We start from the raw sequence: 72,089 nt of genomic DNA on the forward strand, positions 1-72,089 counted from the left end.
GGTGGGTAGGGGATTGGGGCGGGGGAAGGTTTGGGGGACTTTTGGGATAGCATTGGAAATGTAATTGAGGAAAATACGTAATAATATATATCTATAACTTCTCTTAAAGAATAGCCAGGGGATAACCACACACACACACACACACACACACACACACACACACACACACACAAAAGGAAATATCTCGGTTCTGCACTGGACTGCCCTGTCTTATCACATGGTTGAACGTTCTTGACACAGGAATGCAGACATCTATGCACACATGATTGAATATTCATGACAGGAATATAGACCATTGATCACCAGTGAGCCTATAGCATCCACAGATGAAGTTTTAGATTACCTAATCCTTCTAGAGAGTTTCCCCAGTTCCCCATAAAAAGGCCTGCCTGCCTTTGGCTGTGATGCCACTTTGGAGAACGGTTGACCCATGCATGCTGGATGTTTCTACAGAATAAATACTCTGCTTTGGCATACTATCTGAGTCTGGGGGCTTCCTTAAATGATTTTCAGACCCTTATAGGCTGTGATTGGCTACTTTTCAGCTCAATCCTCTACCACCCCAAAGAAACTGCATCACATATCATATTGGAGATATGCTTTGTGGTGGGCATGGGTCACAGCTGGGTTTTACACAGACCTGCTTGCAGTATTTAAAAAAAAGGCACAGAGATTTCTATATAGTTTAAAGCTATAGGCATTTTTCTCAGTCAAACTCTCCACTATCTCATTTAAGCTTGTCTCAACTTGTCAATCACCCCATTTCCCCTTGTGGTTCTCACTCTCTGCTTAGAGCTCCATTCCTTATTTTCTGCTTTTTCAGTATCCTTTAGATTCTCATGCATCTGCTTTTGTCTCTCATGTCTCTCTCCTGCCCAGGAGGTCAACCCCAGTACTTTCTGCCTTAGCTATTGACTGTCAGTTCTTTATTATTACCAATCAACTGTGAGACAGTGCCTGAACATTTCTTAGGTTGCCTGACCTTCATGTTTGGGGCAAGTGGGAAAGGAAAAGCATTTATCAATCTGAAATGCAGTAATGGGCCATAAAAATGACAGAACCAATATTGGTATCTTTTCATCACTTAGCTCTTTGACAGTACAGAATTAATTTAAAATGGAGAAAAACATGTCAAAGAAAGTTAGAAATTTCATGCCAATAATGGGTATATGTGTACACATGTAGAAGTGGAACGTTGCCAAAGAACAATGTTCGATATTGCTTTTCAGGCAACTTCCACTTAACAGTTGTGAGCCAAATGATGAGGTGATAAGGTACTGGACACTGGACTCAGGTCCTATCTGAGAGCAATACATGCTCTTAATCAGGGAAGCATCTCTCTAGCCCTCCTGGAAGATATTTAAAGGTTTTTTTTGTATGTTTGTTTTTGTTTGCTTGTTTGTTATGGGATAGACAAGATATGACATGTGGCAGTCACAGAACAATTTTGTGGAGTGGCTTCTCTGCTTTATGTCTGCTTTATGTCATATTTGAGGATGAAATTCAGGCTGCCAAACAAAATGAAATTACAATATAGTCACACAAAATACACTGACAGAGGAAAGTGAGCCCAAGAGAAGACAGGGAATCTGAGAAATGCCTTTATCCACGTTCAAGAGTCCCATAAAAATACTTATCTAAAAGTTATATGTTTGCAAAGGACCTGGTGCAGACATTTGCACCCCTGTGCTTGCTGCTTCAGTCTCTGTGAGTTCGTAGACGCTTTGTGCATTGCATTTAAAGGATTTGGTCTCCTTGTGTCCACTTGCTCTTCTGGCAGTTACACTTTCTCATTCATGGTTCTCTGACCTCTGGGGATAGATTTTGATTGAGCTAGCCCAATTACAGCATTTGTTTCAGTCTCTCTCTGTCTCTCCCTCTACCCACCCTCTTTCTCTCTCTGCCTGCATAAGTATGGACTGTCTTCTCCCATCTGTTGCATAAGAGTAACATGACTGGCAAATTGAATCAGGCTATTTGAGGAGTGGGAAGAAAGAAAGAGAGGGAAGATGGTAACCAGGAGCAGCACTCAAAAGGGCGAGAGGCCAAAAAGTCAAAAAGCCACTTGATCAAAATGACTGGGTTATATAGCAAGGAGCAACTGGGGGAAGGGAAGGCCAGCACAGGCCCTGGGATGGAGAGTTCAGAAGTGGATTCCTCCAGCTAGGATGGCTCTATAATAAGGAGGTACTGAGGGGTGCTGGGAGAACAAGTGTCCATTTGACAATGGTAAAAGATATCTGAGACCTTCCTCTCAGGTTGGAGACCTAACATTTAGCGGTAGTAGAGGTTTTCTGGTAGAGTCTTTAGGATCTTTTATGTATAGTCATATCCTTTGGAGTTTTATCATAAGGAGATAGAAATGTTAGCTTTTTTTCATCAAAAGCTTTTTGAATATACAATGAGATAGCAGGTGGTTTAGGTACTGGAATCTACTGATATATCTGCAATGAATAGTTTTTTGTAAGACATGACAGCACCATTTCAGGCATGAAGTCACAATAACTGTGTTTATATGCACAAGAACTGCAGGAAGTCAAGAAAGCCAAAATCCCAGCAGACATGAAGGAGGGGTCATAAAGTTTGTCCCTTGCTGAGGAGCTACTGGGATTGATAGCTGCTGACAAAGAGATAGTTAATATTCTTCAGAGACGTTGCCCCATGATCCAGTGAACATGTTCATGTACATACAAATGGTAAGACTCATTTGTTAATTTAAAAAACCCAAACAAACATGTGAATAGGGGAGTGAATTTAAGGAATGAATTGAAGAGGAAGGACTATGAGATTGAATTGTATTAATACACATTATATGAATTTTACTTTTAAATACTTCCTTTAAAAAGTTTGGATGTGCTGTCTCAAGCCCATGAGTCTAATACTTAGGAAAATTAGGCAGGCTAATTGATAAGAGGGAAGGGTTGGCTATATAGTGAGCTTCAGCAAGACTGTTGTCTGTGGGGTAGAGTAAGACTCTATCTGGCAACAACACAGGAGAATAATTCAAAGTTCTTATGACTCTAAGTTTGGGGTGAAACATAGAGTTTACTATGTAAAACAGACACATTATTTGCTAATACGCTAGTCCTGAGCATTCACCATAAAGAGACCATGCAAACTTCTGAGTCTACCTTTTATTGTAAAGTTGCAGCCACTGTGAAAATAGAAATGTCAAGTAAATGAGAACTTCCAGATTTACCCCTTGTTAGAACAGCTTATTAGAGTCCATTCCAACTTCTTGTAAACCTGAAGACAAAGACCAAGTCTCAGCTTGAGACCCAGAGAGAGTCAAGATCAGTAGGGAGCCTGAAAGCTAGAGAGAGAGATAAGAAAGGGTTAATTCTGAGCAATAGAGATTCATAAAGATAAGGAGTAATTCTAGAGTCAGAGATTGTTACCAGTAGCTTTGTCCGTGTAATGTGTCCATTAAAATGCCAGGGTAATTTAAGCCAAAAGGTTGTGTGTTTGTTTTGAGACAGAGTTTCATGTGGCCCCAGGAATTACTAGGAGTGTTGGTGTGAGGTATCATTCCTGTTTTTTACAGGACAGGGAATAGAGCCAATAGTTTCATGTACCTGGTTAAGTACTATGCCAATTGATGTATGTATATCATTATCTTCAAGCCATTATGATCTGCGGTAGTTTATATTAGTTAAGCCTAATGCCAAGATAGGTTACTTATAGACATGTCTATAGTTTGCTGATCTAAGAAACAAGGACTGTAAAGAAAAGAAGCTGAAAGAAAAGAGTATACATGTATACATTCATTGAAAGTCACTATCACTTTTCACAAGTGAAGGCAACATTGAAACCCCTCTGAAATTAAGAATGTGGTGACCCCTGTTTTTCAACTCATTCCTGTTGAAATAGGCTCTGATAAATTCTTCCCTTTCAAGAAGATTTAGAAACTGCTATCAATCGTGATATAAAAATGAAAATTCTAAGTGCACATTTGTTTTAAAAGTAATAGTAAACTATGAGAATTTAATTTTTAATTTTAAGTGAAAGAAATCTTTTCCAAATAACCAATGTGTTAGCTTTTCTTTCAGATCATCTGTACAACACACAAACTGAATGATGAATAGAAATAACCTGTTGAGAATAACCCAACACAGGTAATATGTGAGAAGGTAAAAAGTAAGATACAGGTAACAAAAAAAAAAAAAAAAAAAAAAAAAAAAAAAAAAAAAAAAAGAACAAAAGCTATGAACCAGCTGGGAGTCTCAGAAAGCTTATGAGGAGGGGATGTATCTTTATGGAGATCTTTCAAAGCTTACAATATTTTTACTGTAAAATTGAAAAATAAATAACTGTATACTTGGTTGCCATCTCTTGCCATAATTTGTTTGGCAAACTGCAGTACTGAAATGGAGCTCAATCTAGGTATGGGGTTTAGTGGAAGGGATACATTTATAACTGTCAAGAATTAACTGTAAAATGCCAAGTTTTGCATTGGTTGTATATTATGTTCACTGCTTTATAGTGTGAAGATCTTATTTGTGATTCTAGCCAATGGAAAGTACCTTCTCTAGTTATGGCCATAAAATTATTTTAATTAGTGTTTCATGGTTCATGTAGAACCAAGTGAAATTTTAAAGATATTTTTGTATGTTATTGGTGTAAAAATAGTTTTGTTGTTTTAGGGATAAAAATTTATAATATTGTCTTGCTATATTTTGCATACAAAATATTTTTGGGTACCTAAGGCTTTTTCTCAATTTCAGGTGTGGTGACAATAGGTAAAAAATATAGATTAGAAAGTCTAACACAAATATCCATATTGCATAAAGTAATATAAACCCGTAAGCAGGTGATACTCTGTGGTATTTTACCAAAAGTACACATTCCAAATTAGAAATAGTACATCTCATTTTCTTTTATTAGCGGAAAAGTTCTGGTGTAGAACCTGACATTTATCTTTGAGTAGTCAATAGATTTCAAGCTACAGTAAGTTTTGAAATAGAGTACTTGTTTTAAACAGTTGAAAGTGCAAAGTAATTGTAAGCTTTTACTCCACTTCTAAGAGTATTGAGCATTTCATTAACTTTTTACTGTATAGTATTGTATAAAATTCAATTTTATAGAAGTTGGTAAAATATTCTAAAGACATAGCTTTCCTTTTTAAAGTGAAGACTGAAAATAGATCATTGTGGTTTAGTATTGAAAAAGGGACTTTCATCATATCATGCAAGGAATGAAGGAAACATAGGCATTACTTATAAAAAAGTACTTTTAGCACTTAGAAGCATTACAGATATAGCCAAACTTAAATTTTCTTAAAAATTAAGAAAAGGTTTAGTGGTGATATTTGACAAATAGCTCACAGCTCTTACTGTCTATCCTGTGTGAGTGAACTATAGCCCTTTCTCCCTATTTTGATCACTTATAATGCTATCTTGGTCCACACATCTCCCCTAAAATATTCATTATCATACAGGCATAAAAAATCTGCTTCTGTCTTCTAAAAGTGCTCTGCATGGTCCTTTCACGATGAGAGAGCATCATATGCACAGATGCCTGACATGCTCTGACCATTGCTCCTCACTCCTGATTTGACAAATGAGAATGGCAGATCATGATAGAAAGTTACTAGCATTTCATTCTTTCAGCCTATTCAGAATTGAAAAATAATATGAGTACATCCCACTAGAGCTTCATACACTTTCAAAAGCATCTTCGTTCTCTTTTGTCTGTTCATGCATTCAATTCCGCACTTCTGAGTTGCATGAAAATAAAACTCTTGATAGATTAGCAAGGTCAACCAGTTGATGTGATTCTTTCACTGAAACACTGAAGGAAGGACTCAGATGCCAGGAATTGTCAAATGTTTCCTTGTGAGACTAACCTGATACCTGTATATGAAAAAAAAAAATCTGCTCCTATTCTGCGAATACTCAATTGAATGAACTTGCTAAAGAAAGTTATCAGGAGTATTTGCTAAAGTAAGTGACTTACAAGCTCAAATATAAAAAGGTTTCCCGAATTTATCTGAGAAATTAAAGCAGACCCTTTTATTAGCCAGAAAGGACACATTGGAGGAAACTATAGATGTAAATACATGTTTATTGAGACACAGCTGCCCCTTTTTAATCCTCTCATCCTGAAAATGTTTAGTTGAGAGAGGATATATATATATATATATATATATATATATATATATGTGTGTGTGTGTGTGTGTGTGTGTGTGTGTGTGTGTGTGTGTGTGTGTGAATATATATATGCACATATATATGTGATATCTATATATAGAGAGATGAAGAGCATGGATACAGGGAAAATAATAATCTGTAATCTAATGTTAATCATATGGAGACTATGTTTATAGGATTCATGATAAAAATTAAATATTTTGTTAATTTTCATTATTCGATGTAGGCTTAGATTTTATTAAAAACATTTTCTAACAGGTTCTCAAATGTTTTGTCCACCTCTTCTAGCACACTGTCCAAAGGTAGGGAAAAATATGGTAAATAGGACAAGAGGATATGGATTTGTTTACAAGTAGTTCCAATTTCTGTTTGTCAGGATATCTGCAGTCCAATTCACTAAGTGCAGCTGTGGCATGATCCAGCAGAAACCAGCAAGCCTCCTCCAAATCCACATAAATCAATCGAAGTGACCAGGACCACCTAGGAAACCAGGATAATTTCTTTCCTGTGCCTCTCTCAATGAAACACAGATCAGCAAAAGTGAAGACAAAGACTCTAGACCAACAAAGCATTGAAAGTCTAGCTATGTAACTGCTCAGTCAATGTCCATTGAGTCTTATTTATACTCTCTTCAAACTTCAAGTACCCTCCCAAGGGTCTTACCTCAACAAAACAACATGTTAGTCAGTCACAGCAAAACACCACATCAGTCTACATCATCTAACACATTCAGAAAACTCTCTCTTTAATTCAATTAATGGAAAATGTACTGACTTCACCAAAATTTTACTCTACTAATATGTATGTACAGAAAAAGTATCTTGGGCTGGAGAGATGGCTCAGTGGTTACGAGCACTGATTGCTCTTCCAGAGGTCCTGAGTTCAATTCCACATGGTGGCTCACAACCATCTGTAATGGAATCTGATGCCCTCTTCTGGTGTGTCTGAAGACAGCTACAATGTAGTCATATAAATAAATAAATAAATAAATAAATACTTTTTTTATAAAATTTTTTTAAAAAAAATATCTTTAGTCATCTCCTTTCACATTGCCCTTGTGTTAGTTAAAAATCTTAATCCACTTAGAGGCACTTTAAGTAAACAAAACAGGGTAGTAAGACTTCATACAGGGTCTATAAATAGAGGTTGTATTAGAGACAATATTGTTATGATAAGCCACTTGGCTGAGAAGTTATTACAAAATTGAGTAATGCCTAATGCCCTAGTGATAAGAGACTCAAAATACTAATTTAAAACTAATAATTTCTTTAAAAATAATAAACAAAAAATCCTTTTATTCCTTAATTGGTCCAAACTCAGCAATCACATGTATGCCATAACTAATAATAATAAAAAATGCACTTGTTTTTAAATTAAGAAACTGTTATAAACAACTGGCCAAAACACATGGCAATCATTCTCATGACATTGATGTTCAGGAATAAGCTTGCCTGTGGGTCTACAGTGGCTCAATGATGCTAATAGAGACAATAAAAACATATACCCTGTGGAAACCCATCTGAAGATGCTTTCTTCAGCTTCAGTCTCCATGGGCCAGGATCCTTTAAACCAGCAACAATTCCTGGAGTGTAGCATCATGGGAATTTATGCAAACAGCTGTTCCCAAACTACTCATGTTTTCCTCTGTAATAGAAATGTCACAATATTCTGCTATAACTATACTGAGATTACCATCTTCTTTCAGCACTCACAGGTGTGGTATGAATATAAAATGATGACTACAGGTCCTTGTATTTGCAAATGTATTACCAAGATTGATGCAGTTTATTACAACTTGTGGACTTTTGAAAAATGGAATATAGAACTGGACCTTGAGATTATAGTGAAGCCACTATAATCTTGTTTCTGTGCCTGTGTCCTGACCCACCAACGTGCAATAAGCTCTAGTCTTGGGTTCTAACATTTTGAATGAATACACACCACCATGCCTTCTACTTCATGTTGAAGCAACTCCTTAAGGATCATTGCCCATGTATTTCTGTGATTTCAATTCATTCTCCTGGCCTGTGTGATTAATAGTTAATACAATCACTCTACATTGTCTTCCTTAAGAATTTCTCCACGTATTTTTATCACTCCAGCTTCTAGAGGCTTTAGTTATCATTGCCTTTGTTTTCTTATCCTCGTGAGCATCTCTTTTTTGCAGATGACATGACCAAGCATCCATTGAAGGAATCCTGAGAAATAATGTAAAATACATTGGTTAAAATATGAACCAGTGATGTTGAAAATATTAATGACCAAAGATTGTTAGGTTCTGTAGTTCTGATATTGAAGGTGCAATATGAGATTCTCTTCTATTGGTTTTGCTATTAGGTAATTAATTTCTTGAGTTTTCTTGGGCATAGTTTCTCTCCTTGTGTTGGAATTTTCCTTCTAGTAGTCTCTGTACAGCTAATATCCAAAACACATAACGAAGTCAAGAAGATAAACTCCAAAAGCATCAACAACAAAAAAGCAAACAAATAATCCAATTTTAAAAGGGTTATGGAGCAAAACAGAGGACTCCTGAATGTCTAAGAAGTTCTTAAAGAATCTTCAACCTCATTAGCTATCAGGCAAATACAAATCAGAAAACCCTGACATCCGATGTTACACCAATCAGAAAGTCTGAGATAAAAACTCAATACCCAAAAGGACATGAAATCTATACTCACTGATACGGGAGGTGTTATGATATTGTGTGTGAGAGATTCTCTTAGTTTGGCTATGCTATAAAATGAATAATTTCTTGAGTTTTCTTGGGTAGAGTTGCCTTCCTTTTGTTGAAGTTTTCTTCCACAAGGAAGTAGGGCTAATATCCAAAATATATAAAGACCTCAAGAAGTTAGATTTCAAACAACAAACAAATGAACAAACAAACAATCAACCCAATTTTAAAATGGAGTAGAGAGCTAAACAGAGAGTTCTCAACCTAGGACTCTTGAAGGGCCAAGAAGTTCTTTTAAAAATGTTCATTGTGGTTAGTGATCAGGGAAATTGAAATTAAAAAAAAAAAAAAACAATTAACAAAACAAAACAAACAAACAAACAAAAAAACCCAAAACTCAATACCCAAAAGGACATGCGGTGTACATACTCACTGATAAATGGATATTAGTAATAAAGTACAAAATACACATGCTATACAGACCCAAAGAAGTTAAACAAGAAAGAAGGACAAAATAGGGATGCTTTGAATACCAGGTAGAAGTAAAAACATAGGAGTCAGGGTGAGGGAGGGAACTGGGTGGTAATGGTCAGGGCACAGGGAGGAATAACAGAATGGGAGGGCAGAATCATGTACAGGGAGGGACATAAGAGAGGCCCTGAGAGTCAGGAGAATTAATGGAAATCAGCTGCTGTCAAATTGTGTTGGGGGTGGGAGGGCTCTCCAGGATTCCCTAGAAACCTGGGATGGGGAGGCTCCCAGAAATTAATGTGGGTGATCTTACCCAAGATTCCTTACAGTGGGAATACGGAGCCTGAAGAGGCCACCTCCTGTAGCAAGGCAGGAATTAGAGTGCAGGGATAATGACACCAACCTACCCAAAAAACTTTTGACCCAAAATTTGTCCTGTCTAAAAGAAACTCAAGGACGAAGATAGAGCAGAGACTGGAGAGAGTGCCAAAAAAATAACCAGCCCAACTTGAGCCCCATGTCCCATGGGCAAGCACCAATCCTTGACACTATTAATGATACTGTGTTATGCATGCAGACAAGAGCCTAGGGTAACTTTCCTCTGATAGTCTCTAACTAGTGGCTGACTGAAATAGATGCAGATACACACAGCCAACTTTGGACATAGGTCAGGGACACTTATGGAAGAGTATAGGGAATTAAAAGCCCTGAAGGAGCTAGTAACTAGTAAGCTAGTAACTCTACAGAAAGACCAAGAGAGTCAACTAACATGGACACCTGACAGCTCTAAAAGATGAAGCCACCAACCAAATAGCATGAAGGACTGAACTGAAGCTCCCAGTATATATGTAACAGATGTGCAGCTCAGTTTTCCTGTAGGTCTCTCAACAAGTGGAGTAGAAGCTCTCCTTAAAGCCATAGCCTGACTCTGGTATTAGTTCCCAAGCTGGGCCACCTTGTCTGGCCTCAGTAGTAGAGGATATGCCTAATATGGCAGAAACTTGATGTACTGGGTTTGGGGGATACCTGAAGAGGACCCTCTTAGAGGAAAGGGGAAGTAGGTATGAAGGGAGGGACTGCCTGAAGGAGGGATCAGGAGTGGGGAGAATATTTGATAAATATATATTAATTTTTAAAAATCAAGTCAGATTTTTGAATAGTTTGCATATAGGTTCAAGAGAGTCAAGACTGGATGCCATAGCACTAAGGATGCTACTTAAATTTCCATTCTGCACATTTCTCATCTGTAAGGAACTCTATCACTGGGAATAGTTTGAGAATTGAATATAAATATTTGAACACCATAACAAGCTTCATACCTCATCTTTCAACTCGGGGAAAACTTGTGCCTGAGTGACCAAGTTCAATCACTGTGTGTAAATAATTGCTTTTCTATGAGTCTTGAATAATACTAACTAAATATTGAGTGTTTCAATTAAATAATTATTTACCACATTAAATGGAATGAGGTGTACTCTAGTTATATAGGGTGATCTAGCTACATACATAATTTTTTAAAAAATCAATAATTTTAAAATCACTGCATCTTTCCTTTTTAGAAATAAAAATCATAATTCTCATTGTTGTGTAACTAGACTAGATCTTTTGCTCCACATACCACAAAAACCCAAGGTTTGTTTAAGTTCCTGAAAACTAGAAAATTCAAAAGGCATCATCTCCCAAAGAGTTGCCCAGACAAATGAACAGTCATTATGTGGGAACCAAAGAGATGGTGGGGTCAACTTTCATGAGAGTCACCCCAACCTAAACTGAGTTCATGATATTACAATATCATGATCATTTCTAACATTTAAAAGAATTCTAGGCATGCAGGAAGGGAACTAAAGGTGTTCTCGCCCTCCACAGTCATCCACATCCCAAGAACAACTTGAGGCATGAATATCATCATGTCTACTTCCTAAGAAAAATAACATGATTTGTGTTCTGTAATAACTTAGTTGGTATGCAAATAGAACATAGTAATATATAAAAGGAAAGTTAGTTAGATTGACCCCCAATCAGCTCATATATTTGAATATTTAGTCATCAAAGAGTGGATAGTCTTGAATCATTTAAAATTAGGAGACATAGAGTTGTTGAAAAGAGTGTGTAACTGGGTGTTTGCTTTGAGATTGCAAAAGCCCGCACCAGGCCCAGTTTCTCTATCTGCTTGTAGATCTGGATGTAATTTTTAATTATTTAATTAATTTACATTCCCCAAACTGCCCTTAAACCTGGTCCTTCCTTCACAGCCCTTCCCTTACCCCCCCATTTCTCCAGGTATTCCCCCCCCCCCCTCCGCCAAGTTAATACATCAAGTTGTTGCCAGATTAGGCACATCCTCTCCCACTGCAGGCAGAACCTACAACTGCTTCTCCGCTATCAAGCCTACCTGTCACCATGCTCCTGACATGATGTTAACAGGCTAAATCTCTAAAAGTATATATCCCCAATTGTCTTGATCTGTGTTCTATTGCTATGAATACACACACAAAAAAAAATGACCATTGAAACTCTTATAAGGGAAAACACTTAATGGAACTTACTTAGAGATTAGAGTTTTAGTCCATTATAGTCATGACAGGAAGCATTGTGGCATACAGGTAGACAAGGTGCTACTCTGTCTTAGGGTTTCTTCTGCCCCGAAAAGGCAGCACTATCACAACAACTCTTATAAAGGAAAACACCTAACTTGGACTGGCTTACCATTTCAGGAGATTAGTCCATTATTAGCATGGTAACAAACATGCCAGCGTGAAGGCAGACACTATCATAGAGAAGGAAAGATTTTTACACATATATCATCAGCAGAAGGAAAAGAAGGAGGCACCAGGCCTGGTTTGAGCATCTGAAACCTCAAGGTACCCCTAGGTAAACAGTTCTTCCAACTAGGCTACACCTTCTAGTAATGCCACTCCACATGAGCCTATGGGGTGCATTTTCATCCAAAATACCACAGAGACCATTTCTAAGCAATGCAATGAAAAAAATCTCTTTATTGTTAATAACTTATTTTAAAGCTGACATTCTTCCATGGACAGACTAAAATGAAACACACAGTAGCATTTCAGTATCAATAAGATAACAAGTTTAAAAGTGCACCATAGACCAGTTTTATACTTGACATAAAGAAGAAGGGTGAATTGATTAGGGCAAAACCATGTGCTGTGCCTGCCTACCCCAGAGCCTGCTGAAGTAAAAAGTAGTCAAAATGCAGGAAACATTATTTACTATTTTTCTCTCTGGCCTTAAACAAAAGGATAAATGAAAGGTAGTAATTACCTTATGCATATCCAGTGTTGTCCATCACCCAGACAAACTCCTACTGACTGCAAGGTTAAGAAAATTAACTGAGGCTAATTCAAGAAGGAGGGGAATTTTTGCCCTTCCAATTCAAAGCTACTGGGAAGGAGGGCACTTGGCTCATGACCCACCTCTATGTTCTAGGTATACTAGTCATGTTCTCAATAGTGCATCAATTTTATTTCAATCAAGTAAAGTCATTTTTGAAATGGTACAATCTCCTCTTTTACATGTGCTTCCTCCCAGCAGCTGTCACCAGAGCTGTTGGGATCAGAACCTGGGCTCTGACTAACCTGACGAAGCAGGCTCAGCCAGTCTTCTTCAGACAACTAAAGAGGCATTGTTATCAGTGAAACACAGGAAAACGTAGATTAATCCACTGAGGCCACACCGTGAAGAGAGACAATGATGTTCTTTGACACCAATCTTTCCATTAGAAGGAACACAGGGCCCTCAATGGAGAAGCTAGAGAAAGTACCCAAGGAGCTGAAGAGGTCTGAAACCCTATAGGTGGAACAACAATATGAACTAATCAGTACCCCCAGAGCTTGTGTCTCTAGCTGCATATGTAGCAGAAGATGGCCTAGTTGGCCATCACTGGGAAGAGAGGCCCCTTGGTATTGCAAACTTTATATGCCCCAGTACAGGGGAACACCAGGGCCAAGAAGTGGGAGTGGGTAGGTAAGGGAGCATGGCGAAGGGAGGGTATAGGGAACTTTTGGGATAGCATTTGAAATGTATATAAAGAAAATATCTAATAGAATTTTTTTTTAAAAGAAGGTTAAGGGAAATCTCAATTTCTTGTTTCCTTTATTCAAACACTCTTGACACTCAAAGCTGGAGAGGCATCTTCTAGGTTAGGGACTTTCATTCTTTTTTTTTTTTTTAATTAGGTATCTTCCTCACTTACATTTCCAATGCTATCCCAAAAGTCCCCCATACCCACCCACCCCCACTCCCCTACCCACCCACTCCCCCTTTTTGCTCCTGGCGTTCCCCTGTACTGGGGCATATAAAGTTTGCAAGTCCAATGGGCCTCTCTTTTCAGTGATGGCCGACTAGGCCATCTTTTGATACATATGCAGTGAAATCAATATACTACCTCTGAATTCCCCATGGATCACTTTTAGCTTTGAGTGTAAGACATTCCCTCGGTGACACCAGGATTGCAGCTGCTTGTAGATGCTTATTTTGAAACTAATTTTAGAGGCATTATTTTAGGGTCTTATACAAATGTTCTTTGATAAAAGGAAATGTACAACTTGCTGAATAATTCACAGTTTATCTTTAAAATGAATAATAATGTATATATTTCCTCATTTATATGAATAAGGGAAATAAGATTATTAATATGCATCTATTAAAGTTAAATAGAAGTACATAACATATTAATTCTGTAAATGCAAATTTTCTAAATTTTAAACTTTATGTACATGTATCATGTAGTTAAGAGTAAGCATGTAACATCTATGTTAACACTTATGCCATCTTTGAAAACAACTAGCAAGAAATTCTTAAGATGTTTTCTGAACATTTGTCTCCCAGACTCAAATTAATAAAACACAACACGTGTGTAATGGAAATAAGTCCAAACCTTTGTCTGTAGTCTTTCTTGATTTGATATATACGATCAACATAATATTGCATCAAAATAGTTCTAATATAAAATTACCTCCCGTCATTTTGCATACATACTGTCACCAAGTCAAAGTTAGATTGCAGTGCATGAAATGAGTTATTTTTAATATTAGATAATACCTGTTCCTCATGTGTTCTGAAACTCAGTAGTACACAATAAACTCCACCCAAAACCTTGCTCAAGATGAGGTTCTAAAGATTGGAATTCTCCCCTAAGTATTTGTAGTACTGAGGTATACTGTTGCTCTGTGAAATGCCAGTGAAATGCTAAAGAATTATTCATTTTAATCAAAATATAACTTGTCATCATATTCCCCAATTAACATTAACATATCTTGTACAAGAAGAATATAAATGATCTTGTAGATTAAATGCTGAAATTTAAGAACTGGGATGATGAGAGATCAAAAATATGATAAAGTGAATATCACAACTTAAATAATAACTTTGAACTTGCTTGGAAAATAGTACAGGATTAGCATTGTCAATCTTCTGATGACATTGGCTTCTCAACCACCCAACATCTTTAAAATCTAAAGTCCATAGTCTACTACAACTCTTCCATGTATCTCACAAAAATATCCATTTCAATTTTTGTATAACATACATATAGCTATATTTTTAAAAATTATTGTAGTTACTGAGGAAAGTATAATTATTTTTAATAAAAACAATTTCCTTGCTAATATAATTCTTCTCATCTCATTAAATGATCCTATAAGCATACTTCTACTACTGAAAATGCTTTTGATTCACTATGATTTAGAAGAGTTTCTGTCTCTCTTTTGTACTTTTCAATTTTCCCACAATGCTTACACAGTCGTATTATATTTACAGGCAGTTACCATTTAGTTACAACTTACTCATGAGTACTACTTAGGGAATGAATGCAAGATGTTTATTGTAGAAGTATCATAGAGTACATCTATGTATGCCTTTATGGTACAACACGTCAAACATTCAATATATGTTTGTATGAGTCTGTGACATATATTCAGTCACCTACTGCACTAATTCTGCATCTAGATCCAGAGAAAATTAAATAGTAGGAAATTAAATGAGACACCAGTGAAAAACACTGATCTATAGACAGGATCAACACATGATTCATAAGGCTGGTGCTCATATGATTGTCACATCATCACGTAATTGTTAAAGTTATCTCTAAACTAAAGAAAGACTATAAACTAGCAATGCAATACATCATATAAGAGTACATGAGTCATTAACTACAGAATACGAGGTCCTTGTGCTTACAGATAGGTACTATAGAAACCAAATATTTTATATTGGCAGTTTTTCTCCTCAAAGGTATACACATGTTTTCTATCCAGCAGGCAGGGAATGGATGCTTTTAATTGTCTGCTGGTGTCAGTAGGTCCACACCAGAATTCCCAAGAGCCATCACTCCAGTTTCCCCAGACTTCCTCCTTTGACATTTGTCTTTAGCTTTATTTCTCAGTCAATAAAACCCATCCTTAGTGGAAATGTCATGTATACTTTATAGTTTATATTTTGGGTGCTGGTTTCTCCAATGAGGAGACGATGCCCAATTATCCTCTAGACCCTTACCCTATAGAATACTTTCCTATTGAAAAGTTTACATTTACTCTGCAAAAAGTTTTGGTGTAGGCATGCCTTAAGTGTTGTTTTGTACATAGGACTGAGACCATTGTAACTAGACAACATTTTTCCAATATTGTACTGTACTTAAATGTTTTAAAATTAAACCACCTGGTATCAATATCTAGATGTTTAAGCCAACACAGTTTACTGAATTGTCTTGAACCAGATTTCCTTCTTGCCTCATTTAGATCATGTCTCTGCTAAACCCTGGTATGTGCAGAAACTGATAAAAGTTAAATTATTGCTTATTCTTTTGTCCAGGGGTATGTTTTATACCTAAGCATGAGTTATAAGATCTGAACCACAAATTTGTGTATGAATCCAACATGATTACAAGCATAAGTAATACATGGATCTTCATCAGTACCACAAAGGCATCAGTCAACTGAAGGAACTTTTCAGTTCCATATTCCTCTAACGAAAGAGATGCACACTATGCTTGACAGAAATCACCATTTTCTTTCTTTTCCTCCTTCCTCCCTTCCCCTTTCCTTGGCTCTCTTCTTCTGTGTCTAAATTTCACACGTATAAAATAAATCTAAGACAGTGTTTTGATAGCTAATTCAATTGAGTGAATGAAAACATTTAGAAATTTACTTACAGGAAGTTCTGATGGAGCTGTGAATCATTGGTGAACATTTGTAAGATCCACCTACTTCCGTCTAACTGGCTATGTATCTGTTTTGTTTTTTAAGATGGAAATAGTGACATTCCAATGTTATTCTGAGACCATGGAGAGTATGAAGGCCTTTCATAGGGCTGTAAGTAGTGTCTGCTGTGTGATGAGTGCTCAGTGAATGATATTACTGAGAAATGGAGAGCCTGAAATCAGATCACAGGAAGCCATGGGGCACACATTGTATTCAGTGCTAATGTAAACATGTGTAGGAGGAGAAAATTCCTTTTACTCTAATTAGATTGTCCTAAATGGCACGATGGAGGATTTTCTTACATAACATCTGTTTAATATATGTATCAGCTCAATATATAGATAGTTAAATTGCTTTTAAATCATAGACCTGCAATATGTACAACCGAAGTATTCCCGTTATGAGAGTTAAATTTGCATGATCTGTATTCAGGAATTCACAGATCAAACATGATATGTGGTTATCTCTCTTTTTTTCATATTTTTTAATTAGATATTTTCTTCATTTACATTTCCAGTGCTATCCCAAAAGTCCCCCATACCCTCCCCCTCACTCCCCTACCCACTTACTCCCACTTCTTGGCCCTGGCGTTCCCCTGTACTGAGGCATATAAAGTTTGCACTACCAATGGGCTTCTCTTTCCACTGATGTCTCACTAGGCCATATTCTGATACATATGCAGCTAGAGACACAAGCTCTGGGGGTTACTGGTTAATTCATATTTTGTTCCACCTATAGGGTTGCAGATCCCTTTAGCTCCTTGGGTACTTTCTCTAGCTCCTCCACTAGGGGCCCTGTGATCCATCCAATAGTTGACTGTGAACATTCACTTCTGTGTTTGCTAGGCCCTGGCATAGTCTCACAAGAGACAGCTATATCTGGGTCCTTTCAGCAAAATCTTACTAGTGTGTGCAATGGTGTCAGCGTTTGGAAGCTGTTTATGGGATAGATCCCCGGATATGGCAGTCTCTAGATGGTCCATCTTTTCGTCTCCTCTCCAAACTTTGTCTCTGTAACTCCTTCCATGGGTGTTTTGTTCCCAATTCTAAGAAGGGGCAAAGTGTCCACACTTTGGTCTTCGTTCTTCTTGAGTTTCATGTGTTTCACAAATTGAATCTTATATTTTGGGTATTCTAAGTTTCTGGGCTAATATCCACTTATCAGTGAGTACATATCATGTGAGTTCTTTTGTGATTGGGTTACCTCACTCAGGATGATGCCCTCCAGGTCCATCCATTTGCCTAGGAATTTCATAAATTCATTCCTTTTAATAGCTGAGTAGTACTCCATTGTGTAAATGTACCACATTTTTGTATCCATTCCTCTGTTGAGGGGCATCTGGGTTCTTTCCAGCTTCTGGCTATTATAAATAAGGCTGCTATGAACATAGTGGAGCATGTGTCCTTCTTACCCGTTGGAACATCTTCTGGATATATGCCCAGGAGAGGTATTGCAAGATCCTCCGGTAGTACTATGTCCTATTTTTTCTGACTCTGTTTCAAGATAGGCTCAGAACTTTCACCCATGGTCTTGGTGAAAGAGGATTCTATGGATTGTGGATAAGAATTGTCGCACTGGGGGGCTGGTAAGATGGCTCAGTGGGTAAGAGCACCCGACTGCTCTTCCGAAGGTCCAGAGTTCAAATCCCAGCAACCACATGGTGGCTCACAACCATCCGTAACAAGATCTGACTCCCTCTTCTGGTGTGTCTGAAGACAGCTACAGTGTACTTACATATAATAATAAATAAATCTTTTAAAAAAAAAAAAAAGAATTGTCGCACTGGTTGAGGTCCTAGATAGAACAAAGTGGAGAAAGGAGGAAGTCACCCTCTGTTTCTTCATCACTTTTGCTTTTACTTGTCAATGATCCCCCTCTTTCCTTTAAACTACAATTTATCTCATTGGTTTCCCCAGTTCATATCCAGGCCAGAATTACATCAGCAGCTATTTTGAATTATTGGTTTTCAGATAGAAAACTGCAGTACAAATATGCAAATGTATGTATGTATGTATGCACTTTTGCTTTAAATCTTGTTAGTTTCCAGCAACTGTCAATGTGGGCTTTACTACACACAGCATTATGATATCCAACCATTTGAAATAAACTTTTTGCATGGACTGACATTGTTCTAATGGACAGGAATAAAGAGAAAAAAATGTAGCTCTAGTGGGAGAAGTATTCCACAGTTTTAAAAAGGTTGTTATACAAGGGGTGGCTTTCTACAGCCTTATATTTCTTATTTAAAGGAATAAGTGAGATTCAAAAGATGCTGTGGAGTTCTGTGTAATGATGTACCTTGAGTAATGACAGAGTACCTTTATAATGGGTGAATGTGTAGTAAATAGTGAAGCATTAAGACTCAAATGGGCACAAACTTAATTTCTATTCAGTATTGAAATACTGAACTTGTTAGGATTCTGACCTTGATCCTGAGAACACTCTTAATTCCTCTCCTATGAAAGGAGTTAAGTGCACCACACACATTGTTCTAAGGAGTGACATTTATCAAACTGAAATAGAATAAGGAGGGAGTTGTGTCCCAATTACTTAACTGATAGCTCTTAAAATAATTAGTTTATATGTAGTGAAATAGTAAAGGATGTCCAATCTAAATATCTGAGACATGCAGTGCATTGTTTGACCCTGAATCTTGTTATTCACTATAGCTATTACAATGAATAACAGACAGGAGTATTATTAAAAGGAATTCTTGTAGAAGGTTGTACTGAGTAGCAGTAATTGGATTCTTTGTCCTGGGTCACAGTTCCAGCTCACTGATGGTCATTCAGGGTTACTGTTTATATTGTGTTCTTTTCAGTTGTTTTATTTCTGTGGCAAAGGTATGACTCGATTTTATGTTCTGCACATCTTGCAAGTATCAGGATTACAAGGACAAGGCTTACTGTCAATTGTACCTGTACTTAGTTTGAAACAAACTTTTTCAATTTTTTAATAGAGGTGCATTTCTTATTTAATACTTTTTATTCTTTGAAGAGTGGCTAAGATGTCAGTAAGGCTGTAGATACCTGGTTAGGGGAACCTGGTGTCCCTGGAAGGGAGTGGGAATTGAGTGGTGAGGCTACCAACATAAGAGTGATGGTTTTATTTTAAAATACACCATTAAAATACACATGTAATCTCAGAAACATTTGATAGGCTGATATACAATGATGGAAAAGGGCCTTTGGCAGTAGCAATGAGCCAGTGTATAAAATCTAAGAGTCTCTGCCATAAATTTGACACTGACCAATACAATTTTCCTTAGGGAGTACTTCCATTCCCTCCTCTGTGCATTGAGACAGTCTTGTTATACTCTACAGTCTATACTAATATCTAACTCATAAAAATTCTCCTGCCTCAGGACCTCACATTCTTCATAAGAGGCATGCACCTTGATGTCCAGCTAATAGTTCACATATCTAATATGGATGTTAGCATGTGAGCAGGACTTGTTTATAAGATCAGTCATAGGTAAAATAATTTTCTTTCTGTTCAGAGTGCTGATCTCATCCCCAGACACTAACTATTATGCCACAATCTAGGATTTTTCTTCATGCAAACATTTTAGAATACAATTCCTATGCTCAGCCAATGCTGAATTCCTTTCATTTAAGAAGTAGTGTAAAATTCAGGTTCTTAATTTAAACATTTTCTCTCACGATATGTTGCTTCTTTTTTTTTTTTTTTTTGGTAGGCTGCAATCAATACTGTTACTTAATGATATATAGAATTTGGTTACAGAAATCACAGTCATTGCATGCTTCACACAATTATGTAGTCAGAATGTAGAGAGGACAGTTTTATAATTTTGTTTCTGTCCTTGTTCCTACTGCTCCATTATCACCTACACAGACATTGTTAGCCCACAGTATTTCACAGGGGCCAAGTGTTACCCTTCACTTGGTATCTTTTCAGAAGTCCCTCAAGGTAAGTCAATATTCATTGATTTGCAAAACACACACACAGCACCTTTTATTTTTAAATCTGAGAAATCTAGCAGAGACAAATCAAGCTATTTAAACTTGACTTGTTAATTACCCAAGTCATGTCTCTAAAACAGAAACTCTCAACATAAGCACAGATACCTTTGGCCAAAGAAAATAAACAGGTGTCTGTTGCCTACATGCAGCATAGAGTGTCTGCTTACTGGCAGCTGAAATTTAAGTGGCAAATGGTTGAATCAGGATGTTCTATGGAAAGCAACCTGAAGGTTGAGACTCTGGGTATGAGAAGAGGCTGTGAACCTGAGGATGCATGTGTGTTGTTGCATTCCACGTGCTGTCTTTGTGCCAGAGTCTCACTCCTCCTGCCCTTTCATTGAATTTTTAGTAACCTTAAAAACAGTGGATTTCTACCAGCATCAGAGAATTTTGACCCAAGCTGACTGTTGGGACTCTCCTCTTATTCCTATTTTGGGAAATTTGATGGTAAGCATCCATGCCATGGGTTTCTTGTGTGTCTCCAGGAAAGGCTACATTTGACTGTGCCCCATGTTCCTCTCCCTATTTGTACTTTAATCTACATTTATTCTCAAAATAAATAAATCATGTTTTACAAACAGTTCAAAATTATCTTCTTTGAAATAACCTTAGGGGAGTTTGAGTTTCTTTTCCTAGTCACATAATGAGGCTGTAACACATGATTTCACATGCATCTGTGGGCACTGGTCTCACCCAGCTGGTTCTGCAGTATTGCCAGTCTTGTTATAAAGACTTATTTCTATATTCAGCAGACACAAACATATCTCTTAGAGCCTCTTTTGATAAAAGGATGCCCTGTGCATTCTTAGGAAAGTATTTATCCTTTGCCCCTTATCTATTTTCTCAATCAGTTGAAATAGAGTGCTATTAATTTTTTAATTTTAAAAGTGTAATGGAAATCAGTCTGGCGGTTCCTCAGAAAAGTGGACATAATACTACCGGAAGATCCAGCAATACCTCTCCTGGGCATATACCCAGAAGATGTTCCAACTTGTAATAAGGAAACAGGCCCCACTATGTTCATAGCAGCCTGATTTATAATAGCCAGAAGCTGGAAAGAACCCAGATGCCTCTCAACAGAGGAATGGATACAGAAAATTTGGTACATTTACACAATGGCGTACTACACAGCTATTAGAAACAATGAATTTATGAAATTCTTAGGAAAATGGATCAATCTGGAGGATATTATCCTGAGTGAGGTAACCCAATCACAAAGAATTCACTTGATATGCACTCAATGAAAATTGGATATTAGCTCAGAAACTTAGACTACCCAAGATACAATTTGCAAAACACATGAAACTCAAGAAGAAGGAAGACCAAAGTGTGGATACTTTGTTCTTTCTTAGAATGGGGAACAAAATACCCATGGAAGGAGTTACAGAGACAAAGTTAGGAGCTGAGACAGAAGGAAGGACCATCCAGAGACTATACCACCCAGGGATCCATCCCATAAACAACCACCAAACCCAGACACTATTGCATATGCCAGCAAGATTTTACTGACAGGACCCTGAAATAGGTCTCTTGTGAGGTTATGCCAGTACCTGGCAAATACAGAAGTGGATGCTCATGGTCATCTATTGGATGGAACACAGGGCCCCTAATGAAGGAGCTAGAGAAAGTACCCAAGGAGCTAAAGGGGTCTGCAACACTATAGGAAGAAAAACAATATGAACTAACCAGTATCCCCCAGAGCTGGTGACTCTAGTTGCATATGTAGCAGAGGATGTTCTAGCAGGCCATATTGAGAGGAGAGGCTCTTGGTCTTGCAAAGATTATATGCCCCAGTACAAGGAAATCCCAGGGCCAGGAAGCAGGAGTGGGTGAGTTGGGGAGCAGAGTAGGGGGAGGGTATAGGAGACTTTTGGGATAGCATTTGAAATGCAAATGAAGAAAATATCTAATAAAAAAGCTATTTTTAAATTTAAAAAAAAGTGTAATGGAAGCAATTTATTTTCATATAAGATACCTAAATACTTAGTATGACTAATTTTTTTTTTTTATAACAGTAAAAACAAAAGTTTATATACAGGGGACAAATTTTCCTCCAAAGCTAGTTTGTATCACCTTATAGTCTCTGAGGTCTCACAGCAAGCATAGCAGATATCAGTTTCACATCACACAGTGTTTGCATTTTCACCCAAAACACCATGTGTCTATGTTCAAGTCCTATATAAGTGAAATAAGCAGCAGATCTCAGACTGTGTGCAGGGCTTTCTCAGAAGAAAACCAACATTCACGATATCCTGCAGGGGTCATTTTGCAGAACTATGGATACTAAACATGTACTTTATGGAAAAAGTATCATTTTCACATAATTACTGTCCTACTCTAGAAAAATTTGAAAATAAGAAAACTCAGAATACTTAAAAAAAAAAAAACTCTGCATCTTTCTGGTTTAATACTAGTTGGAAGGAGTTGTTGGTTGCTCTCAGTAGAATTTCTGAGTCTCTTGATCAGACTCCAGGTCATTTCATCTAAGATGCAATCTTCTTCCTATGATCTCTCCATTTCTTTCTTCTTTTTCCTTCCAGATCTCAACTTTTTCTCCACCAATTCCCCAACCCTCTTCTCATCTGTTGTCAGGTTTAAGCTCTTCTTCCCACATTCTCCTTTTTAAATCTCCAGATTATAATACCACATACACGTATACAGACAGCAACAACACAACCACCACCAATAATAACACCCCTCTCTTAGTCTTTCTCTCTCTCCTATTTAGAACAATTTTGAATATTCAAGCACAATCATTTAAAACAAGATTTTTAATTTCAGCACTTAAACACTGTTTGCATTTCATAAAAATGGGATCATATACAGTAAGTGTTTAATGATTAGTGATACGTCAATATGTTGGTCTGCTTCTGAGGTCTGAATTCTAATTCTCTTTTATAAAACAGGCTTCATGTTTAGTTTAATTTCAAAAATATTTTTTTCTGACTTTAAATTTCACATTTAGCAATCCAATAAAATGCTCTCTTTAGCAATATTACTTAACCTGGATGTGACTAACCCACTGCTTTTTTAATACAAACCAGTAATTCTGTAATTAAAAATTACAATTATATTATTTTATTGACTCTAATGAGGATTTACCAAATATCTTTTTTAAAAGATTTATTTTATTATTTTTCTATTTATTAGGTATTTTCTTCATTTACATTTCCAATGCTATCCCAAAAGTCCCCCATACCTTCCCACCTCCACTCTCCTCCCCACCCACTCCCCCTTTTTGGCCCTGGCGTTCCCCTGTACCAAGGCATATAAAGTTTACAAGACCAATGGGCCTCTCTTTCCAGTGATGGCCGACTAGGCCATCTTCTGATACATATGCAGCTAGAGTCAAGAGCTCTGGGGGATACCGGTTAGTTCATATTGTTGTTCCACCTATAGAGTTGCAGACCCCTTTAGCTCCTTGGGTACTTTCTCTAGCTCCTCCATTGGGGGCCCTGTGATCCATCCAATAGCTGACTATGAGCATCCACTTCTGTGTTTGCTAGGCCCCAGCATAGTCTCACAAGAGACAGCTATATCAGGGTCCTTTCAGCAAAATCTTGCAGTTATCTTTTAGTTGACATGGATTCTAGCCTTTATTTGCAGCACACATTTTGTAGTACATATATTCTGATCATGTAAAATGTCTCCCAGCTTTACAAGTCAGCAGCAGAGAAAACACCTAAAATAAAATTTAAATTCTAAATGATTATTTTAGATACTTTTATTTCTGGTTTATTTCATATATCATTCACAATTATTATATTTATGTTGTTTCTACTCCTCCAACTCTGCCCTTGTTTCCCATGGCACTATGTCAAATCCATGAACCCTACTTTATTTGTACATGCACGCACAGGTACATACATGTGTGTTTGCATGCACACACACACACACATACACACACAGAAACACACACACACACACACACACACACACACTTAAGCTACTGAGTTCATTCAGTATTACAGACACTTTTGTGTCAAGCTGACAGTTTGTGACTGGATATCCTATCAGGGGTCTTCCTTGAAGAAGAATTGATTCTCCCTCTTCAGCACCTCTTTATCCAGTCATAGGAAGTTCTCCTGACCATAGTTTAAGATTTATTTTTAATGTGTGTGTGTGTGTGTGTGTGTGTGTGTGTGTGCGCGTGTGTGTGTGTGTGTGTATGTGTGTGTGTGTGTGTGTGTGTGTATACTAATATGTAGATGTCTGGCGACTCCAGAATACAACATTATACACCCTAGAATTCGAATTGTTGCTGTAACCCAACATATATGGGTGCTAAGAATTGAACACTGGTCCTCTATAAGTCTCTAAAAGACTATTCTGCTCTTAATGTCTTTGTTCTTAATGTCTTCTGTTCTATCTCTTCAGCCCCTCCCTAGTGATTTCTTAACCTTTTCACATAAATCTCTCAAATTGATTCAAGTTGAGGGAGCTTTAGGTACTGTGTTTCCTTTTCAATTCAGACACTTAACCTACATAAATATATGTGTTATATAAAATATATATCAATTATTTTATTTAATAATATGTTATATATTATAACATACAGAATATTATATGGTTGTATATATTATCACAGTCTCCAGGAAGGAAACAACATTTCCCATCACATCACAAGTACAAAATTTTTTCTGCAAACCATCTATAAACCATGACTATAAACCATGGAAAGATAGTTCAAGGGCAAGATCCAAGAAAATAATATGAAAGTCTTTGCTTCAAATATTGTAAAACATATTTTTGTATTAGCATTCAGAATCAAAAGTACACATTATACTTTTTGATGAATTACAATTGCTGTGACCAGAAAATCACTTAATCTAAGCATTTGACCCTCAATTATATTATGTCTTGCCATAGGAATAATTAAGGTAACCATGGGAAAGAACAAAGTGTCTTCATTTTCTTTGCCAAATGGGAAGAATCCCTCTTCAGATTCTTATCTCTGTTACTAGGGAATGTGTCCAAAGTTATGTCTGTCCTTCTGGTTTCACAGAACAGTTATGATGATGTCATTTCCTGCATTATCATTAATCAGTGTCAGATCTGAAGGACACATAAAGATAGCTGAGCTCACTGAGATAAGGACAAATGTGAGTCACCACAAGGACAACTCACTGTGTTCAGACCATGAGCATTTTCCAGAGAAGAATTCAAATATTTTCATTTGTCCTTACATCCATGTTATTTTGAAACAAAAGACATTTGGGGAGAATGAAAGATGTCTGTATGTTGATAAGTATTAGAAAGATTGATTTTAAAAAGTCTTAGTAGTGTCACATACACAGTTCTCCTTAATGACCTTGAGAGCACTTAAAGAAATGAAAACACCTATTTACTTCATTTGAACTGTTTTCTGACTACTTTGTAAAATTTAGAAACAGTTTCATAAAATACATTTTCAGAGGTTCTCAGTTTGCTTTTGAGATATTTTAATATAAAAACTCAATAATAGCCCAGGAGTTAAAATCATCTGTTATCAAACCTGATAACCTTAGTTTGTTCTTCAGGGCCCACATGGTAGAAGAGTATAAACTCAAACTCCCACATACTGTCCTCTGATGACATTTTACATTTCTCTGTTGCTGTTTATTTCTCTCTGTCTCTCTCTCTCTGACTCTGTCTCTGTCTCTGTCTCTGTCTCTTTCTCTGCCTCTGTCTCTGTCTCTCTCTCTCTCTCTCTCTCTCTGTCTCTCCCTCTCTCTCTCTCTCTCTCTCTGCCTCCCTCCCTCTTTTTCTCTCTCCCCCTGCCCCAATGGTTCTGTTATGTAGCCCTTGCTGGATTGCACTTGTCCAAGATGGCTGCAACTCACACCCATCTAATTATCTCAGCTTCATGAATGCAGTGTTTCTGGCATCTGCCATCATGCTTGTCTTATAATCTTTTAGATTTCCCTAAGAATCATCTCTCAAGTTTTTATATTTTTTTGAGTATGAGAAGACAAAAATGGTTCAGGCTTAACTAAGGTTGGTATCTCAGTGGAAATGAACATAACAATTTCACTTTTATTTTCACATAGATTTGGTAGAGATGCTGACTGTCAATTCTGTTGTATTCAATTAGGAATTATGTTCAAATGCCTTATTTTAATGTTCTTGAATTTAACAGCACCTTGATATAGTAACTTATGCATAGCAATCTTGGTCGTGATGTTCAACAACTCTTTACACGGATACCTCTTGCCTGTCCCCTTTCCATATGGCTGTGTGGAGTCATAGGAAACTGGGGACACAAACATAAAGAGCTTCACTCTGTGTCACTGACATAGTGCTTATAAATGAATGCAACTGCTATCCTTATACTGGAAATGCAGCTTCCTGTGGCCTTGTGAGTTCCATGGGGCAGTGAATCAAACTTCTAGCAAATTGAGACCAAAGTGGTGAACGGGTACCAGATAAGTAGTTAGGAATTTTTCAGAATATGGGGAAAGGAAATAGATGCATTTGTCACTAATTAAAAAAGAATAATGAGGGATAGAGAAGGATAAGATAGAGAAAGGAGAGTAAAACAGAAGAGAGAGAAAGGAGAAGGGAGGTAGAGAGAGAGAAAGCGCTATTTGCTTCATGAGCACAAGGCTGTATTATCAGAAGCATATGCTGTTTATCATTTGAAAGAATACATTCAACCTCATCAACAAATACAACTGATACAAATTGTTTATGAAGTAAAATAAGTTTTTATATCTTGAAATGTGTTAAATTAACATATTAAGGTATAGTATTATATTAAAGAAGCACATAAAATGTCAAGAAAATAGCTAGTTCCAACCATTCTGTGTGATCCCTTGGCTTGGCTTTCATGACTACATTAGCTGTGCCCTTCTCTGAGTGATGTCTTATATTACTCTTTCTCCATTTGCTTTATTTACAGCTGAAATAGCCTCAATTCATTCACTAAAAATAATATCTGAGTATCAATTGCAGGGAGTCAACTAGCAACTTATAGTATAGCAAATGGATTAAAGCAATATGACTAAACTAAAAAAGCCTTCAACACTTCTCTGCAAAATACAGGTACACTAAACATAAAAGCATTGAACCCAAGCAGAAAAAGTATCAGTTGTACAATAAAGGACAATATATAGATAGTAGTGAATATTTTTATTAAATATTATATCAAGTTGAATAATATGAATAACAGGAAATGTTAGTCAAAATTTAACAGTTGGTTAGCATTTAGCCACTTAATATGATCATATGTCACATTGTAAATCAGTATATTTATATTTTAACTTTAAAGATGGCTTAAACATTAGCAAAATGCTAACTGAAATATAGAGATTACTGTAGCTAAACTCAAATTGCTGTCATTCCTTTAAGAAACAAGATGTCTGGTATTCAGTGCTTGATTAACTTTAGAGAGTTTATTTAACTGTCCAGGTGAGAAATTCTTTACCACGTGCTGTGTCAACTATTTAACTCCTGCTTTGCTACTGCCCTCCTCAGTATGAACAGCCAAATAGCCTGCTCTCTGGTTTTTTTTTTTTTTTTGGAAACTGAAGAATTTTAACTTGGATATTGTTTGACCTTCTATCTTCTCTTGCCTTACCCATGTTTTGTTTCAGGGTAGTTTTCCTTTCCACAATAACATCTTTAAACAAGTATCCCCATAGTTGTATTTTATTGAAGGCCAGCTTAATTTAGAAAATTGCTACAAAGGTTTTAAGAGCATAACTATCAGTCTAGAGTAAACATACTTAATATTATTCTGAGAATCAGGGGAAATATCAGGGCAAAAGAGGTAACTGGAAAATTAGCCCCTTAGCTCATTTATTGTGTATTTTGATGGAACCATAATACTAGCACTTTAAGTACAAATGCATATGATTATATATGGCAGAGTAAAGGCACAGACATAGGAAGATATAAATAACATTAAATACCTTTCAAAACAGACACATGGAAGATCCTACCTACTACTGTACAAAATGCATATATATGTGAATATATATATATATATATATATATATATATATATATATATATGAATATTTATGTGTATGGATATTCCTAAATATATAGAATTGAATCGAATGGAACAGAACAGAATAGAATAGAATAGAATAGAATAGAATAGAATAGAATAGAATCAAAGAGAATTGAATAGAATATATATGAATAGAATAGATAGACATACAATGTTAAAATGGAGTTACCATGTAATGGGGTGGCAGTGCTTTAGTAGACATCAGAGGCTTATAAATAAAAATTCCCAGAGTGGGTTACAGTTTTTGAAGTGTTGACCTGTGAGTCCCACAGGTTTGTCTATTAAATAGTCTTGCTAATACTCTGGTTTAGTTTTCAAACTTTGGCTAGACATATTATTACTAAAGATTGCACATACTTGAATTACAGAACATGGAGGTTTCAAGCTGGTGCTTATCTGAAAATTTTGCATCTAATAGATAACTTTCAAATGTTGAAGATATTATGAATGCTATCAGAAGGGCAAGTTGCCATTAACTTTACCCATCTCACAACCCTGTAAAATACAGTGACCAGCCTAACAAGACATGCTCATTGATATATAGTGCCAAAACATCATGATATTAAATGACCACCTGAGCCTAAATGGATCATAAACCCTACTGGAAAATGTATTACTATTACTTGAAAAACTGGACATAGTATTAAACTCATAGTATTAAGTTCATAGATTAATGCATCTCTCAGCCCTCATCAGAAAAGCTTCAATACGGTTTGGCATTTAACACAGAAACCCACAACTAGCCAAGATGGAGAACATAAGAATTTTCAGAATGCTCAGCCCATAAATGGGACATCTACATCACTTTCCTTTCTTCCAAATTTTGGGGATCACAGCGGAAAAAGGGGGTAGAAAGACTCTATGAGCCAGATATTACTTATGAATTCAGGGAAACTTTACTATCTCGATAAAATAGGGCAGCTGCATATATGAACTAGCAGTAATTTTGATAACATGTACACATCCCATGCAAGTGCAAGCGTGATCAAATTCATAAACACTGGGTCTCACCCCTAGCTGAGGAGCTGTTTGTAATCCACAGCTTCTTGGAGAGAGAAAATTTTTCTTTACAATTGCTACCCTCAGTAAGTTGACCACATTTCAGTAGAAAGCTACAAATAGAGAAATATGTACGCAACTCAAATTTTAGTTGATTGGGGTTGGGAATAGTACTAACAATGCTGGATGAGCAATGAATGAAAGGTAGATCTGAAGAAATTTGAAGAAGGTCTAAAAGTTATCAAAATGTATTATACAAACTTTTCAAAGAACTTAAAAGGAAAAAGAAATATGTAACAATAAAACTGCCTAGAAGTAAATAAAAGAGAAAGAATTCATCGTGGAACTATATTTGACCTCAACTTAAATAAAAAAGAGGAAATTTCTCTGGCATTGTGCAACATCCAAATGGCCTATTAGAAAACATTTTTGGACAAGAAACTGATAAACAATTAATTATAAATATGGTTCTTAGCTGTATGTGCTAGAGAATCACCTCCTAGGATACATCATTGATTAGAGACAAAAGGAAAAACTGAATACCACATTAAAAATACATGACTTGGCTAACTTTGAAAAAACTGAGGAGGGGGGAAGAGGCAGAAGAAAATGGAGAGTGAGAGATGGTGTGGGGGTTGAAGGCAGAGACTCAATCTTATCCTTTTCTTTGCCTACTCACGGAAGATAATCCTTTTAACTGTCACTATAAATGAACAGAAGATTTTCCCTCAAATAAACTAGCAGCCTTCTCATGCTGAGTTAGCAGCCAGTTATTAAAGCCTCTTGATATCCAACTGCTTTGAAATCCTTGCTAAATGGAATGGGCTTAAAGAAGAAGCCAGGGAGGAAACAATAAGTCTAGGCTTTTCTAATCATGAAAAAGACATAAAAAAATTTCAAATTTCTCCAATGAATAAGTCAGAATGGGATTGATAGGAGCAGAGGCTGAGTACAAACATATCATCTGTCGAGCCCTTGATTTAAGAATTAGGGTTATTGAGCCTCTGCTACTGTGTAGACCACTGTATGCTAAAGAACACAGCACCATCTCTATCTTCAGGACAAATGTCTAATGAGGGAGGCTAACCAGGACCTTGTGTGCAGAAAGTGAGCTGGCACACTAAAGATAGACATAAGCTGTATAAGCCTGCCAGAGCCCATGAATGGTGATATAGAGGGAATGGGATGCAAGGCTAAACAAAAGAAAATGTATAATAGCCACTTGATTTTTAAGATCAGATTAAAAATTTATACATAGCACACTTTGCTGCCACTGCATGCCATACTATGTACTTAAGTAAATCTTATTATTTATTTGAAATTCAAATTTCTCTTAGCCCTCACTTTGCTTAGCCTTCACTTTTTATGTCCGGCAACCATAAAATAAAAATACTTCCCAGAAATATATACCCTTGTGTTAAGATCTGAATGAAAGAGCATGAATTTATTGTAGACAACGCTGTCTGCAGATATTGACCTTGTTATATCACAGTATGTGTCTAATCCCTTCCTACACCAGTATTTCTAAGCACATTTAACATCATGCCCAAAGAGTAGCTGATTCTGTAGCAAAGCAAGCTACAGTTAGGTAATAAAAGGCCATATTTGGTACAAATTGTCAGGGAGAGCCAACTTTGCTTTTCCTACTGTGTTTTAAGCTTAGTCTGTCAACAGATCCATAGGAACAAATGCAGGCATACCAGTTAGATTCAATATAACAAACACAAATGGACCATAGGAAGAAGACTGAATGTCCAAAAAGTCCGAGTTTTGTGAGCTTGTGTACCATCTTCATCACAGATAGAAGGCCAGTGTGAGGAGCAGGTGTGGCAGCAGTCCCAAGATGGCACTCGGGACTGCAGCTAAGTCTTATGACTTGCACATGATTTCCTCATACACCTGAAAATAAGCCACGACCATCATGAGAGCTGCGCAGGTGCACCATGATGTTGGCATTGTAAACAAGTCCATATTTGGTGGAGATATGCCCCTGCCGCCCTGATTGGCTGAAGCTGCGTGCCTAGTGAGGTGGCATGGCCTGCCGTGAGTAGATGGGGGGCTGAGAGTATATAAACAGACCTCCCTGGGTGCCCAGGGTCCCCGTATCAGCATCGAGATGTTCCTGCAATAAAGCTGTTGAGAAGAATCCGACTGTGTTGTGTCATTCTTGCGGGTCGAGAGCAGACGCAACAGGCCAAATGTAACAGGAAAAGACAGATTATAGAAGAGGAATAGACCTTGTTCTCTGTACGTTTGCTAAGTCGATACTTCCTTAAAGATGAAACTTCTGACCAAGGTTCAGATAATTGTACTCCTCCTGGAGGATAGGTCATGAGGAAGATAAAGGTCAGATAAAGGTGTGCCAGGGGAAAGGCCTCTCTGTGCTTTTCTTCTCTTTTAAATGACTTGCCCCTCAAATAATCACTAGGGACAAATAGCATACTTTAGGTTGCATGCCATATCATGCAATCTCTTGTTAGCATAGTTTGGGGTGGCATATTTTCTGCCATATTACTAAGGGAATATAAGTGGTGATGAGGTATGATTTTTCATGTAGAGAAATCTCAGGAATCACAGTGGGGACAAGTTGAGCAAGTGACTGTTAAAACCCTTTTGCAGATCTCTGCAGGTTTTGAACACAGTGCATATTAATTATCTTTAGCTATTTGATAGTTTTAAATTTATATTACATTAGGTTTCAGCAGTGTCTATAAGAGAGAATGCATCTATAAGTATCTATAAGAGAGAATGCAGAAATTGCCGTATCTGTTTTCACATGAGGACATAGCTAGTAAATATAGCATCTATGGCACAAGAAAAAGGCTTTCACCAAACACCATATGTGCCAGCAGCTTGATGAATCAGCTGTTCTTCAGGATGTAGAGAATCAAGTTAATTTTGCTTTTAAGAATCATTGACTACAATCATTTTTATAGGTTGAGTGAGCTAATAAATATATATTCTGTATAAAACATACACATACATGTGTACAATCTTAGATGCACACAAATATGTATGTGAAAACACACACACACACACACACACACACACACACACACACGGAATTTGATTTAAGGAACTAGCTTAAATGCTATGCCATTGGGGAAGTCCAAGTTCTACAATGTGTGTCCTGCTCTTTAGATGCAGGAGAGATGAGTGTGGTCACAATATGAGTGTTAAGGGCAGAGCATCAGAGGAGAGTTGAGGGTGTATTCCATATAACTTGACTCTAGGAAGAGAAAGGCACACGGTGAAGTGATAGGCAGAATCAAAGGTGAAAGTTTGCCCTCCCCGGTGTTACATTGATGAAGGACTGTGAATACTGACTTAGGCAACTTAGCTAAACATACAATGTTGCATCATTCCTCGAAAATTCTACATTTGTGCTACATATGTTCAAGGAAGCCTAGGTTCAGCCCCTGTAAGTTCTTTGGTTGGTGGTTCAGTCTCTGAGAGCTGTAAGGTTAGTTGATTCTGTTGGTCTTCCTGTGGAATTCTTATCCCTTTAGGAGCTGGAATCCTTCCTCTTATTCTTCCATAAGAGTCCCCAACTTCATCCACTGTTTGGCTGTGGGTGACTTGGAGGGGGTCAGTGAGCAGGAAAGAAGGTGAATAAGATTTTTAAAAAACATTTTGCAGATGATATGATAGTATATATAAGTGACCCTAAAAATTCCACCAGATAACTCCTAAACCTGATAAACAGCTTCGGTGAAGTAGCTGGATATAAAATTAACTCAAACAAGTCAATGGCCTTTTTCTACACAAAGAATAAACAGGCTGAGAAAGAAATTAGGGAAACAACACCCTTCTCAATAGTCACAAATAATATAAAATACCTTGGCGTGACTCTAACTAAGGAAGTGAAAGATATGTATGATAAAAACTTCAAGTCCCTGAAGAAAGAAATTAAAGAAGATCTCAGAAGATGGAAAGATCTCCCATGCTCATGGATTGGCAGGATCAACATTGTAAAAATGGCTATCTTGCCAAAAGCAATCTACAGATTCAATGCAATCCCCATCAAAATTCCAACTCAATTCTTCAACGAATTAGAAAGAGCAATCTGCAAATTCATCTGGAATAACAAAAAACCTAGGATAGCAAAAGCTCTTCTCAAGGATAAAAGTACCTCTTGTGGAATCACCATGCCTGACCTAAAGCTTTACTACAGAGCAATTGTGATAAAAACTGCATGGTACTGGTATAGTGACAGACAAGTAGACCAATGGAATAGAATTGAAGACCCAGAAATGAACCCGCACACCTATGGTCACTTGATCTTCGACAAGGGAGCTAAAACAATCCAGTGGGAAAAAGACAGCATTTTCAACAAATGGTGCTGGCACAACTGGTTGTTATCATGTAGAAGAATGCGAATTGACCCATTTCTCTCTCCTTGTACTAAGGTCAAATCTAAGTGGATCAAAGAACTCCACATAAAACCAGAGACACTGAAACTTATAGAGGAGAAAGTGGGGAAAAGTCTCGAAGATATGGGCACAGGGAAAAAACTCCTGAATAGAACAGCAATGGCTTGTGCTTTAAGATTGAGGATTGACAAATGGGACCTCATGAAACTGCAAAGCTTCTGCAAGGCAAAAGACACCTTCAATAAGACAAAAAGACCAGCAACAGATTGGGAAAGGATCTTTACCTATCTTAAATCAGATAGGGGACTAATATCCAATATATATAAAGAACTCAAGAGGGTGGACTCCAGAAAATCAAATAGCCCCCTTAAAAGATGGGGCTCAGAGCTAAACAAAGAATTCTCACCCGAGGAATACCGAAAGGCTGAGAAACACCTGAAAAAATGTTCAACATCCTTAATCATCAGAGAAATGCAAATCAAAGCAACCCTGAGATTCCATCTCACACCAGTCAGAATGGCTAAGATGAAAAATTCAGGGGACAGCAGATGATGGCGAGGATGTGGAGAAAGAGGAACACTCCTCCATTGTTGGTGGGATTGCAAGCTTGTACAACCACTCTGGAAATCAGTCTGGCGGTTCCTCCGAAAATTGGACATAGTACTACTGGAGGATCCCGCAATACCTCTCCTGGGCATATATCTAGAAGATGTCCCAACCGGTAAGAAGGACACATGCTCCACTATGTTCATAGCAGCCTTATTTATAATAGCCAGAAGATGGAAAGAACCCAGATGTCCAGAGGAATGGACACAAAAAATGTGGTACATTTACACAATGGAGTACTACTCAGCTATTAAAAAGAATGAATTTATGAAATTCCTAGGCAAATGGTTGGACCTGGAGGGCATCATCCTGAGTGAGGTAACCCAATCACAAAAGAACTCAAATGAAATGTACTCACTGATAAGTGGATATTAACCCAGAAACTTAGTATAGCGAGATATAAGGTACAATATGTAAAACATATGAAACTGAAGAAGAACGAAGACCAAAGTGTGGACACTTTGCTCATTCTTAGAATTGGAAACAATCACCCATGGAAGGAGTTACAGAGACAAAGTTTGGAGCTGAGACAAAAGGATGGTCCATCTAGAGACTGCCATATCCAGGGATCCATCCCATAATTAGCCTCCAAGCGATGACACCATTGCATACACTAGCAAGCCTTTGTTGCAAGGACGGTGATATGGCTGTCCCTTGTGAGACTAGGCTGGGGCCTAGCAAACACAGGAGTGGATGCTCACAGTCAACTATTGGATGGATCACAGGGCCCCCAATGGAGGAGCTAGAGAAAGTACCCAAGGAGCTAAAGAGATCTGCAACCCTATCGGAGGAACAACATTATGAACTAACCAGTACCCCAGAGCTCTTGACTCTAGCTGCATATGTATCAAAAGATGACCTAGTCGGCCATCACTGGAAAGAGAGGCCCATTGGTCAGACAAATGTTATATGCCCCAGTACAGGGGAATGCCAGGGCCAAAAAATGGGAATGGGTGGGTTGGGGGGGGGGGGGCTTTGGGATAGCATTGGAAACTTAATTGAAGAAAATATGTAATAAAAAAAAACAAAAAACTACATTTCATAAAATTTCACAGTACAGTTTAGCATAAAAATGGCTCCTATTTCTTTTATGATACAGGTTTTCTTTGCTGTCAATTGATGTCTGTAGCTATGGCTTCCTTAGTTTGTTCTGCCTCTATCATCCCAGAATTACAAAAATACTTACATTTTCCCCAACAATTCCTTGGACTTAAACAATTCAAGATATTTCTTGCATGTTTCTGGAAACTCTTTTAACTCGTATACTTTTTCTCCATGTGAAATGATTCAATCCAAACAACATCTAACTCCTAACATATATCTGGGAGCGCAGTTTTAAGATATTATAGAGATATATTAGCACTGGGAAGTCACTTTGACTCTAGAGACTCAGTGACTAAAACATGCCACCATCTTGTTTGTAAAAGCTAGACTGCAAAATGCACCATTCCTTCTTAGCCACCCTGCCTGTCAGATGTTGAGCCCTTTTGTGATTAAAATAATGGTAACACACTTCCTTCTGGGCAGCCAAGTATCTGCTTCCCATACTCTCTTGACATCCTGATCTTCTACTCCAATGCTTGGAACTGGGTCATCAAGGACTAAGGCCTCTGGACTTGAGGGCCAAGTGTTTTTGTTCTGTAAGTTTTTCTCTACAGTATTCTCCACTTCCCTAGCATAGACCAAAACAGAACCTGGGGTTCTGATAAGAGGCTGAGTCTGACAAGAGTGTGGCTAACAGCAAAAGGACAGAGAAAGAGTTCTATATCCTGCACATTCTTAGTCTTCCTGTCCTTGCTTATCTTTTTGCCATAAATAATTCATTTTCCCATCTGTGTCCTTTGTATTCACAACCCTTATTTTGCAATTATGATTTTTTTCTGCTCTGTTAGAAGTCATAATTTTTGCTTTATAGTGACAATTATAATTTTATGTAATCTGAAATATGCTTGGTTTCTATTGAATTCAAAAGATTCTCATGTGGAAAGTGACTCAAATCTAGTTTCTGTGATACATTTGGAGAGATATCAGGAATATCTTATGTTAGTGGAGGGAATGCCAGACATTTTGGTGAACACAGCTTTGTTCCTGATAGGATTCTGTGGAGCTAACATTAAAGCAAACCATCCCACCGAAAGGCAGTGAATCCCAGATATAAATATAATATTCTCATTATATTTTCGTTATTTTTAATCAGTGATTAATTTTGCCTTCATAGAAATAAGACCCCTATGCTGTTGTAAAGCATCATTTCCAGCAATCTGAGATAAGCAGGAGTGCTGCTCATGGGATTTCTAAATGATAAAGTATAGGTTAGGTATTAGGAAAGAAGATTCTGGAAGCCATGTGCTTTCTGTGCATGCTCATCTGTGCCCCACAAAGCAGTGGCACTAATACTCAGGGCTCAGGTAAGATGGACTTTCTGAGAATAATCATGAAATAGGCCAAAAGCAAAAGTTATGATGTGAGCTTTTGTGATTGTACCACATTACTAGGATGTTAGCTAATTACCTGAGGTATTTATCAGGTGTAACTTCACTTCATCATGGGCACAAGGAGAAAGAACAAATTACAGGTCCAGACCTCCTGAGTAGTAGAGCATTAATAGTTTGGTTCACTGTTTTCCCCCTTTCTGGAGACACTTATCTGCATCTCCCATCTCCTTTGATTATTTGATTCCATTGCTTATTAAAGAAATTATTGATATACTAATTCTATGACAATCTTTTTTCCTCAATTTTGAGATCACATACTGATTGGATTTAATATTGTCTCCATTATGACTTAGGTAGTGTGTTTTTATAGTAATAATTGAGTATATTTAAAAGAATAAATCATAATTATGACAGTAATTTCAATTATAACTCATGAAGAAAAATTTGGAAGCTTGAATTTTGGGGCTCAGGTAGTGGCATCCTGGTGAAAAGGGTTTTGTGATTTTGATGATTCTATGAATGTATTGAGAGGTAATCTATAAACATTTCTTAATAGTCCGTGTGAGAAGCTTGAATTATAGCTTCTAGCATCCCTTCTACTTGCAGAACGGAAGAGAAAGACAGATCCCAAGAGTTTCTTGTCTGAGTTTCTATCCAATATTAAGACACATTTTCAAGTCCCATCCACACACTTATAGTACAGCATCAAAAGCAAGGAACTGAACACATAAGCACGCTTGATCACAAATAGGGAGTTAAAAATGTGACAAATTTTGAGCAGCTCATTAGCATAGACAAATCAAGCCTATAATATAAATGGGAGAATATGTTTTGAGGCCACTGAAAATCAGTATGTACTATTCATAAAGAACAGAAAACTTTGCATCAAAATCTAACTTTGTAAACTGTAAACCAAGACCATTGCTAGTTGTCTAGCATCAGTCACATTAAAAGCTTAGGCAGTCAACAGAGATGGCAGAAATGGACAGGGTGAGAAACTTGTGAGCCTACCGGATGTCAAATATATCTAGCAGCAGACAGGATGCATAGAGGAAAAGCTCTTTCCATGTGGTAAGTTGTAACAGCAGATGGAGAGCCCCTCTGTCATAAAATGTTCTTCCAGTGGCAACTTGGTAAATACTTGTTTTGACATGCTCTCTTACTTTACTTGACTGAACTGCAGTGTAACTGTCAGAGAATATTGTGGAATGTCACAATTAGGTGAAGTGTACAACACAAGATTTAGTTGGGTCTGAAATGACATCTGAGACCACCAGTGCTGACTTATTCCTTACTACTATATAATTTGGGAGCATTGCAACAGGTTTCTATCTAATTGCTTGAGAAAAAGGTTTAATTTTATAAATCAAATAAATTTCTCAAATACTTCTAGGTTTATCATTTGGTCAATTTGTATAACAATCATCTATTCCTAAAACAATATATGATCTAGTCTTTGTAAATAAAACTCATATTGATAGATGATTATATACATCTCATATAATTTTGTATATGCAATATACAATGTAATAAAATATTATTACATATGATAAAAGTCAAACAAAAACCACCTGCAATTAAGTATGTCTTTGTGTTTGTGTATATGTGTGTATGCTGTATGTGTATGGTGTGAATGTGTATGTGTGTGTGAGAGAGAGTGTGTGTGTGGTGTGAGTGTGTATGATGTGTGTGTGTGTGTGTGTATTCTGTGTGTATGCTGTGAATGCTGTATGGGTGCATATGAGAGAAAGTGTGTGCATGGTGTGAGCATGTATGGTGTCTGTGTGTGTGTTTATAGTGTGCATAAGTGTGTAAGGTGTGAGTGTGTGTATAGTATGTCTGTATATGGTGTGTATTGTGTGTATGATGTATGTATGTATGTGTGTTTGTGTGTGTATGTGTGTTTGTATGTGTGTGTGTGTGTGTGTGTGTGTGTGTGTGTGTGTGTGTAAGTATATGTGTACATGTGTGTGTCAGTGCAGTGTCTATGAAACTGGAAAAGGGCATGTGATCCTGGTGAGCAGGAGTTGTAGATGCTTCTGTGCTCTGCTACATGGGTGCTGGGAGCTGACATACAGGTGGTGGGAACTTTCTCTAATCCTCTGAAAGATCAGCAGGATCACCTAAGGGCTGTGCCCTCCCTCCAGCTTCCATCAATTCTCTTTTAGTTAGTAATTTTGTGTCTTAACTGAATCAGATTCTAAATTATACCTACAAGTTCACATTTACTCTCTTCATATGCAAAGTTCTCAGAAATGACCTGAAATACAAGACATCCCTCTCCCACCCCAGTGGTTATGCACTATACACATACTATTTGATAAAATCTTGTAACCATGAGTGAACTGATGAAGTAGATATATTTTCAGATATTTATATAAGGCTTTTTAAGCAGATATATAATTACAACAGTTAAAGGGATCACAAGACAGCTTAATTCTTTTTAATCTTGTACTGTTTGTATCATCTGAGAAGTGACACAGTTGCTGATGTTCATGCTTGAATTTTTCTTAATGCATGGAAGCATAAGTCATAAACCTTTCTATCTAGCTGTGCAAGCGTGCTCTACTCAATGAAAGGAAACTTTCATTAGACTCTGTTATGATATGGTACAGCTTACGTTTGGCGATTATGGACTTCTAGATCAGAGAGCTGAAGCAAGACCATGGTGCTTTGTCAGCTCCTATCCAAGGGAGATTTGCTTTCCTTCCACACCACATCTTGTAACAAACAAATTGGCTTAGAAGTATCTGGGATAGATGCATTCAACGAGACAGTCTCTTAATTTTAGTGCATTGCCGAACATCAGTTGAATCTCCTCTGCTGATTTAATTAGATAGAGCTCAATGGTAATTATTTTGAATCTAGAGGTTTGAAGTCCCACAGATGAAAACCATATATATATATATATATATATATATATATATATATATATATTTCTTTTAAAATCAAAGAAAATTTTAATAGTAAAAATGTTTGCATAGGTCTTAGGAAATGCAGATATGCTAAATACATACTGATTTATTCACCACTGTACTTTTGAATGACATGCAGCTTTTAATGACCTGTCTAATTTTACTTTCATAATTTCATATTTTTGTAAGTTATGTTTCCAGAATGGTTTACATTAGAAAAATGTATTCACTAAGGTACTGTGCCTTGCAAATAAGGACGGCTCAATTCTTTTCTTATAGTTCTTGCTTTAGAATAATACATTGGTAAGATTTAAAATCTGCAACTGCCCTGTGTAAAAAGATAGGAGATGTAAATGGAAACCTCAGTTTGCTTGGTTTTATGTGGAAATCATATGCCAAATGACAGCACAGAACCCAATTTAAATACATGTCAACACCGGGCTATTTTAGTATTTTGCATTGTAGAGCTATCTGATGCAGAGGAAATGCTGTGACAGAATCTGCAGGTTGTATAAAGCCTTGATTTACTTTTTCTTTTTTCCATAGGAATAGAAAAATGTCTACAATTTTTATTCTCAAAAAGAAATAAGGGCTTATTTCCATGTTTCCAGGCATTTTATTCCACGAAGAATGCACATTTTAAAATTTCATACTTATTTGTGTTTTGTCCTTAGACACAGATGTCCTCAAAGCAAATGATGCGGTGCCAATGTCAGGACATAAAAGAAGGTATTAATGGCCCTGGCCACCTTCTGTATAATATATGTAAATATGTTTGCATATAATTGTATATTTCTCTCAAGCACTCCCTGGGACCAGTGCCATAAAATGGGTCCTATACTCCTTTGATAAACAGCCATGTTCAGAGCTGAGAGATAACCTCCCACTCTGCACTCAAGGTCAGAATAGAAAAATAGTTTCACCTCCCACTTCCACCTCTGTTGACCCTGAGCAGGTGAGTTACATGGAGTGAAAACTACAATTTTACATTTCCTCGTGCTTCAGTTTGGTGGAAATTCATCAGGTATCTCTAACAGTTTAGAAAATGGAAAATTCATTAAGATTCTTGCTAAATTTTAAAACACTGTGTCTCACATATTTTAGGGTGTGAAAATACATTTCCTGGAGGTTTATGCAAATGTGATTGAGGCTGGCATTCTACATGTTTTTTATTGGGATAGTTTCCTCATTTCACTGTGTCAGTGATGGGTTCAATAAGATTGCAGGTAGAAGAAATGCACTGTCAACAACCCAAGCTTAAATTAGCTGGAAGATGCACCTGACATTTAATTATAAAATTGTAGCTCTGGAATTTGCAAAGGGAAAAACTAGAACCATAATTAATTTTCCATTTTTATCAGTTTATTTTTCTCTTAATTGTAGATTTAAATAACTATATTACTAAAATTCTAAGAGTGTACTCTGTTTCTTGTAAATAAGAAGAGCACAGGAAAATTTAGTTAATTCATGCATTCCAATAAAATGTTGAAGATGGTATCTTTTTTCGTATTTTGCTGCTATTATATTTGGTGTCATATTTGAAAATGGTGTATCTAACTTAGTTCTATTTAAAAATGTCTATTTTCTGGTTTATGAAACATATTAGTTTGCAGATGAGGTTGTGACTGGTTGCAGAGTACGGGACTGTATACAAGCTTTCATGTTTCACCATCATTTTCTCCTCAGTAGCTCCTTTAATAGAAGTAGAAGGACAACCCATCTCTTCAATGGTGGGTGGGATGAAAGAGATGTGTAAAGTTGTTTAACACCCAACCTTAGACTTTATTGTTTGGGTGGTGAGGAGAGAGTACTAGAAGGTTTGGTGTATGCCACCATGTTTCTGACTTGACTAGAATGACCTTTCAATGAGTATATGAAGAAAAACAATGTTTATGGTCCTGCACATTTTATAGGATAACTTCTACAGAGTTCATAGGAGAAAATTGATATGAACTGCCTTAAAAGAAATCCTGTTTGCAGGCTACTTTTTGACAACTTTACATGAACCTAGATATACCTGACAAAAGAGAATCTCAATTTAAAAATTGCTTCTGTTAGATTGTCCTGTGAGCATGTGTACTTGTATTCTTAATTAATAATTAGTGTGGAAGTTGCCACTCCACTGTGGGTAGTGCCACCCCTGAACAAGTGGACCTAGGTGTCATATAGCAGCGAGCTGAGAAAACCTTGTTGAGCAAACCAGAAAACAGTGTTCCTTTATGACATGTGTCTCTGCTGCTGCTTGTGTTCCTCCCATATTTTCCCTCAATCATAGACTATTATTGGAATCAAGACAAACACATTCCTCCTCCAAGATACTTTTGAAAGAATACCTGTACACCTTATGTCTACATTCTAATATTTTATAGGCACAAGGTCATATGTGTCTTGTCCATTGGAAAAACAGGTTTAGGGATATAGGTCTTAAAGTCTGATGTAAAGACATGGACCCTGTGTAGTATCAGAATAAAAGCAGTATTGCGTTGGTGTAAAGCTATTGTAAATGTCCTTAGAATGCCAGAAGCAAGCTGCCTTTGCAGACTAATGAGTCCAAATCAAGCACCTTTGTGTGAATAGTTTCAATTATCTCCAACTTACTTTATCATTGTAAAGACAGGTATCTGATTTTTTTCACCTTTAGAGTTCTCTGTCCATAAAGCCACACATGATTTTTGGTGATAGAGATGAGCCTACAAAATGACATCAGAAGGAGCCTTGGGACCACCTGGTTCAGTCTGGTTCTGCCTTCAGCCTGTCAAGAACATGCACAACAGATTGAGCTCTTAATCCTCGCTTCTGAAAGAGCATTGAGATTAGACGACATTGTAAAATAGGACTCAGTCCAATAGTCACTAAAAGTACAAGGATCACCTCTTTGGCTCTGCTTAATTGAGCCTGTCCATTAATTTAATAAGAAAACTAACAGTTCACAGGTAGCTCTGGCTCCAGGTCTTTTATACTCTTAATCAAATCATGAAATTTCTCAGATTCTCTTTTTCCCATCTATTGTAGGAAGCCAACTCTAAGACGGCTCCGGATTCCAGTGTGCCTTTGTGGTAAACAGCACCATTGCTCAGGCACTAGCCTGAATCTGGAGCCAACCCCTCCCGAGCAGGTGCATGCAAATTAGGTGCCTGCAGACTGACCAATCCCAGGGGGCCACGGAGCCTTCTCCTGTGCTGGGGTACATATAAGCAATCCTCCCTGGGTGCCGGGGGTCCCTGTAGCAGCATTGAGGTGTTCCTGCAATAAAGGCTGTTAAGAAGAATCCGACCATGTTGTGTCTTCCTTGCTGGCCAAGGTGGGCACAACATTTGGTGGCCCATACGGAAACCCGAGGACAACAACCTTGCGGATTCAGAACTTTTCAGCCAGGGAACAGCGGTACCAGTTGATCCCTAATTGATCCCCAGTTAAAGGGGGATATGTTTCTTCTGCCTATAGATCCAGTGTGGGTAGCTCTCATCCTTGTTGTTTCGTTTTTTTGTAGTTTATGGCCTTTGCATTTGTTTGAACTGTCACAGACCTGGACATGAGTGTCCATCTAGTCATCTCTTGTCCACTTTGCAAGATCTGCTAGGTCAGCAGAAGCTCAAAATCGAAAGAAAAATATTAGCAAGTTTTCTGTCTGAAGTTGACCGCGTTGCACCCTGGTTTTTGCCTACTGGATCCCTAACTTTGGGATTGTGGGATAAGTTGGGGAGAGACCAAGAAAGAGAAGCTGAAGAAGGATCAGTAAAACCAGTAGTGAAACTGCTTTGGCGCAGACAGCTCGGTATGAGAGAGAAAGATATGATCCGGATTGGTCATATAGAACCAAGCCAATGAAAAGGGGAGCATCGGCTAATAAAAGAACAAAACCGAAAGTGCCAACAGCTCCACCTTACAACCCTGATTACACAGGGAAAAAGGAGTCCGCTAGGGCTGTTAGACCAGATACCTCCTTCTGCCCAGAGGTGTGGAAAGAAATAGGATTAACCTTTCCAGTTTTTGTTGATGGACAAGGGCAGCGGTATCATGAGCCAGTGGATTTTAAAACTATCAAGCAACTGGCTGAGTCAGTCCATACCTACAGGGTGAGTGCAGCCTTTGTAGTTGCACAGGTCAAGGCACTTGCTAGATATTGCCTCACCCCAGGGGACTGGAAGAATATTGCTCGGGCTTGTTTGTCGTCTGGACAGTATTTAGACTGGAGGTGCTTGTCCTATGAATATGCAAACAGTCAGGCAGCAGCAAATTTAGCCAGAGGACAAGATCCCCAGAGACATTGGGATGCAGATATGTTCCTGGGTCGAGGATGCTTTGCATTAGATCAGACAAATTATCCTGAAGCAGTCTATACCCAAATAAATGAGGTAGCTACCAAAGCCTGGAAGGCATTGCCAAACAAAGGCACAGTCTCAGGCAATCTTAGGAAAATCTTGCAGGGTCCCATAGAACCATTTTCAGATTTTGTAGCACGCCTCATTGAAGCAGCCACTAGAAACTTTTGGAGACCCTGATACAGCTATGCCTTTGGTGAAGCAGCTAGTATATGAGCAATGTACTAAAGAATGCAGGGCAGCCATTACACCCTATAAGCATAAAGGCTTAGAGGTATGGATGAAAGTCTGTCGAGAACTTGGGGGGCCCGCTGACCAACTCAGGCCTAACAGCAGCTGTAGTGCAATTAGGCAAATCCAATAATGATACTTGTTATAAGTGTGGCCAAAAAGGACATTTTAGGAGACAATGCCCGAAAAATGAAAAATGGACTACATCTGAGAAACCTAGACAGCCAGGATTATGTCATAAATGTAGAAAGGGAAAACATTGGACTAATGAATGCAGATCAACAAAAGATATAGAGGGTCGGCCCCTACAGACAGGATATAGTGGCGCCAGGCCAAAAAACGGACAACGGGGCCCACATCCCCAAGACCCTCAAATATATGGGGCGCTTCAAAAAGCATCTCTCCATCATCTGTGAGACCGAGGAGAGCCACTGCGGGTTCCGCAGGATTGGACCTCCACTCCACCACCAGACTCGTACTAACCCCACAGATAGGGGTACAACCCATTGATACAGATTTTAAAGGCCCCCTTCCAGAAGACACTGTGGGGCTGCTGTTTGGACGTTCATTGTCTGCCTTAAAAGAATTACAAATAGCCAGTTTGTTAGTCTATATCTTTTTATTGGGGAGTTGAGTCCATTGATATTAAGAGATATTAAGGAAAAGTAATTGTTGCTTCCAGTTATGGTAGTTGTTAAAATTGGCATTCTGTTCTTTTTTTTTCCTTTTCCATTTTTTATTAGGTATTTAGCTCATTTACATTTCCAAAGCTATACCAAAAATCCCCCCATACCCACCCATCCCCATTCCCCTACTCACCCACTCCCCCTTTTTGGCCCTGGCGTTCCCGTGTACTGGGGCATATAAAGTTGCGTGTACAATGGGCCACTCTTTCCAGTGATGGCCGACTAGGCCATCTTTTGATACATATGCAGCTAGAGTCAAGAGCTCTGGGGTACAGGTTAGTTCATAATGATGTTGCACCTACAGGGTTGGAGATCTCTTTAGCTCCTTGGGTACTTTCTCTAGCTCCTCAATTGGGAGCCCTGTGATCCATCCATTAGCTGACTGTGAGCATCCACTTCTATGTTTGCTAGGCCCTGGCATAGTCTCACAAGAGACAGCTACATCTGGGTCGTTTCAATAAAATGTTGCTAGTGTATGCAATGGTGTCAGCGTTTGGATGCTGATTATGGGGTGGATCCCTGGATATGGCAGTCTCTACATGGACCATCCTTTCATCTCAGCTCCAAACTTTGTCTCTGTAACTCCTTCCAAGGGTGTTTTGTTCCCACTTCTAAGGAGGGGCATAGTGTCCACACTTCAGTCTTCATTCTTCTTGAGTTTCATGTGTTTAGCAAATTGTATCTTATATCTTGGGTATCCTAGGTTTGGGGCTAATATCCACTTATCAGTGAGTACATATTGTGTGAGTTCCTTTGTGAATGTGTTACCTCACTCAGGATGATGCCCTCCAGGTCCATCCATTTGGCTAGGAATTTCATAAATTCATTCTTTTTAATAGCTGAGTAGTACTCCATTGTGTAGATGTACCACATTTTCTGTATCCATTCCTCTGTTGAGGGACATCTGGGTTCTTTCCAGCTTCTGGCTATTATAAATAAGGCTGCTATGAACATAGTGGAGCATGTGTCCTTCTTACCAGTTGGGGCATCTTCTGGATATATGCCCAGGAGAGGTATTGCTGGATCCTCCGGTAGTACTATGTGCAATTTTCTGGGGAACTGCCAGACTGATTTCCAGAGTGGTTGTACAAGCTTGCAATCCCACCAACAATGGAGGAGTGTTCCTCTTTCTCCACATCCATGCCAGCATCTGCTGTCACCTAAATTTTTGATCTTAGTCATTCTGACTGGTGTGAGGTGGAATCTCAGGGTTGTTTTGATTTGCATTTCCCTGATGATTAAGGATGTTGAACATTTTTTCAGGTGCTTCTCTGCCATTCGGTATTCCTCAGGTGAGAATTCTTTGTTCAGTTCTGAGCCCCATTTTTTAATGGGGTTATTTGATTTTCTGAAGTCCACCTTCTTGAGTTCTTTATATATGTTGGATATTAGTCCCCTATCTGATTTAGGATAGGTAAAGATCCTTTCCCAATCTGTTGGTGGTCTTTTTGTCTTATTGACAGTGTCTTTTGCCTTGCAGAAACTTTGGAGTTTCATTAGGTCCCATTTGTATTTCTCGATCTTACAGAACAAGCCATTGCTGTTCTGTTCAGGAATTTTTCCCCTGTGCCCATATCTTCAAGGCTTTTCCCCACTTTCTCCTCTATAAGTTTCAGTGTCTCTGGTTTTATGTGAAGTTCCTTGATCCACTTAGATTTGACCTTAGTACAAGGAGATAAGTATGGATCAATTCGCATTCTTCTACATGATAACAACCAGTTGTGCCAGCACCAATTGTTGAAAATGCTGTCTTTCTTCCACTGGATGGTTTTAGCTCCCTTGTCAAAGATCAAGTGACCATAGGTGTGTGGGTTCATTTCTGGGTCTTCAGTTCTATTCCATTGGTCTACTGGTCTGTCTCTATACCAGTACCATGCAGTTTTTATCACAATTGCTCTGTAGTAAAGCTTTAGGTCAGGAATGGTGATTCCACCAGAGGTTCTTTTATCCTTGAGAAGAGTTTTTGCTATCCTAGGTTTTTTGTTATTCCAGATGAATTTGCAAATTGCTCCTTCTAATTCGTTGAAGAATTGAGTTGGAATTTTGATTGGGATTGCATTGAATCTGTAGATTGCTTTTGGCAAGATAGCCATTTTTACAATGTTGATCCTGCCAATCCATGAGCATGGGAGATCTTTCCATCTTCTGAGATCTTCTTTAATTTCTTTCTTCAGGGACTTGAAGTTTTTATCATACAGATCTTTCACTTCCTTAGTTAGAGTCACGCCGAGATATTTTATATTATTTGTCACTATGGAGAAGGGTGTTGTTTCCCCAATTTCTTTCTCAGCCTGTTTATTCTTTGTGTAGAGAAAGGACATTGACTTGTTTGCGTTAATTTTATATCCAGCTACTTCCCGGAAGCTCTTTATCAGGTTCTCTGGTGGAATTTTTAGGGTCACTTATATATACTATCAAATCATCTGCAAAAAGTGATATTTTGACTTCTTCTGTTCCAATTTGTATCCCCTTGATCTCGTTTTGTTGTCGAATTGCTCTGGCTAGGACTTCAAGTGCTATGTTGAAGAGGTAGGAAGAATGTGGGCAGCCTTGTCTAGTCCCTGATTTTAGTGGGATTGCTTCCAGCTTCTCACCATTTACTTTGATGTTGACTACTGGTTTGCTGTAGATTGCTTTTATCATGTTTAGGTATGGGCCTTGAATTCCTGATCTTTCCAGAACTTTTATCATGAATGGGTGTTGGATCTTGTCAAATGCTTTTTCTGCATCTAACAAGATGATCATGTGGTTTTTGTCTTTGAGTTTGTTTATATAATGGATTACATTGATGGATTTTCGTATATTAAACCATCCCTGCATCCCTGGAATAAAACCTACTTGGTCAGGATGGATGATTGCTTTAATGTGTTCTTGGATTCGGTTAGCAAGAATTTTATTAAGGATTTTTGCATCGATATTCATAAGAGAAATTGGTCTGAAGTTCTCTATCTTTGTTGGATCTTTCTGTGGTTTAGGTATCAGAGTAATAGTGGCTTCATAAAATGAGTTGGGTAGAGTACCTTCTACTTCTATCTTGTGAAAAAGTTTGTGCAGAACTGGAATTAGATCTTCTTTGAAGGTCTGATAGAACTCTGCACTAAACCCGTCTGGTCCTGGGCTTTTTTTGGCTGGGAGACTATTAATAACTGCTTCTATTTCTTTAGGGGATATGGGACTGTTCAGAAGGTCAACTTGATCCTGATTCAACTTTGGTACCTGGTATCTGTCCAGAAATTTGTTCATTTCGTCCAGGTTTTCCAGTTTTGTTGAGTATAGCCTTTTGTAGAAGGATCTGATGGTATTTTGGATTTCTTCAGGATCTGTTGTTATGCCTCCCTTTTCAGTTCTGATTTTGTTAATTAGGATTTTGTCACTGTGCCCTCTAGTGAGTCTAGCTAAGGGTTTATCTATCTTGTTGATTTTCTCAAAGAACCAACTCCTCGTTTGGTTAATTCTTTGAATAATTCTTCTTGTTTCCACTTGGTTGATTTCACCCCTGAGTTTGATTATTTCCTGCCTTCTACTCCTCTTGGGTGAATTTGCTTCCTTTTTTTCTAGAGCTTTTAGATGTGTTGTCAAGGTGCTAGTATGTGCTCTCTCCAATTTCTTCTTGGAGGCACTCAGAGCTATGAGTTTCCCTCTTAGAAATGCTTTCATTGTGTCCCAAAGGTTTGGGTACGTTGTGACTTCATTTTCATTAAACTCCAAAAAGTCTTTAATTTCTTTCTTTATTCCTTCCTTGACCAAGGTATCATTGAGAAGAGTGTTGTTCAGTTTCCACGTGAATGTTGGCTTTCTTTTATTTATTTTGTTATTGAAGATCAGCCTTAGTGCATGGTGATCTGATAGGATACATGGGAAAATTTCAATATTTTTGAATCTGTTGAGGCCTGTTTTGTGACCTATTATGTGGTCAATTTTGGAGAAGGTACCATGAGGTTCTGAGAAGAAGGTATATCCTTTTGTTTTAGGATAAAATGTTCTATAGATATCTGTCAGATTCATTTGTTTCATCACTTCTGTTAATTTCAGTGTGTCCCTGTTTGGTTTCTGTTTCCATGATCTGTCCATTGGTGAAAGTGGAGTGTTGAAGTCTCCCACTATTATTGTGTGAGGTGCAATGTGTCCTTTGAGCTTTACTAAAGTTTCTTTAATTAATGTGGCTGCCCTTGTATTTGGAGCATAGATATTCAGAATTGAGAGTTCCTCTTGGAGGATTTTACCTCTGATGAGAATGAAGTGCCCCTCCTTATCTTTTTTGATGACTTTGGGTTGGAAGTCAATCTTATCAGATATTAGGATGGCTACTCCAGCTTGTTTCTTCAAACCATTTGCTTGGAAAATTATTTTCCAGCCTTTCATTCTGAGGTAGTGTCTATCTTTTTCTCTGAGATGAGTTTCCTGTAAGCAGCAAAATGTTGGGTCTTGTTTGTGTAGCCAGTTTGTTAGTCTATGTCTTTTTACTGGGGAGTTGAGACCATTGATGTTAAGAGATATTAAGGAAAAGTAATTTTTGCTTCCTGTTATTTTTGTTGTTAAAGTTGGCATCCTGTTCTTGTGGCTGTCTTCTTTTAGGTTTGTTGAGGGATTACTTTCTTGTTTTTTCTAGGGCGTGGTTCCCGTTCTTGTATTGGATTTTTTCTGTTATTATCCTTTGAAGGGCTGGATTTGTGGAGAGATAATGTGTGAATTTGATTTTGTCGTGGAATACTTTGGTTTCTCCATCTATGGTAATTGAGAGTTTGGCTGGGTATAGTAGCCTGGGCTGGAATTTGTGTTCTCTTAGTGTCTGTATAACATCTGTCCAGGCTCTTCTGGCTTTCATAGTCTCTGGTGAAAAATCTGGTGTAATTCTGATAGGCTTGCCTTTATATGTTACTTGACCTTTTTTCCCTTACAGCTTTTAATATTCTATCTTTATTTAGTGCATTTGTTGTTCTGATTATTATGTGTCGGGAGGAATTTCTTTTCTGGTCCAGTCTATTTGGAGTTCTGTAGGCTTCTTGTATGTTCATAGGCATCTCTTTAGATTTGGGAAGACTAAAACTAACAGAATGGCTACACAAACAGGACCCAACAATTTGCTGCCTACAAGGAACTCATCTCAGAGAAAAAGATAGACACTACCTCAGAATGAAAGGCTGGAAAACAATTTTCCAAGCAAATGGACAGAAGAAACAAGTTGAACTAGCCATTCTAATATCTAACAAAATCGACTTCCAACCCAAAGTAATCAAAAAAGTCAAGAGGGGCACTTCATACTCATCAAAGATAAAATCTTCCAAGAGGAACTCTCAATTCTGAATATCTATGGTCCAAATACAAGGGCAGCCACATTCATTAAAGAAACTTTAGTAAAGCTCAAAGGACACATTGCACCTCACACAATAATAGTGGGAGATTTCAACACACCATTTTCATCAATGGACAGATCATGGAAACACAAACTAAACAGGGACACACTGAAACTAACAGAAGTTATGAAACAAATGGACTTAACAGATATCTATAGAACATTTTATCCTAAAAGAAAAGGATATACCTTCTTCTCAGCACCTCATGTTACCTTTTCCAAAATTGACCACATAATTGGTCACAAAACAAGCCTCAACATATACAAAAATATTGAAATTGTCCCATGCATCCCATCAGATCACCATGGACTAAGGCTGATCTTCAATAACAAAATAAATAATAGAAAGCCAACATTCACGTGGAAACTGAACAACACTCTTCTCAATGATACCTCAGTCAAGGAAGGAATAAAGAAAGAAATTAAGGACTTTTTGGAGTTTAATGAAAATGAAGCCACAACATACCCAAACTTATGGGACACAATGAAAGCATTTCTAAGAGGAAAACTCATAGCTCTGAGTGCCTCCAAAAAGAATCTAGAGAGGGCACACGTTAGCAGCTTGACAACACACCTAAAAGCTCTAGAACAAAAGGTAGCAAATTCACCCAAGAGGAGTAGAAGGGAGGAAATAATCAAACTCAGGGGTGAAATCAACCAAGTGGAAACAAGAAGAACTATTCAAAAAATCAACCAATCGAGGAGCTGGTTCTTTGAGAAAATCAAGAAGATAGATAAACCCTTAGCCAGACTCAGGAAAGGGCACAGGGAGAGCATCCTAATTAAGAAAATCAGAACTGAAAAGGGAGACGTAACAACAGATCCTGAAGAAATCCATAACACCATCAGATCCTCTACAAAAGGCTATACTCAACAAAACTGGAAAACCTGGATGAAATGGAGAAGTTTCTAGACAGATACCAGGTACCAAAGCTAAATCAAGATCAGGTTAATGATCTCAACAGTCCTATATCCCCTAAAGAAATAGAAGCAGTCAATAATAGTCACCCAGCCAAAAAAAAAAGCCCAGGACCAGATGGGTTTAGTGCAGAGTTCTATCAGACCTTCAAAGAAGATATAATCCCAGCTCTGCACAAACTATTCCACAAAATAGAAACGGAAGGTACTCTACCCAACTCATTCTATGAAGCCACAATTACTCTGATACCTAAACCACAAAAATACCCCACAAAGATAGAGAACTTCAGACCAATTTCCCTTATGTATATCAATGCAAAGATCCTCAATGAAGTTCTTGCTAAGCGAATCCAAGAACACATCAAAACAATCATCCATCCTGACCAAGTAGGTTTCATCCCAGGGATGCAGGGATGATTCAATATACAGAAATCCATCAATGTAATCCAGTATATAAACAAACTCAAAGACAAAAACCACATAATCATCCGTTAGATGCTGAGAAAGCATTTGACATAATCCAACATCCATTCATGATAAAAGTCTTGGAAAGATCAGGAATTCAAGGCCCATACCTAAACATGATAAAAGCAATCTACAGCAAACCAGTAGCCAACATCAAAGTAAATGGTGAGAAGCTGGAAGCAATCCCACTAAAATCAGGAACTAGACAAGGCTGTCCACTCTCTCCCTACCTATTCAACATTGTACTTGACGTCCTAGCCAGAGCAATTAGACAACACAAGGTGATCAAGGGGATAAAAATTGGAAAGGAAGAAGTCAAAATATCACTTTCTGCAGATGATATGATAGTATATATACGTGACCCTAAAAATTCCACCAGAGAACTCCTAAGCCTGATAAACAGCTTCAATGAAGTAGCTGGATATAAAATTAACTCAAACAAGTCAATGGCCTTTCTGTACACAAAGGATAAACAGGCTGAGAAAGAAATTAGGGAAACAACACCCTTCTCAATAGTCACAAATAATATAAAATATCTTGGCGTGACTCTAACTAAGGAAGTGAAAGATCTGTATGACAAGAACTTCAAGTCTCTGAAGAAAGAAATTAAAGAAGATCTCAGAAGATGGAAAGATCTCCCATGCTCATGGATTGGCAGGATAAATATAGTAAAAATGGCTATCTTGCCAAAAGTAATCTACAAATTTAATGCAATCCCCATCAAAATTCCAACTCAATTTTTCAACGAATTACAAAGGGCAATTGGCAGATTCATCTGGAATAAAAAAAACCTAGGATAGCAAAAACTCTTCTCAAGGATAAAAGAATCTCTCGTGGAATCACCATGCCTGACCTAAAGCTTTACTAGAGAGCAATTGTGATAAAACCTGCATGGTACTGTTATAGTGACAGACAAGTAGACCAATGGAACAGAATTGAAGACCCAGAGATGAACCCACACACCTATGGTCACTTGATCTTTGACAAGGGAGCTAAAACCATCCAGTGGAAAAAGGACAGCATTTTTAACAAATGGTGCTGGCACAACTGGCAATTATCATGTAGAAAAATGCAAATTGATCCATTTCTATCTCCTTGTACTAAGCTCAAATCTAAGTGGATTAAGGAACTCCACATAAAACCAGAGACATTGAAACTAATAGAGGAGAAAATAGGCAAAAGCCTCGAAGATATGGGTACCGGGGAAAAATTTCTGAATAGAAGAGAAATGGCTTGTGCTGTAAGATCAAGAATCGATAAATGGGACCTCATAAAATTGCAAAGTTTCTGCAAGGCAAAAGACACTGTCAATAAGACAGAAAGGCCACCAACAGATTGGGAAAAGATCTTTAGCTACCCCAAATCAGATAGGGGACTAATATCCAATATATATAAAGAACTCAAAAAGGTGGACTCCAGAAAATCAAATAACCCATTAAAAAAGGAGCTCAGAGCTAAACAAAGAATTCTCACATGAGGGATACCAAATGGCTGAGAAACACCTGAAAAAAATGTTCAGCATCCTTAATCATCAGGGAAATGCAAATCAAAACAACCCTGAGATTCCACATCACACCAGTCAGAATGGCTAAGATCAAAAATTCAGGTGACAGTAGATGCTGGCTAGGATATAGAGAAAGAGAAACACTCCTCCATTGGTGGGATGGCAAGCTTGTACAACCACTCTGGAAATCAGTCTGGTTGTTCCTCAGAAAATTGGACATAGTACTACTGGAGAATCCAGCAATACCTCTCCTGGGCATATATCCAGAAGATGTTCCAAGTGGTAAGAAAGACACATGCTCCGCTATGTTCATAGCAGCGTTATTTATAGTAGCCAGAAGCTGGAAAGAACCCAGATGCCCCTCAACAGAGGAATGAATACAAAAAATGTGCTACATTTACACAATGGAGTACTACTCAGCTATTAAAAATAATGAACTTATGAAATTCCTAAGCAAATGGTTGGACCTGGAGGGCATCATCCTGAGTGAGGTAACCCAGTCACAAAAGAACTCAAATGATATCTCACTGATAAGTGGATATTAGCCCAGGAACTTAGACTACCCAAGATGTAAGATACAATTTGCGAAACACATAAAACTCAAGAAGAAAAAATACCAAAGTGTGGACACTTTGACCCTTCTTAAAATTGGGAACAAAACACCCATGGAAGGAGTTACAGATACAAAGTTTGGAGCTGAGACAAAAGGATGGACCATCTAGAGACTGCCATATCCAGGGATCCATCCCATAATTGGCTTCCAAAAGCTGACACCGTTGCATACACTAGCAAGATTTTGCTGAAAGGACCCTAATATATCTGTCTCTTCTGAGACTATGCTGGGGCCTAGCAAACACAGAAGTGGATGCTCACAGTCAGCTATTGGATGGATCACAGGGCCCCCAATGGAGGAGCTAGAGAAAGTACATAAGGAGCTAGAGGGAACTGCAACCCTATAGGTTGAACAACAATATGAACTAACCAGTATCCAGGAGCTCTTGTCTCTATCTGCATATGTATCAAAAGATGGCCTAGTCGGCCATCACTGGAAAGAGAGGCCCATTGGTCATGCAAACTTTATATGCCCCAGTACAGGGGAATGGCAGGACCAAGAAGTGGGAGTGGGTGGGTAGGGAAGTGGGGAAGAGGATATGGGGGGGCTTTCGGGATAACATTGGAAATGTAAATGAGGAAAAATACCTAATAAAAAATAAAATAAAATAAAATAAAAGATCCAATATATGTAGGGAACCCAAGAAGATGGACTCCTGAAAATCAAATAACCCTATTAAAAAATAGGATACAGAGCTAAGCAAAGAAGTCTCATTTGTGGAATACCAAATGTCTGAGAGGCACCTAAAAAAATCTTTAACATCCTTAATCATCAGGTGTTGTGTCCGGCCAGCCGACTACATGTTTCGGTTCTAGGCTGGAAAGGAATTTTGGAAACCTGGAAGAGAAGAAGGGCCCGGGCAAGAAAAAGATGCAGCTAAGACAGTCATTCTGGTCAAAGCTCAATTTTACTATTCCTCACGCTGTTATGAAGCAGGGGAAGGGGGCCCGATTCCCACCAAATAATCTCGGAATCTAATAGCAGGGTGACCACGTGATGGCTTCGGAACAGGAATGTGGCAGGCTCCAGCAGTGGGCCTGGCAGAACGTTTGAGCAGCAAGCTCCATCCAGGTGTAAACAGTGGAACCATTAAGGCTTGGGGAGGGGAGGCTACAGTCAGGGAAATGCAAATCAAAACAACCCTGAGATTCCACATCACACCAGTCAGAATGGCTAAGATCAAAAATTCAGGTGACAGCAGATGCTGGCTAGGATGTGGAGAAAGAAGAACACTCCTCCATTGTTGGTGGGATTGCAAACTGGTACAACCACTCTGGAAATCAGTCCAGCGGTTCCTCAGAAAATTGGACATAATACTACCAGAAGATCCATCAATACCTCTCCTGGGCATTTCCCCAGAAGATGTTCCAACTTGTAATAAGAACACATGCTCCACTATGTTCATAGCAGCCTTATTTATAATAACCAGAAGCTGGAAAGAACCCAGATGTCCCTCAACAGAGGAATGGATACAGAAAATGAGATACATTTACACAATGGAATATTACTCAGGAATTAAATACAATGAATGTATGAAATTCTTAGGCAAATGGATGCATCTGGAGGATATCATCCTGAGCTAGGTAACCCAATCTCAAAAGACACATGATATGCACTCACTGATAAGTGGATATTAACCCAGAAACTTAGACTACCCAAAACACAATTTGCAAAGCACATGAAACTCATAAAGAAGGAAGATCAAAATGTGGATAGTTCATTCCTTCTTAGAAAGGGGAACAAAATATCCATGGAAGGAGTTACAGAGACAAAATTAGAGCTGAGACAGAACAAAGGACCATCCAGAGACTTCCCCACAAGGGGATCCATTCCATACACAACCACCAAATGCAGACACTATTGCATATGCCAGCAAGATTTTGCTGACAGTACTTTGATATAGCTCTCACTTGTGAGGCTATGCCAGTGCCTGGCAAATATAGAAGTGGATGCTCACAAGGAGATAGACAAAGTACCCAAGGAACTAAAGGAGTCAGCAAACCTATAGGAGGATCAACAATTTGAACTAACCAGTTCCCTACAGAACTGTGTCTCTAGTTGCATCTGTAGCAAAGGATGGCCTAGTTGGCCATCAATGGGAGGAGAGGCCCTTGGTAGTGGGAAGACCATATGCCCCCATACAGGGGTCAGGGCCAGGAAGCAGGTGTGGGTGGTTGGGGAGCAGGGCAGGGGGAGGGTATAGGGGACTTTTGGGATAGCATTTGAAATGTAAATGAAGAATATATCTAATAAAATAATGGAAAAATACTAAAAACTGGTTTCTTAGAGGTGCAAACCAATGTCTCTGTGTGCAGAATTCTCCAGAATTCATTAATGATACCAGTAGTAGTGACCATTTTTTAAAAGATTCTTTGAGTCTGTCATTAGAAACTTATTGAACACAACATTATATTAGTTGAAGTCTTCTGGTAGTATCAGTCTCCTGTCCTGTTCTCTCCTCAAAACTACCGTGTGAGTCTTGGGTGCAAAATTTTTCTTTCAACAGATTTTATTGATTCATTTCCACACTATATGTATTAGATGAGGTTCTTGAGATACGGCATTCATTCACTATGGCATGAATATATATAATTTCCTGGTATGACTTGCAAACTGTAATCCAACTAGTCCAGCAATTGATAACCAGGTTGAAAAGTCCAAGAATCTAGTAGTTGTTCAATCCCATAAGACTGGTGTCTCTGCTTGTCGTCTTTATATGCTAGAATCCTGAAGAAATAGGCACCAAAGTCCTAAGGGGATGAATGTGCTAGTAAGGAAGGGAAAGAAGGCTAAGGCCATCCAATAGACATCCAATAGAAGGTGTGATCCAGAACAAATGTACATCTTCCCACCTCAAGATCTAGATCAAATATGTGTGTTTTCCAGAGGATTTACCTACTTCAAACCAAGCAGAATATCTCTCACAAGATTGAACTCTATTTCTGGATTTTTGTTCATTCCAGACATATCCAAGTTGACAACTGAAAATAATGATCAAACCAAGCTTTTTCAACTCCCCATTAATGACATATTTAAAAGTAAGCTGTGGGGATGAGAAGCAGGTTTTAAATTCATTTCCCTTAGAGAACCCGAGGGAGGCAATTTCCTGATTGACATCAATTATTACAAAAGAAATGAGAGTACTTATGAACACACCATTTACTTTAATTTTTAGACCCATATAAATTTCTCTGAATTTTTCAGTTTACCTGTTAGAATACTCTTTACCTCCTAGGTCTTCAGTTCCTCAATTATGCAGTGATAGAGTAATCACTCTTCCCTTAGCTAGTAGAGGTACAGCAGCCAGAAGACCTTGGCTAAAGTGAGTGTATAAATGATTAAGTTCCCTTTCATTCTACTATATTGTGTATTGGCTCTGCTAAAGTGAAAGTGCTTTGAAGATACACAATATCTACGGAGAAAATAGGTGGATTTGTTAGATAGTTGATAGAATGATAATCTGCCTGGTGACACCATCAACACTATAATACCTTACAATACATTTCAATTTAATTTGTGAATTTAAATGATTAATTTTATAAACCAAAGTATGGGTGCAGTTCCATAGAATTCAATGCCTTTACAGGCCTCTACTGGCACTAGGTACAAATGTGGTGCACAAATCTATATGCAGATGAATCACCCCTATGCCCCCAAAAGTAAATAAATATAAAAATGTGTGTGTCTTTGTGTGTGTGTGTGTGTGTGTGTGTGGCTATGTGTTCATGCATTCTCTCTCATGATTGTAGGTTCTCATAGAAACCAGAGTTTGATGTCACATATACTTCTCATGAGCTCCCTACTATAGTTACAGAGACAGGGCCTCTCACTGAATATAGAGCTCGCTGGTTTACTTTGGTTTGTCTGGATAGGTGGCTTGATTCAAATATTTAGATTTGGCTTCTCACTGCTGCATAACAATATATAGTGTTTGCTGAGTACTGATATCTTTCACAGCATTCTCATGTGATCGCATTATTGAGCTGGCACACTGGCTATAAGACTGCTCTGAACTTATATTCTTCAAGTAACACTGAGCCTAACTCCTTGAACCAAGTGTGTCTTCATGTGTCCTGTAACAGTAGAATATAGGAGAATAGATAGTTGCCTCACTATTTTGTTTATCCTGTTTCAACTTTCACCTCCTAGGAATGCTACCTGAAAATGAGATGGGTCAGTGAATAGGAATTGATTCGGTCCTGATGCTGGTGGATTTTTAAACTTTGCTTTTTTCAAAGGAAAACCATTTCATGTAAGCAATAAGAACTGCTTTACTTTGAAGTCAGACATTTTTGTAGAAAGAGAACATTTGATCAGGTGTAAGCACCAGTCAAGTATGGGTAAGTTTGGGATAGGCATTAGCAATTGACAAAAAGGACTAGAGACAAGGCTGAGAGGCAAAGAACACTTTTTATTCTGACAGAAGACCTGTTCACATGGTGGTCTATAGCCTTCACCATCAGTAACCGCAGTTCCATAGAATTCAATGCCTTTACAGGCCACTACTGGCACTAGGTACAAATATGGTGCACAAATATATATGCAGATAAAAGATCCCTAGGCCCAAAAAAGTAAAAATATATATATATATATATATATATATATATATATATATATATATATGATGTTTTCACATACACACTTGTTAGAAAAATAGTTTTGAAAATAGTCACTACAATGACTGACAATACTACTATTATTATTAAACTTTGCTTAATGTGGTTTCTAAGAATATATCAAGCTATAAATTTCTACTTTCTTCTGTAGTTTACAGGTTCCTACTCTGGTCCAAAATAATTCTATTTTACCATTACTTCTTAACTATTTCCCTAATGATTTCACACAGATTTGTTCTAAAGATTCACTGGATAAATCTATGTGTTAGTGGTTCCCAGGACACATTGCCAACAATGCTTTGCCCACTGAATGTTTTGTAAGCATTGCTTAATTGCACCAATGACATCTTTTACAAAGGAAAAAAAAACCAATATAAATGTGAATAAGTCAGAGAGTATGCATATAACCATGCAAATGAATGTTGACTGCTCCTCAAACTTGGTGTATCTTGATCTTGATAGAGCCATTGTTTATAAAGGATGATTGCACCCAGCCACTAGAATTTGAATTTGGTTGTCAGGTGCATTCCAGTTGCTCTGATAAGATAACCTTGTGATGCATGTGATATTGATCTTCAACACTTATATGGGTAGGTAAGCTCCATCTTTGTCCTTTTTTGATGCAGTCAAGATGGAAGAGCCTAGACTGGGGCAAGACTTGGTCTTGTGAGGGAGCAAGGTTAGTTTCCATAATAACATATGCCTATTTTGACTTTAAGTACCCTGTGGCCAGAAGCTGTTACTTTAGTGTCAGGGATGGGGCTATATGCCCCCTCAACAGATTAGGTGTGAGTACAAGATATCATAAGAGCAACCTTTAAGACAGCCTGTGTTAATTGTGTTGAAAAAAAAAATGGACCTCCATACAGGCAATCTCACTGGAGCAAAGGTGTTCATTAATGCCAAAGAGAGTGTTGTTTATGTTTGTGAGTGTTTAATAAGAAGTGGGAACTCTGCCACAAAGAAATAGAATTTTTTTCATTATTACTGTCCTAAAATATTTCCTCAAGGACACTTCATTCTTCAGTGAAGCTGTCATGTTTCATCTTGCCAATATGATTGTAGTTTGCCTTACTCATTTTACTTCAAAACATTAAGCATCATTTTAAATAACTTCATAATAAAATTTCCTCATTTCTTCAACCCAGGAACCACTGAATGTTGTATGCACAAAATACATTATGAACCCTAAAACAAGTTGACTTACTTTGTCTTTTTTATTTAACAGTGTGACTTGTTTCCCCTTGTATACATATTAAATAGGAAAGATATCTCAAAATTCTGACTGTCCATTTAATTTAGCTTTATAAGAGTCAATGCATTTGGGATTCACAAAGAACATATTGTTAGAGAAAATTTAGCACCACAAGATGTAACACAATTAATCAGCTCCATCTAAACTAAACTGCACAGTTTTCTTCTAGATAATGATTATTTGACTTTTAGGGAAAATAACCCTCTGTCTACAAAACAGCATGAAATGTGCTCTCAAAACACTAATAGAATGATGATTATGAATCTCATAATCAGATATGGAAAACCAAATTCCTCTTAGTAGAACAAAAATTATCATTCCTTAACAAAATTTATATCCATGAATGGTATTTTCATGTTCCCACAGACCTTTGATATACCTAAGCACACTTTGAATCAGGGTTCCCAGCTTATCAGCAAAACAAAATAAATCACATTTTCAGCATTGTCACTTCTAATCTGGTTACTGTCTGTGGGACATTAAAAGCCATATCTATCTCACTGATTTTATCTCCTGCCCATTGTTGTCATGTTCTTAGAGACTTCCATCCTTGTCTTATGTTTACAAATAACTGAGCAAAAGGAATAATATTAGGAATTATAGAATGGGTCATACTATTCACAAAACTACATGAACTGGTGCTCTCCTGCCTACTTTGACAGCTGGGAAACAGAGAGATTCTAGTTGAGAAAAGTCTCCCAGGCACTACAAAAGCAACATTTGAGGAGGTAAGTGCAGTTTTCAGTCACTTTAACTTCACTTGAATGTGTTTTAAAACTCAATGGTAGACACGGAGTGTTATCCTTTCCTGCTTTTCTTTAGCCAGAATTTTAGATCAGAGTGCCTCAGTCTGATACAGAAATGACAGATCCCAAGTCTATCTTAGGAAAGTATGACTGAAAAGAAAATGTCTTTACTATAGTTCCTTTAAAACTGAATCTTAACTTTCTACATGAACTCTATCTTTCCCTTCCTCATGAGGCAAAGAATAAAACTAGCTGCCTCGTATAGAAATATGACCTATGTCATCATCAGTAGTATTTATCAGAATAATAATCTAAGTCTGATATTATTAGCTCACACAGAAACTGAGGCTAAGAAAATGTTAAAATTTTCTTTTAGTAGGCTAGAGAGATATCTCAGTTGTTAAGAAAACTGGCTGCTCTTCCAGAGATTCTGAGTTCAATTTCTACTGCCCACAAGGTAGTTCACGACCTTCTGTAAACGTAGTCTTTTGGGATCTGAAGGGCTTTTCTGATATGCAGATGTGCGTGCAGGAAAAAATATCCATATACACTAATAAATAATTCTTAACAATTTCTTTCAGGTTGTAAACCTAGCCTATGGATTTGACTTAGCATTTGAGTTATACATGTTGCTACCTACTTTGTCTTCTTCCCTCTTATCAACAGGTCTTGTACTGTTGAGTGTCAGCACTTTCTAGCAGTTTTTGTTGCTTCCAGTTTGTTAACACCTGTAGTAACAAGACTTTCTTTAAATACAGTGTCATCTTGTTCAGCTGCTATCAATTTATTCACGTCCTCTGAAATCTGATTATTATCTTGTTCAACTTTTTTCTCTTGTCTTGGCTGGCTTCAAGATCCTGTTACCAACCTATTTAACATCTTCTGATCATTCCTCCAGTCCCCTGACATCAGCTCCAGAAAGCTACACAGACATGTACAGAGACATACCATTATTCCAAAGTGTTTCACACAAGAAATGGGAAACTCCAACAACTCACACCTCACAGAGACGATTGGCATTCAATATGTACTACCTTGTACCTTTAGGATACAATGAGTGCCTTATAGAAAATGTTTCACATAGTATCCACTGATCTCTTTTTCCTGCCTTCCATAAAGACACATCCCTTCCTTCTCTGGCAGAGGGACTTAGCACCTCAAGTGCCAGTTTAGAGCACTGATCAGACCCTGTTTTGAAGTTAAACTGACCTTGGTTTACCCAGATACTAAGACTAACAAAAGTAAATGTATATAATTTAAGTTATTTGCCTAAATTATTCACCATATGACACAAATGGGTGAAGATGTGCATTGGATCTGATAAGCACTATGAGGATGACTGTACTGCAAGTGAGAAACTAATGATGCAGAAGATGTGTGCCTTTGTTCTGTTGCTGTCGGTAATCACTATGCAGCTCTGCTTTGCATGATCACCGATCCATTGTTTTATTCAAAATTCTAAAGACAAAAACAGAAATGTGATGTACACACCCCTGTTTGTTAAAGACTGAAGTGATAAAATAGGAAAATTAAAATTCACACTGAACACATGTTCATTACATATCCAACTTTATTCATTCATCTTCTACAATTTTGTGTATAATGATTACTTAATAGTATCTGAATAATACTGATGAGAAAATGACAAATTTTTGAATAATGAAATTCAAAATGAACAACTTAGGCATGTAATAATTTTCAGTAATGATAATTCAAGAAAAGTATTAATAACGTGTTAAATAAAAAGCTCCTATGATGAGATAATTTGTCTCTGTGGATTAAAGGTACTCAACATACATGCCTGGTAGTCCAGGTTCAAGTACTGGAAAACACTTAAAAGTGGAAGAAGAGTTGAACTCATTAAATTGTTCTCTGACATCCACATGCACACTGTGGCACATGTGCCTACAACACATATCATGTACACAACAATATCAATATCTTAAAGAGATGAACAATAATAAAAACAGAAAGACCAATTACTGAGACTTTGTTAATGTTATTTATTTTATAAATTACCTCTTTTTGTTTTGAAAGTCCGATGTGTGTAAACACTGGAACCCTGCCACAGCAGTAGGCAAATCTCTCCTGAATTAGAGCTGTTAGCCCATCTCCCTGGCCCATTTCCAGTGTCCACATTCCAAAGAATACAGGACCAATTTGCATTTTACAGAAATTAGTTGTTGAAATCCTGTCAGTTTAATTTTTGGAATTATACAAAAAAATAACATGGCAGAAATGCAAGTTATTCAATGAAATGTTCATACTTTTCCTCTTTAAAGCAAAGTTGAGGAGAAATACAGTTGACTAGACAGGGATACTTTCCACCCTAATCCATAGAAATGTACTCCATGTTTCTTTGAAAAAAAATTTCTTCTCTCTCTTTCCTTTTCTTCCCATCCTGAAACTAGTTAAAAAAAAAAAAATAGGAGCAAACTATGATAGAAATACACATCATTATTTTCCGCAGTGCCTGGAGGCTTCTTAACAGCTCGTGTTATATTGACAGGGTGGAACATGGCACCTATATGTAAGCAGAACTAGACCCGAGCAACAGAGACATTGCAGAGGGAACAATGAGTGAACATTGGCATTAGAGCCAAGGCCAACTTCCCTGAGTCTTTAGCTCAGTAGTAGATCTGCACCAAGTTTCCTTTGTTTTGAAGGCTTATTTTCCTTTGGTTAAAAATGCTCAGACAGAATTAGTGTTTTTGTTTCCCCTGGGGGACTTCATAAACCCCAATTCTGGAAAGAAATAACACTAGCAGCATTTTGCATAGCAATCCCATTTTTACATACCTCAGGCTGTAAAGGCACTTCTTACAGATGACAAAATATAAGTACCTTTAAGTGCCTTCTCAGGTTCACATACCCAGAAGATTTTAAATTATGAGACAATATATGGTATTTAAAATATGTCACACATTAAGGTCCGATGTTGATTCTCTTTTGATGCTGGGACCACAGAAATCTTATTTATAACAAGGTACATGTTTTTATTTAACTTAATGTTTTACTTTATATTCATATTGGAGAATGAGAGTATAGTTTATACCCATGCATAAAATTATACATATGCAGAGGCAAGAAGACATCATATATCCTGCAGTTGGAGTTACAGGAAGTTGTGAGCCACCTAACCAAATATATATATTTGATAAGATAGTAGCAATTGAGTTTATGATTAAACAAATTTTTAAAAGAAATCTCTATCCTCATCATTCCACAAAACTAGTATAGATTAAAACAAACTAACAACAACAAAAACAAATAAACATACAAGCAAAAAAGCACTGAAAACTGATTATTATTAACCCAGTATTGTTTGGTGCCAGTCCAAGTTGTAATGGATCTTCAAGATGCAAATTAAATGGAAATGCTTTTTAGCTTGTAGGACTTAATACACAAAAGAGAAAAGAAGGGAGAGTAGAGGAGAGGAGAGGAGGGGAGAGGAGAGGAGGGGAGGGGAGGGGAGGGGAGGGGAGAGGAGAGGAGAGAAGAGAAGAGAAGAGAAGAGAAGAGAAGAGAAGAGAAGAGAAGAGAAGAGAAGAGAAGAGAAGAGAAGAGAAGAGAAGCCATTGTGATATGGATTGTGAGTATTGCTGAGGACACAACTCAGTTGAGTGTAAGCAATTTTGGGTCTGCATCCTGGTGTGGATTATGACTTTATAAACTATCCTGATCATTTTAATTAAAATCTAATGTAAATTTCTCTTTACCCTTCCAAGTTCCCTGCTTGCTGAGCACTCTGGGACAGACCAAGCTGTCCTGAGCAGCTTGCTATCCCAGGGGTACCGAAATTTTCCTGCCAGCTCTCCACTTTTCCTTATCAAACATGAGGTTTCTGAAAAGTACAAACCAGCAAGTCTGGGAAGTATAGAGATCTAAATGTCCAGAACCATATGGCCCAAGGATATCCAACAAAAGACTACCACACCAGGACCATTGAGGTTCACATACTCTTCCCAATTACTTCTATAATAAGACCTTCTAGGGACCAAAACCATCCAGATAGCTAAAGGCCCCTGAATGAATATAATCAACAAGAGCCAGAGCAGGATGACACCTCTGAAGAACACAGCTACCCAACTACAGCAAGCCCTGTACATTCTAAAAAACATAAATAAATAAAACACAAGAAAATTATATTAAATCCAGTCTTATAAAGATGGTCTAAACCTTTAAAGAGAAAATGAATAAATCCCTTTAAAAATAAAGGAAGGAAATAAATCAACTGTGTAAGATCTGAAAGTGGAAATAGAAGCAATAAAGAAAATGCGAACTGAAGAAATTCTTGAGATGTAAATCATAGAGAAGAGAACAGGTAAAACAGATGAAAGCATCACCGACAGAATGCAGGAGATAGTAGAAAGAATCTTAGGCACAGAAGATACAGTAGAAGAAATTGATACATCATTCAAGGAAAATGTTAAATCTAGAAAATTTTGGAAACAGAACATCTAGGAAATCTGGAATACCATGAAAAGACCTAACCTAGCTATTAGGTTAGGTCTAATAGGAATAGAAGATTGAGAGATCAATCTTCAAAATCCAAGGCCCACAATATATTTTCCTCAAGAATCTCATAGAAGAAAATCTTCCCAATCTAAAGTAAAAGATGTCTGTATAATAAAAGAAGCTTATATAATACCAATTAGACTGGACAAAACAAAACTACCTCCTGTCACATAATAAAACACAAAACATACAGAACAATGACAATATTAAAAGCAGCAAGGGAAAAAATGGCCAGGTAACATTCAAAGACAGATCTATCAGAATTACACCCAACTTCTCAATAGAGACTATAAAACCAAAAGGCCCTAGACAGATATTGTGAAACCTCTAAAACCCCACAGATGGCAACCTAGACTACTATACAATGGAAAAAAGAAAGCACCTGCAACAAATGGTCCTCGTCTAACTGAATGTCTATATGAAGAAGAATGAAAATAGATGCATAATTATCACTCTGCACAAAACTTAAGACCAAGTGTATCAAGTTCCTTGACAGAAAACTGAATGTACCAAATCTCATAGAAGAGAATATGGGAAATACACTTGAATGTATTAATACTGGTGACTATTTCCTAAACAAAACACAAATGTCTCACACTCTAAGATTAGGAATTGATAAATGTGACCTTCTGTCGGACAAAGGATAATGTCAATAAGAAAAAATGGCAACCTACCCATTGGGAAAGGATCTTAAACAACTCTACATCTGACACAGGGCTAATATCTAAAATTTACAAAAAACTTATGAAGGTAGACACCAATAACCCAAATAATCAGACTTCAAAATGAAATACAGCAGTCTCCATCTGCACTTAGGAGCTAAGTCTCTTCAACAGCCCTCCACACACAAATATTACCAGGAGAGAACTGGTCTCCCAGGAGTGTTCTCACTCCTAAGCTCACATTTGCCCCAATAGCTCCAAACTTGGACCAGCCAGGATCACACAGAGCACAGGAACAGTGGAGCAGCTAGGGACAGGAGCCTTCCAGTCTCCACCTGAACCTGGGAGCTAAGGGTGTCCCACAGTTCTCTACTCCCAAACCCCACCAAAGAAGAGTGGGTATCTCCAGGAATGCTGACATAACTAAGATCATAGGCTCACAAGCCCAAAGGAGATACAAGCTTTAGTCAGAGACAGCAAGACCAACTAACATAAGAGATAACCAGATGGCAAGTGGCAAGCACAAGAAAATTTCCAACAGAAATCAAGGATACTTGGCACCATCAAAACATAGTTATCCAACCATAGCAAATCCTGGATATCCAAAAATACTGGAAAAGCATGATTCAGATTTAAAATCACATCTCATGATGATGATAGAGGACTTTAAGAAGTACATAAATAAACCCATTAAAGAACTACAGGAAAACACAGGTAAACAGGTAGCAGACCTTAAAGAGGAAACATAAAAATCAGACCTTAAAGAGGAAACATAAAAATCTTTTAAAGAATTACAGGAAAACATGAACTAACAGGTGAAGGGATTGAACAAAACCATCCAGGATCTAAAAATGGAAATAGAAACAATAAAGAAATCACAAAGGGTGACAACCCTGAAGATAGAAATCCTAAGAAAGAGATCAAGAGACATAGATACAAGCATCACCAACAGATTATAAGAGATAGAAAAGAGAATCTCAGGTGGAGAAGATATCATAGAATAAATTGACACAACAAGCAAAGAAAATGCAAGCTGCAAAAAGCTTCTAACCCAAAACATCCAGGATATCCAGGACACAATGAGAAGACCAGACCTAAGGATAGTAGTTATAGAAGACAGCGAAGATTCTCAACTTACAGGGTCATTAAATTTCTTCAACAAAATTACAGAAGAAAATTTCACTAACCTAAAGAAAGAGATTTCCATGAACATACAAGAAGCCTACCGAACTCCAAATAGATTGGACCAGAAAAGAAATTCCTCCTGTCACATAATAATCAAAACACCAAACATGCAAAACAAGGAAAGAATACTAAAAGCAGTAAGGGAAAAAGCCTTTCTGAATTACACCTGAATTCTCACAAGAGAAAAAAAGCCAGAAGATCCTGGGCAGATGTCATACAGACTCTAAGAGAACACAAATGCCAGGCCAGGCTACTATACACAGAAAAACTCTCAATTAACATAGATGGAGAAAACAAAATATTGCATGAAAAAAAATTTGCACAATATCTTTTCACAAATTCAGCCTTACAAAAGAAAACAGATGTAAAACTCCAACACAAGGAGGGAAAATACACCATAGAAAAAGCACGAAGGTAATATACTTTTAACAAACCAAAGAAATAGATAGCCATGCAAACATAATTCCAACCCTAACAACAAAAATAACAGGAAGCAAAAATCACTTTTCCTTAATATCAATGGACTTAATTCCCCAATAAAAATATATAGACTAACAGACTAGACACATAAACAGGAACCAACATTTTGCTGCATACAGGAAACATACCTCAGGGACAAAGAGAGCCACTACCTCAGAATAGAAGGCTGGAACAATTTTTTCTAAGCAAATCATTCCAAGAAACAAGATGGAGAAGCCAATCCAATATCAAATAAAATCTATGTTCAACCAAAAGTTATCAAAAAACATAAGTAACACACTTCATACTCATCAAAGGAAAAATCTATCAAGATGAACTCTCAATTCTGGATATCTATGCTCCAAATGAAAGGGCACCCACATTCATAAAAGAAACTTTACTAAAGCTCAAATCACACACTACATATCACACAATAACAGTGGAAGACTTCAACACTCCACTCATCAATGGACAGATCATGGAAACAGAAACTAATCAGAGACACAGTGAAACTAACAGAAATTAGCAATCAAATGGATTTAACAGATATCTATAGAACATTTCATCCTAAAACAAAAGAATTTACCTTCTTCTAGGCACTTCATGGTACCTTCTCCAAAATTGACCATATAATTGGTCACAAAACAGGCCTCAACAGATATAAGAAGATTGAATTAATGCCACACATCCTATCAGATCACCGTGGACTAAGGCTGGTATTCAATAAAGATAAAACAACTGAAAGTCTATATACACATAGAAGCTGAACAATGCTCTACTCAATAATAACATGGTCAAGGAAGAAATAAAGAAATTAAAGACCTTTTAGAATTCAATTAAAATGAAGGTACAACTTACCCAAACTTATGAATCTCAATGAAAGCAGTGCTAAGAGGAAAACTCATAGCTCTGGATGTCTCCAAAAAGAAACTGGAGAAAATATACACAGTTTGACAGTACATCTGAAATCTCTAGAACAAAACCAAGCATATATATCCAGGAGGAGTAGAAGACAGCAAATAATCAAACTCAGGGCTGAAATCAAACACATAGAAACAAAAAGAATTGTACAAAAATCAACCAAAGGAGGAGCTGATACTTTGGGAAAACTCAACAAGATACATAAACCCTTAGCTAGACTAAAGAGAGGGCTCAGTGACAGTATCCAAATTAACAAAATCAGCAATGAAAAGGGACACATAATAATAGAAACCCATGAAATCCAAAAAAATCATCAGATCCTACTACAAAAGCCTTCACTCAATAAAACTGGAAAATCTGGATGAAATTGAAGGTTTTCCAGACAGATAGATACAAGATACTAAAGTTAAATCAGGATCAGAGAAACCTAAACCACACAAAGACAAAACAAAGAAAGAGAACTTCAGACCAATTTCAACTACAAATATCGATGCAAAAATATTTTGTAAAATTCTTGCAAACCAAATCCAAGAACACAACCAAATGATCATCCATCATGATCAAGTAGGCTTCATCCCAGGAGTGCAGGGATGGTTCAATATATGGAAATTCATCTACATAATCCACTATGTAAAAAACTCAAAGAAAAAAATGCATGTTTATTTCATTAGATTCTGAGTAAGCCTTTGACAAAATCCAAAACACCTTCATGATAAAAGTCTTGGAAAGATGAGGAATTCAAAGACCATACCTCAACATAGTAAAAGCAATGTACAGCAAACCAGTAGCCAACATAAAACTAAATGGAAAAATAACTTGAAGCAATCCCACTAAAATCAGGGACTAGACTAGGCTGCCCTCTCTATACCTACCTACATAAAATTGTACTCTATATACTTGCCTGGGCAAGAACAGAAAAGGAGGTTAAATGGATACAAATCAGAAAGGAAAAAGTCAAAATATCAATATTTGCAGAGGATATGATAGTACACTTAAGTGACCCCAAAAATTCCACCAGAGAACACCTAAACCTGATAAAAAAACTTAAGCAAAGTGGCTATATATAAAATTAATTCACACAAATCAGTAGCCTTCCTCTGGATAAGTAGGCTGATAAAGCAACTAAGGAACTGATACCCTTCACAATAGTCACAAATATATAAAATTGCTTAGGGGAAAGAGCAATGTTACTAAGGAACTATTTTTTTCCCATCTTTCTATTCAACATAATGGCTTCTATCTTAAAGAGACAGACTTTTATCTGGGGAACTAACATCTCAATTTGAGTTAAAAGTAAGTTCTGGTCCTAGATTTGCCAAAATGCTGGGGTAAATATTATTTGAGGGTATCTACTCCACTTTAGATCATTAAGTTCCCAAATAAAAGACATAAAACCTTTAGATGATAATAAGCTGTAAAGTATTAGAGCTGGATAGATACCAACCCTCTTTACTATTTTTATCTATTTTACTGTCAATAATATAATATTATATAATAATATATATAATATAATATAATAATAATAATATCACTTGCCTTGTTTCACCTGGGCTGCTCCTTCTCAAACTGGCAGGCACCCATGGCCATATACTTATGACCCATGTACCCCATGGTGGCACTTCTTTCTTCCTCTCCCATGGTCTCTGTCTCATATGCCAAAATTGAAGAAATAAAACCCCACCTACCACCCTTTTGCTCAACTACAAGCATCTTTTATCAACCAATAATATTAAAATGAGGAGCATGATTTGCACAACAAAAGCTGGTATATATGAGAATTTTCTTGAGGTGGCTGGACGTTGGGATGAAGAATTTCATATTATAATGAATAGCATCAAACCAAACCTCACCAGGGCTAATGTCTCAGTGTGCACGGAAAGTGGTAAATTCTTTTCAGATGCATCATATCCAGGACATGGTATGGGATTTGCTCTTCCTGGGGCAACTGCAACTACATCTGGCTCAGATCCTCTAAGAAAACTCAGACTGATGCTGCTGCTCAGGGATTTTATCAAGCTTTGTTTGAAGCTCTAAAAATAGTAGCCTCAAGCTACTCAATTGCTAGATGCAGTAGTAGAAGAATCACCTCCATTGAAGAACAATGAAAAATTACTCTAAGCCTTCAATCTTCAGTAGCATGGGTAAGTACTCAAAACTGGTATGATGTCACCCTGCTCCAGAGCTGATGTAAAGATTGCTCTTGTTTTTAACCTAGAATATTCTTCATCTAAATTTGACTAGTTTCTCCACAAGCGTTTCTGGCTTGAACATCTTTCAACTGTATGTCTCAAATTCTATCATTTGCCTTTAATTCCATTAGTCTCCACCAAACTGACAACATTCAGGTTGTCAAATGGCCACAAAGTTGTTCAGATTCTCCCCTTGCTGCCTAAATCACCAGCAAGGTGTCAGATTTGCAGGCCTACACTCTATATTGATTTTACTTAGCTTGTGGAAAGTAGCCATGTCTATACACGGATATAATTACATCACATAAATAGGCCCCTCAATAGTGTATATTCTTTGTTGTTAAAAATTATGACTATAGTTTCATTACAAAAAATGCATCGTTCCATTTTCCACAGGACAATGAGCTTCAATTAAAAATAAAATCACATTTTCAAATAAGTTTCTGTTTCATTAAAATTGAAATTGGAATGTCAGCAATTTCAAAACTTGATGAATTCACACTAACTTGTCATCATTTAACTTGTTTTTGTGTTGTGATCTGCTAAATTAACCAATGCTATCTAATACTCCATTTCACCCTGAATAAAATTTGATGTGTGTAATGTGAGCTTGAGCTGTCCCGCTCTTCTGGTATTCCTTCTATTCCATCCAAATCAGTGCCTGATACTTTTCAATTGTTCCTTGATGACGCATTAAGCATTTATTTAATTGATCTAGAAATATTTTCTATAGTTGTGTGAGAAGGATAAGCTACAGAGATAATAGTCAGAGTCAAGGTATTGAATACCAATTCAGCTCAGTGGAACTTTTCATCAACTATGATAAATGAGCAAATCATTTATATTTCTCTTGGAAAAAGTCACCTCCCAGGGCCAATCAACTATATTCTATATTTTAAACTGCTTCATTGTCCAAACAGTCCTCCTCACTGTGTGCCTAATTTAATGCTATGAGATATGAATCTAGAAAGGGATTGTTTTTTCAGAGCAAGCACTCAATAAGTACTTTAGTAGAAGTGTTAAGAAATATATATTCTCTGTTTCTTTTAAGTGTGTGTGTGTGTGTGTGTGTGTGTGTGTGTGTGCGCGCGCACACACACTACTTTGCTTGTGAACATCTGAATGTGTCTTGGAAACCCAAGGAGAGAACTACATTATCTAGACCAGATGATGTAGTCATACAGGAAAAAACACTGTGAGTCATGCAACATATGAGGGTGCTGTCGTCCAAATTGGGTCCTCTGGAAAAGTAACAAATGTCTTTAACCATCGAACTGCTCCCTATCAAGCCCCGTAGTACATTTTACAGTACATTCTACCCTCTGGATTATACTAATGTCTTCCTTATTTATGCAGTAATGTTAGTATAATAAATCCCAGCCCTTCTGAAACTGAATGCCATTTCCTTATATATGTATATTTTAAGTCTGTCCAATGCTTTCTTTGCATGTTTTATAGGTTTATTTTAAGTCTAATATCTCCCCACACTTTCTCTCTTTCTCTCTCACTGTAGGTATGTTAATGAGTAAATATGTTAGTACCTGAGGAGACCAGAGACATAGGATTCCCTGGGAGGTGAAATTACAGGCAGTTAGGAACACAGAGTTCAATAACAGGACATATTATTTAAT

The sequence above is a fragment of the Mus musculus genome, chromosome 7, assembly GCF_000001635.26.
Source record: "Mus musculus strain C57BL/6J chromosome 7, GRCm38.p6 C57BL/6J".
NCBI classification, from domain to species: Eukaryota; Metazoa; Chordata; class Mammalia; order Rodentia; family Muridae; genus Mus; species Mus musculus.